Source organism: Equus caballus, chromosome 14, assembly GCF_041296265.1.
Source record: "Equus caballus isolate H_3958 breed thoroughbred chromosome 14, TB-T2T, whole genome shotgun sequence".
In the NCBI taxonomy this organism is placed as follows: Eukaryota; Metazoa; Chordata; class Mammalia; order Perissodactyla; family Equidae; genus Equus; species Equus caballus.
In genome coordinates this window covers 50,940,903-51,011,930 of record NC_091697.1, presented here as the reverse complement: position 1 = coordinate 51,011,930, position 71,028 = coordinate 50,940,903, and the positions used below count along the sequence as shown (strand labels likewise).

Here is a 71,028-nt window from a genome sequence, read left to right as displayed (position 1 = left end):
CAATCCTAAGGTACACAGCCTTCCCTAGAGGAGGAAGCAACCTGAGCATGGGAGCATTACCACTATAAGCATCCTTTGGACTCAGCACAATGAAGACAATTGTCATAATATCTGGCTTTGCTGGCTATTGACAACAATGAGGAATAACCCCAGAAAAGCTATCTGACATAAGGGGAAAAAAGCCAGCTCTTAAAGGGTTCATGCACAAAGTCACCTGTTTTGGAAAGCAACCAGAAAGAAATGCACACAGTCCTTTGGTGAAAAGAGACTCACCTGACAGGTTCTGGGTGCGTTTCAGTGAGAGGTGAAACCTCTCCAGGGACTGAGACTTTGGCAGCAGCCATTACTGTGACCTAGTATAGGTGAGCTGACACAGACCCTGCACACACCATTGGAGTTCTTCCCCTGGCCTATTAGCTCAGAGTCTGCCCAACCCACTAGAGCACTGAGTTAATGCAGCTCAGCCAGGGAAGGAAGCCTGCCCTAGGGACTGGCCCCACACAACAGCAAGCCCTCAGGTAACTTGAGGGCCTGCGTAGGCTGGGCGCCTGGGTCCCCTGCAGCCAGGCGAGTGGGTCCATCTATGTGGGGCAGGGCATGTGCGAGGAGTGGGTGGCGTGTGTGGGGCATTGGTGGAGTGTGTGGGGCCTCTGCAGTGGGGTGACTGGGTCCCCCACTTCAGGGGGTTGGGGCATGCACATGGGGCAGGACTGTGTGGTGGTGTGGGTGGCCCTGTGGGCAGTGGGGTTGGTCAGCTGCAGAGACTTGTGCTTATCAAATAGCCACATAGGGGATTGGCCCAACCTTCCAAAGCCTGAGACAATTTAGTGTTCCCATGCCTGGGGCCAGACCCACTCAGCTGCAATCCCCAGGGAGCTGACAGGAGTCTTGCAGGCTGGAGGCCTACAGCAATTTTAAGCCCCTGAACGTAGCAAACAGCCATGCCAGGGGCCCACTCACTTAACAGAAAAACTGCAACAGGAATGTGCTATTAGACCTTGCAGCCAACTGTGCTGGGGCTCCCCACACCCAATAAAGTGAATGAAGGATCCATAGCAGCCACACGCAGCTGAGCATTGCAACCAGCTGGCCAGGGGGCCAGCCTAGTCTCCCTGGGCACCTGCAGCAAAAGCAACCCTTCCACAACAGAAGGACACACATAGCCCACAAAGTGGTCACTCCTGGAACATTTGGAACTGGTGATGAGAGGGAAGCACACTGTTGGGCCTCATAAGACATCTCTTACATAAGGCCACCTCTTCAAGATCAGGAGACATAGCTGATCCACCTAATACATAGATATAAGCACAGAGAAAGAGACAAAATGAAGAGGCAAAGGAATATGTTCCAAGTAAGGGAACAGGACAAAACCCCCCAAAAAGAACTAAGTGAAACAGAAATAATCTGCCTGACAAAGAGTTCAAACAAAAAGTCACAAGGATGCTCACTGATCTTGGGAGAAGAATGGATGAACTCAGTGAGAATATCAACAAAGACTTGGAAAATATAAAAAAGAACCAATCAGAAATGAAAAATATAATACTGGAAATGAAAAATCCACTAGAGGGACTCAACAGAAGAGTAGATGAGACAGAAGAACGGATCAACGAGCTGGACAAAAGACTAGAGGAAATCACCCAAGATGAACAGATAAAAGAAAAAAGAATGAAAAAGAACAAGAACAGTCTGAGGGAACTCTGGGACAACATCAAGCGCACTAACTTTCATATTATAGGTGTCCAAGAAGGAGAAGAGAGAGACAAAAGGGCAGAGAATCTATATGAAGAAATAATAGCTGAAAACTTTCCTAACCTAAGGAAGGAAACAGATATCCAGGTATAGGAAGTGCAGCGAGCACCAAACAAGATAACCCAGAGGCCCACACCAACACACATTATAATTAAAATGTCCAAAATTAGAGATAAGAGAATCCTAAAAGCTGCAAGAGAAAGGCAACAAGTTACAAACAAAGGAAACCCCATAAGGTTATCAGCTGACTTCTCAGCAGAAAACTTACAGGCTAGAAGGGAGTGGCATGATATATTTAAAGTGCTGAAAGGAAAAAACCTACAGGCAAGAATACTGTATCTGGCAAGGTTATCATTCAGAATGGAAGGAGAAATAAAGAGTTTCCCAGACAAGCAAAAATTAAAGGAGTTTACCACCAAGAAACAAGTTTTACAAGAAATGTTACAGGGACTTATTTAAATGGGAAAGAGAAGACCACAAATAGGGGTAAAAATACATATTTTTTTAAAAAGGTGATAAAATCACTGGCAAAGGCAAAAATACAGTAAAGGTAGCAGATCAACCACTTATGAAGATAATATAAAGGTCAAAAGACAAAAGTACTAAAATTACCTATTTCCATGATAAGAGAGTAACAGATACACACCCACACAAAAAGAGATTAGATATGATATCAAATACATAAAATGTGGGAGGAGGGAAGTAAAAGAGTAGAGCTTTTAGCAAGAGGTCAAACTAAAGAGACCATCAACTTCATATAGATTTCTATAGACATAGGTTATTATATTGAATCTCCTTGTGATCATAAACCAGAAACTTATAATAAATAAACAAAAAATTAAGAGAAAGGAGCCCAAACATAATACTAAAGAAAGTCATGAAACCACAAGGGAAGAGAGCAAGAGAAGAAGAAAGAAACAGAGAACTACTAAAATACCCAGGAGAAAAGTAACAAAATGGCAATAAGTACATACTTATCAATAGCTACTTTAAGATTTTATTTTTTCCTTTTTCTCCCCAAAGCCCCCTGGTACATAGTTGTATATTCTAGTCGTGGGTCCTTCTAGTTGTGACATGTGGGACACTGCCTCAGCATGGCTTGATGAGTAGTGCCATGTCTACACCCACGATTTGAACCAGTGAAACCCTGGGCTGATGAAGCAGAGTGCATGAACTTAACCACCCAGCCATGGGGCTAGCCCCTCAATAGCTACTTTAAATGTCAGTGGACTAAATGCTCCAATCAAATGGCATAGGGTAGCTGATTGGATAAAAAAAACAAGACCCATATATATGCTGCATACAAGAGACACACTTCAGACTTAAAGACACTCACAAACTGGAAAGTGAAGGGATGGAAAAACATACTCCATGCAAATGACAAGGAAAAGACAGCTGGGGCAGCAATACTTGTATCAGACAAAATAGACTTTTAAACAAAAACTGTAATAAGAGACAAAGAAGGGTTGTACATAATGATAAAGGAAACAATCCAACAAGAGGATATAACACTTGTAAATATCTATGCACTCAACAAAGGAGTACCTAAATATATAAAGCAATTATTAACAGACATAAAAGGAGAAATAGACAGTAAGACAATAATAGTAGGGAACTTTAACACTCCACTTACACCAATGGATAGATCGTCCAAACAGAAGATCAATTAGGAAACATTGGCTTTAAATGACACATTAGACCAGATGGATTTAGTAGATATGTGTAAAGCATTCCACCCAAAAACTGCGGAATACACATTCTTTTCAAATGCACATGGAACAGTCTCCAGGATTGATCACATATTAGGCTGCAAAACAAGTCTCAATAAATTTAAGAAGATTGAAATAATACCAGGCATCTTTTCTGACCACAAAGGTATGAAACTAGAAATCAACCATAGGAAGAAAATCAGAAAATCCACAAATATGTGGAGATTAAACAAAATGCTACTGAACAATGATTGGGTCAATGAAGAAATCAAAGGAGAAATAAAAAAATACCTGGAGACAAATGAGAATGAGAATACAACATGCCAAAATTTATGGGATACAGCAAAAGCAGTTCTAAGAGGGAAGTTCATAGCAATACAGTCCTGACTCAACAAACAAGAAAAGTCTCAAATAAGCAATCTGACAGTGCACCTAAAGGAACTGGAAAAAGAAGAACAAACAGAGCCCAAGATCAATAGAAGGAAGGAAATAATAAAAATCAGAGCAGAAATAAATGAAGTGGAGACTAAAAAAACAATAGAAAAAAATCAATGAAACCAAGAGCTGGTTCTTTGAAAAGATAAACAAAATTGACAAACCTTTAGCTAGACTCACCAGGAAAAAAAGAGAGAAGGCTCTAATTAATAAAATCAGAAATGAAAGAGGAGAAATTACAACGGACATCTCAGAAACACAAAAGATTGTAAGAGACTACTATGAAAAGCTATATGCCAACAAATTGGATAATCTGGAAGAAATGGATAAATTCTTAGAATCATATAACCTTCCAAAACTGAATCAAGAAAAAATAGAGAATTTGAACAGACCAATCACCAGTAAGGAGATGGAAACAGTAATCAAAAACCTCCCAAAAAATAAAAGTCCAGGAACAGATGGCTTCCCTGGTTAATTCTACAAGTCATTCAAAGAATACTTAATACCTATCCTTCTTAAACTTTTCCAAAAATTGAAGAGGAGGGGAAGCTTCCTAACTCATTCTACTAAGCCAACATTAACCTGATACCAAAACCAGACAAGGACAACACAAAAAAAGATTACACACCAATATCACTGATGAATGTCGATGCAAAAATCCTCAACAAAATACTAACAAATCAAATACAACAATACATTAAAAAGATCATACACCATGATTAAGTGGGATTTATTCCAGGGATGCAGGGATGGTTCAACATCTGCAAATCAATCAATGTGATATACCACATTAACAAAATGAAGGGGCCTGGCCCTGTGGCTGAGTGGTTAAGTTCTCGCACTCCACTTCCAGAGCCCAGGGTTTTGCCGGTTCGAATCCTGGGCGTGGACATGGCACCGCTCATCAAGCCATGCTGAGGCAGCATCCCACGTGCCACAACTAGAAGGACCCACAACTAAAATATACAACTATGTACTGGGGAGATTTGGGGAGAAAAAGCAAAAGAAAAAATTTTTTTAAATGAAGAATAAAAATCACATGATCATCTCAATAGATGCAGAGAAACCATTTGACAAGATACAGCATCCATTTATGATAAAAACCCTGAATGAAATGGGTATAGAAGGAAAGTATCTCAACATAATAAAGGCCAAACCCACAGCTAATATCATTCTCAACGGAGAAAAACTGAAAGCTATCTTTCTAAGAACAAGAATCAGACAAGGACACCCACTTTCACCACTCTTATGTAACATAGTATTGGAAATCCTAATCAGAACAATCAGGCAGGAAAAAGAAATAAAAGGGATCCAAATTGGAAAGGAAGAAGTGAAACTGTCACTATTTGCAGATGACATGATTTTATATATAGAAAACCCTAAAGAACCCACCAAAAAACTTTTAGAAATAATAAATAAATACAGTAAAGTTGCAGGATACAAAATCAACATACAAAAATCACTTGCATTTCTATATACTAACAATGAAGTAGCAGAAAGAGAAGTTAAGAATACAATCCCATTTACAATTGCAACAAAAAGAATAAAATACCTACGAATAAACTTAACCAAAGAGGTGAAAGATCTGTACACTGAAAACTATAAAACATTCTTGAAAGAAATCGAAGATGACACAAAGAAACGGAAAGATTTTCTGTGCTCTTGGACTGGAAGAATTAAAATAGTGAAAATGTCCATACTTCCTGAAGCAATCTACAGATTCAATGCAATCCCTATCAAAGTTCCCATGACATTTTTTTGCAGAAATAGAACAAAGAATCCTAAAATTTATATGGAACAACTAAAGACCCTGAACAGCCAAAGGGATCCTGAGAGAAAAGAACAAAGCTGGAGGTATCACACTCCCTGATTGCAAAATACACTACAAAGCTATAGTAACCAAAACAGCATAGTACTGGCACAAAAACAGACACACAGATCAGTGGAACAGAATCGAGAGCCAAGAAATAAACCCATACGTCTATGGACAGCTAATTTTTGACAGGAGAGCCAAGAAGATACAGTGGAGAAAGGAAAGTCTCTTCAATAAATTGCGTTGGGAAAACCGGACAGCCACATACAAAAGAATGAAAGTAGACCATTATCTTACATCATACACAAAAATTAACTCAAAATGGATTAAAGAATCAAATGTAAGACCTGAAACAATGACTCTTCTAGAGGAAAACATAGGCAGTATGCTCTTTGACATCAGTCTTAGCAGCATATTTTCAAGTACCATGTCTGACTGGGCAAGGGAAACAAAAGAAAAAATAAGCAAATGAGACTGCATCAAACTAAAAAGCTTCTGCACAGCAAAGGACCCCATCAACAATATGAAAAGACAACCTAACAATTGGGAGAAGATATTTGCAGACCATATATCTGATAAGGGGTTAATATCCAAAATATATAAAGAACTCATACATCTCAATGACAAAAAAACTGACAACCCAATTAAGTAATGGGCAAAAGATCTGAACAGACATTTCTCCAAAGAAGATATACAGATGGCCAACAGGCACATGAGAAGATGTTCAACGTCATTAATGATCAGGGAAATGCAAATCAAAACTACAGTGAGATATCACCTCACTCCCGCCAGAATGGTTATAATTAACGAGACAGGAAAAAAGTGTTGGAGAGGATGTGGAGAGAAGAGAACTCTCATATACTGCTAGTGGGAGTGCAAACTGGTGCAGCCACTATGGAAAACAGTATGGAGATTCCTCAAAAAATTAAAAGTGGAACTACCATACGATCTAGCTATTCCACTGCTGGATAAATACCACTGCTGGGAATTTATCCAAAGAACACAAAAACACGAATGCATAAAGATACATGCACCTCTGTTCATTGCAGCATTATTCACAATAGCCAAAATATATAAAGGTTGGAAGCAACTTAGGTGCCCATAAAGAGATGAATGGATAAAGAAGATGTGGTGTATATACACAATGGAATACTACTCAGCCATAAGAAATGATGAAATCCGACCATTTGTGACAACATGGATGGACCTTGAGGGCGTTATGCTAAGCAAAATAAGTCAGAGGGAGAAAGTCAAATACCATATGATCTCACTCATAAGTAGAAGATAAAACAACAATGAACAATCACATAGAGACAGACATTGGATTGGTGGTTACCAGAGGGGAAGGGGGAGGGAGGAGGGTGAAAGGGGTTATTAGGCTCATGTGTGTGGTGATGGATTGTGACTAGTCTTTGGGTGGTGAACATGATGTAATCTACACAGAAATCAAAATATAATGATGTACACCTGAAATTTATATGATGTTATAAACCTGTTACCACAATTAAAAAAACAAGATATCTGCAATAACTATTAAAAAAAGTCACATGTCACCATCTGAAATTATATCTTTTACTTGTTTATTAATAATTCTTGTATGCTTCCATGAGGCCAGACCCCTCACCTATCTTGTTGATCTCTGTCTCTTCAATACCTAGAATAGTGCTTAACACACAGCAGACACTTAATAAATTATTTGTAAAATGAAGGAATTAAGTGAATGAAGGAATTCATTCTTCTATCACTCACCTCCAAAAATGACAAGGAGAGAATCATATATGTGAACATAGATATGGCCATGGAGGGACAGTCCCTCTAAAGAAGTTGGGCACAAGCCCAAGACACCAGGCTCAGGAGTCCAGTGTGTGTGTGTGCGTGTTGTATGTGTGTATGTGTTGTGTGTGTGTGTGTCTATGAGAAGAGAGAAAACCACTAGTTGCCACCTGGGGTTCTTGCTGCATCAATGGCAGGACCTCCCAGAGCCCTGGTCAAGGGCCTGCTTCTTTTGGGGAGCAGGAAAGAGGAAGGGGGGAGGGATTCTGAAAGTGCCCCTGAAGGTATGCCATGGCCCTTGCAAGGCCTTAGGCTGCCAGCTGGGGGCGCCCAACCATGTGTGACCACGGCGGCCCCAAGCTTTCTCCAGCATCTGAATCTGGCTGCCCCTCCCACTCGAGAGGTGTCAACCTGAAGAGGGAGAATTTGCTCTATCAAGTGTGACCCGGGGTTGGTGATGAATACCAGAGATGGTAGGATCAGCTAGAATAACATGTCACACGGTGGGCTGCGTTCAGGAATGCTGGATTGGGTAACTGGCAAATTGAAAGGCTGCTTCATACTATAATGGTTAAAGAAAAAGGGAATTATCTCATGCCTTTCTTTTCGTCTATCAAGGTGTCAGCGTATGCTAATTACCTGGCAGAGGCTTCAGCGGGAAGAGGAAGAACAACTATTATATTTCTGAGGGAAGATTTATCTTACGTTACTGGCACCAGTTGGAGGAGGAGGTGGGGGTGGTAGGGGGTCAGAGAGGCAAAGGGAGAACTGTTCCTTGACTCGAATGGAATTGAAATGCCTTTGAACTGAGGCTTCTCTCCCAAGATTAGAAATAATAAGCCTTGTTGAGAGAGGCTTTGCTCTGAGCCCATGGCCAGGGGAGGGGGCAGGATGGGCAGAAGACTCCAGGGTCCTAAGAGATTGTGGGAGGGGTCAGGCCGGGTGTGGCTGATGGTGGAGGGCATGTGAGCTCCTCTATTTATTCCCTAACTGGTTATTCATTGATTGATTACATTAAGGGGGAGTATAGGATGGGGGTGGGGCGGAGTAAGAAACACGGTCTTGGAGTCAGGCAGCCCGGAGTTTTGAATCCTGGCTCCACTACCTCCTCGTTACAGTGGATGGCACATCACTCCATGTTTCAGAGCCTCTGTTTCCTCATCTGCAGGGAAAATAATACTTACTTTATGTGGTTACCATCACAACTAAATGGGGTCATGTAAGTGAAGTGCTCAGCACAGCTCAGTTACAGCAGCTGTGCATATGATTATTCAACAAATGTTTTCTGAGTACCCAGTGTGGTTCAAGGCACTGGGAAAACCAGGGTGACTAAGACAGACAGGGCTCTGCCCTCAAGGAGCTTGTCATGAAATGGAGGACTTGTACCTCCTCTGGCTCCTGCTCTCTCAGAGGTCCCAGGAAGTGGGAAAAGTGAGGACAGAAGACAGGGAAGGGCCCTCAAGCCTTACATAAGGCTGTGATTGTACCTGTTGTAATAATAACTTCTCTTTTTTTTTTGGTAGGGAAGATTGGCCCCGAGCTAACATCTGTTGCCAGTCTTCCTCTTTTTGCTTGAGGAAGATTGGCCCTGAGCTAACATCTGTGCCAATCCTCCTCTATTCTTTTATATGTGGGACGTTGCCATTGCATGGCTTGATGAGCAGTGTGTAGGTCCGTGCCCAGGCTCTGGAGCTGTGAACCCTGGGCCGCTGAAGCAGAGTGTGTAAATTTAACCACAATGCCACTGGGACCGCCCAATAATAGTTAACTCTTGAATTGAATGCTTCACATCTTTGAACTCAAAAGGAGATTTGGTGGATAGGTGGTGGAGGCCAAAGGATTGGTCCAGGATCCGAAAGAGACAGGTGAGCAGCTGCCTGTGGGAAGAGCCAGTCTGGGCCTGAGCTCTGGAAACCAGCCTTTGGGGCCTGGTACCTCTGAAGGGGACTGTCCTCGTGGGTCGGGGAGGCCTGGGGTCTGATGAGCTGACTTCTCATCCGTTGACCTGCCTGTGTTGAATCCCAGTCGTCCACAAGCCCCTGCCTTCAGAATCAGCCGGCCGCGGAGCAGGTGAACTGGAGAGAGGCAGCCTGGGGGGGAGCCAGTGTGCAGGCAGTGGTGGCTGAGAGATCTGGGCTCAGACCCTTCCTCAGACACTTAGCAACTGGGTGGACTTGGACCAGTTCCTTAGCCTTGCTGTGCCTCAGTTAAATAGAGATAATGAGGCCGAACTCTGGGGTTTGGGGCAGATTAATAAGGCATTCAAAGCACCTGGCACACAGTAGGTATTCCCAAATGGTAGAGGTGATTACTAAAATGGGCCATCCTTGCCAGCTGTGTCTGATTCAGTGCCAGCTGAACCCCTGTGGCCTAGAGAGGCATTTAGTGCTCTGGGGACGGCAGAGAAAGGAATGGGGGTGCCACCAGGTGGGTTGTGTGGCAGGCAGAGACTTTGAGCAGGTAATGGCTGTCAGGGACTGGCAAATCACAAGTGTCTCAGGAACAACAGGAGTTACACTCAGACACCAAAGAACAAACACGCAGCACAAGACGTTTTGCCAAAGCAAAGCTGTTTTGATCATTCCCGGATGTGACATGTATCACATGAGGAAAGAGAGCCTCTTGCACTGAGGCTGCCTAATTGACAGCTGGTGGCTCCACGCAGTGGCACTGGGCAGGGTGGAGGATGGGGGCTGAGCAGCCCACCCTCCCCATGGCCTGCCCCCTCCCGACCCGCCCCCCCAGGCAAACCTTCTCTCAGACTGGGCGCTCTCAACGGAGCTGTCTGTCGGGGAGGGAAACTCATTATTCCCAGTGCCTCCGGATCCAGCCCCTGCCTCCACCTCTCCAGCCCCATCCTGCATCACTCCTGGAACCCAGGCTATGTGCCAGGCTAATTGAACTTCTGAGCTTTGCCAAATGCGCCAGGCTCTCTGTGGCCTCCAGGCCTTTGCATATGCTGTTGTCTCTGCCTTGGCTTCCTCTCCTCCCCAGCCCTCCCATCCACCCAGCTAGTATTGGCAAGTGCCTACTTAATCACAAAAATAATAGCATCTTACATGTATTGAGCACTTACTCTGTGCTAAGTGCTTCCAAAATGTTATCTGATTTAATCTTCACAACAACCTGAAACAGGTAAAAATAGTTGACACATAGTAGATGCCTACCGTGCCAGGCACTGTTCTAAGTGCTTTATATGTATTAACTCATTTAATCCTCATAGGGTAAATTACCATTATGATCCCTATTTTACACATAAGGCAATCGAGACACAGAGAGGTCAAGTGACTTGCTCAAGGTCACCAGCTAGAAGCAGCAGAGCCTAGGCTCCAGCTCAGGAGTTCATTGCCACTACACCATCTGCCTCCTGTACATCCTTTAGGACTCCATCCAGGTGACACCTCCTCCTGGAGGCCTCCTCTTGCCTTGATTGGGTCAGGAGCTTCCTCTGGGCTTCCAAGGCTCTCTGTACTTAGGAGCATACCTCCCTCTCCCCATTAGGAGCACTGACCACCCTGTGAAGTTTGCTTGCCTGTCCCCTGCTGGACGGGAAACTCCTGACAACAGGGAGTGTCTGCCTGGTTCACCACTGTGTCCTCCAAGCCTAACACAGCGCCTGGCACACAGCAGGGCCTCCATAGATGTTTGCTGAATGCCTGTATGAATCCTGCTCGGGCACACGCCTGCTCTGGCTCCCCCTTTTCAATCACAAGGACTGTCAAACCCCACTGTATGCATTGACTGGGGTCCAAATAATTCAATCACATAAAATTTGGGTTCTTGTTTTTATAGGGTTAGTGAAAAACAATAGTTTTCCATCCATCTGAATTAGCACAAAAAGTAAAGATGGTAAGACTTAGGCTGTACACCACTGACCCTATATTGGACTGAGGAAGTTCCAAATCATCCAGGTCAGTCACTTCCTGACACCGCCGTTCGCTTTTGAGAACTGGAACGGGGCGTAGGACAGGAGCTCCACGCCAGTCCTCCGTCATGTTATATCTGCATCTGCGTTACTCACGGGGAGCATGGGAAAAGTGTCACCACCCCAACTTTGTGCCCAACCTTGGCCATAGGACCTGATGGTCAAGGAGCCAACAAAGGAGCTGGAGAGCCAGAGGGGCCTGGAGAAGGTGAGGGGCTCTGGTTTCATCCCACACATGCTTTCTGTCCTTAAACCCTCACAAACCAGCGCTCCAGCAAACTTGCACCCCTGTTTACTCTCCCACTGCCCAGGGTAACTCGTTGTTGGCTAATGCCTTTTGTGATGATGCAGAGATAGCAAGCTCTGCCCTGCTTTGGGAGGGGCTCCAAAGGAATAGAAGAGATGGACAGCTCAGAGAAGGGTGAGATTCCTGAGGGCAGGCAGGTCCAGGCAAGCTCCTTGGAGGGGGCGGCGTTTGGTCTGGCCTCTGCCCCCTGCTGGCCTTTCCACTGTGATTACAGGGAGCTCAGAAATGTCACATGAGCCTCAGCCTAGGTTTACCCTTTAAGCCAATGACCACTTGGGGAGAGGTTATGACACACTCCGGGAGATGAGAAGCAAGTCCCCATGATTGCACCACTACGCTCCCTGCCCCCGTCCCCCCAGGTATGCAGCCTGCCCAGCGCCGAGCTGGGAGGTGTGGGAGCCTTACTTTCCTCACCCATAAAACGCAGATAATGATAATACCTTCCTCCCAGGCCTGTGGCGAAGATCAAATGAGAGAATGCAGGCAAAAGCGTCTTATATGCTATAAAAGGCTCTGACAAATGCTCATTATTTCTCCCTATTCTTCTCCTGGAATTTATCAAACACTTTATGGGCCCTGGAGGTATTTTTTACCTCCATTCTATGTGGCTTTCTCTGGCCCACAATTCTCCTCTCCTCTCCTCTCCTGCTGTATGTTAGGGGAGGCAGGGTAGCACAGTGGTTAGGGAGGAGGGGGGCGCTGACTGGTCCAGTTTGAGTCCTGGCGCCACTTCTTCCTAGAGGCATGACTCAGGGCAAGTCACACAACCTCTCTAAGCCCTTCAGCTTCTTCCTGTGTAAAATGGGTGTAAACACTGAGTTTAACTTATAGGGTTGAGGTGAAGACGAAATGAGATAATTTGTGCAAAGTTCTTAGGACTGTGCCTACGAAGTGGTTAAGAGCTGTCCGCTGTCAATCTCTGTATGACTCCACTCATATGAGGAATTTAAAAATGTAGACAAAGAGGACAGATTAGTGGCTACCAGGGGAAAGGTGGGGTGGGGGGTGGGCACAAAGGGTGAAGGGGTGCACCTACAACACGACTGACAGACAATAATGTACAACTGAAATTTCACAAGATTGTAAACTATCATTAACTCAATAATAAAAAAAAAAGAACTGTCCGCTGTGTGGTGGTTGTTTTCCTTTGTAGCAGGTGGGCCTACACCTTGGCTCTCTGAATAGTAAGACCAGCTGAAAGAGACCCCAGGCACAATTCTCATAGGCGTCCTGTCTCCACACTCAGGAAGCGGGCACATGCAGAAGCAGATGAGGTGTTCATTCATTCAGCAAACAGCGTTTAAGTGCCTACTCTGCGCCAGGCACTCCTGGAATGACAGGGTGACTAAGTCACAGTCCCCGTCATTGGGGAGCTCGCCCTGCAGTGAGGAAGATACTTATTCGTTCATTCAGTTGGTCAATTATCACCCAGGGTCTCCCGGAGCCAGTTCTGTGCTGGGCTCTGGGACATGGGGCTGGGGACAAGGCAGGGAGCCAGAGGCAGAGGTCTGTCTGTGGTCCCTTGAGACTTCTGCCTCTCCCAGGTATGTCTTCCCACCTCCTGTCGCTTGGCCTCAGTCTCCCCATCTGGATGTCAAGGGGTTGCTCGAGCTGGTCCCCAAGTACCTGACACACACCAACATTCTAGATTTCTGAGCCAGGATGGACAAATGCTGAGTGACACCCCTGTCCCTGCTCCCAGCCCACGCGTTCACTCGGGGCTCGGGCATCGACCGGCTCAGAGCTCATTAGCAGCCACACAGCCATTGCCGCATGTCACAGGCTCTTAAAGTCTCCATTACCAAGGCCCCTTGCTCCTCTGTATTTTTAGCCCTCATCTGGAGGAGACGGCTGGCGTCTCTTCCAGTTACGCATGTCAGGCTCAGCAGTTTGGACAACTCCTTAAGCCTCTGGGCACCTGGAGGTGGGGGCCCCCGGATCTGCTCCTGGAAGAGAAGCTGGTGGGAGGTGTGAGGGCTGGAGATGGGGCCGCGGTCCTCCCTCCAATAATCCCCCAGCTCTGGGACATCACCTCCCAGGTACGGCAGAGTGGAGGGGCCACACACACTCAGCTTGCTCTAGGACCTAGAGGGACAAACAGCTTTCTGGATGAGACTGGAGTGAGGGCAGTGATGCCAACTTGGGAACTAAACCCAGGCCTGTTGGGCGTCCCCAAAGAGCAGCCATCGGCTCTGGCTGCAGACAGGTAGAGCAAAGCATACAGAAGGCACCCAGCAGCATGTTTTCATCCAACATGGCCACAACAGGTTTCTGTCTGCCTGCAGGAGACAGAGCAAGCCCCAGCAGCCAGCCTGGCCAGGGGGAGCCTGGGTACCCCCCGCATTGGGTAAGAGCTGCATTTCACAGACCCTGGAATGCAGGAGAGAGGGCTCTGAGATCAGTGTCCCCTGGCGAAGTCACCAGGAAAGCAGAGGCAGGCGAGGGCTTGCCTGGGTGGAGTTGGAGGTGCAGTGTGGAAGGGGGTGGGGAGGAATACCACAATGGGGATGGTCCCTGGGCCTGAGAGAGGAATGGGGTGTGCCCACATCAGGAGTGCCAGAGCCTGGACTTCCACGGAGAATAGAAGGCTTGGTCAAGGGGCCGGCCCTGTTGCCGAGTGGTTAAGTTTGCTCACTCCACTTGGGCAGCCCAGAGTTTTGCTGGTTCAAATCCTGGGCGCAGACATGGCACTGCTCATCAAGACATGCTGAGGCGGTGTCCCACATGCCACAACTAGAAGGACCCGCAACTAAAAATATACAGCTATGTACCGGGGGGCTTTGGGGAGAAGAAAGAAAAATAAAAAATAAAAATAAAATAAAATCTTTAAAAAGCCTCCATCAAGTCCTTTTGACAATTTAAATCCTCCGTCCCACAACGGCCATATAGCCTAAGACTTGCTAATGAAACAAGGTAATAATAATGAACGGTTATTACTCTGTGACTCTGAATCAGACAGTATACTAAGTACTCTCCTTGCGTTTCCTGATTATCATACTGATGCTTCACATGAAGGCAGGAACTGTCAGGATTATTCCCATCTTAGATGAGGTAACTGAAGCTCAGAGAGACTATGCAACTCATCCAAGTGCACATAACTGGTAAAGGGCCAACAGACACAGAATTTCAATCCAGAGTCCAGTCTCACCCTCCACTCTATATGTAGCCTCCAGGTGCCCAGGAAAGGAATGAGGTAAGTTCCCACTCAACAGTGACATTGCACTGATGAGGCGGTGGGAAAAGCATTGACGTAAGAGGTCAGAAGGTTCTGGTTATGCTGCCAGACTGTGGTTATGACAAATCCCCTTCTTCTACTGGGCCTCATGAGGGGCTGGATTGAGGTGGGGGATGGGTCAACGCCACATTACACATCTATCTGAGGTCCCATCTGACTCTGACAAGATGATTAACAACAACAACAATAATAATATTAGCAAACATCCATGGATCATTTACCCTGTGCAAGGCATAGTACATGTCCTGTTCATTTAATCCTCATACCTCCCCTGTGAGGTATTATCCTTAAACCGATGAAAGAGTCAGGCTCAGAAAGGCTGAACAACTTGCCTAAAGCCACACAGCTAATCGGAAGTCGGCTGGAATTTGAAATGTGGTCTGCTCTTAACCACTCCCTTACTCTCCTTTCTGTGGGATCAGTCCGGCACTGCCTAAATATTTTGAGAAGGAGGGGCTTCAGGGACCCTTTGTCAGAGCTGGAGGCGGGTGTCGGGGCTACATTCTCCCTAGGAAGTACTCAGTGTTTCCTGTTATCAAGAGCAGAGCAGCAGCCTCCTTACCTTCAGGTTCAGAGGACCCTCTCTCTCCGTCCCTTTCCGTTCCCCCATCCACTCACCTGCAGGTGCTCCAGAGCTTCCCAGACACCCAACACCTCCCTCCAGAGGAGGAAGGAGACAGCCTGCAACACCTTCGCCCCAGCTCCGAGGGGTCTGGAGCAGCAATGGGGAGACCCCAGGCACCAGGTCCTGGAGACTGCTGAGCTTTGCTGCCATCCATGAATTCGCAAATATTTACAGTGGGCTTACTCGGTGTCGGGCGCCAGTCCAGGGCAGGGCTCGCAGACCCAGCCCCTGGGATGCTGTTCATACTGCGGACACGTGAAACTGACACCTCCCTGGGTGCTGCGAACGCCCGACCTGGTCCCTAACCTCACAGAAGATGCAGTCCCACAGGGGCAACAGTCAGGTGAACCAGGAGTTACCTCACCATGAGGCCAGTGTGGTGACAGGGGAGGAGCAGGGGTGGTGACAGCTTGCAGGAGAGGCCCCAAGACTACGTTTGGTAAGTCAGAGAAGGCTTCCTGGAAGAAGTGACTTCTAAACCAACACCTGAATGATAAATAAGAATGGCCTACTTGTTGGGGAAAGACTGTTCTAGGCAGAAGGAAGAGCACAAGCGATTAATTGTAATACAAGGTGATGCAGGCTGTAGTATTATTACAAACAAAGAGCATTGGGAGCCCTTTATTCATTCAATCAATATTTACTCATTGAAACAAGTAGTCATTGAGGAGAGGGAGAATAGTTATGCCTGGGAGTTAGAGAAGTTTCGCTCAGGAGGTGACCCTTGAACTGGGCCTTGAAGGATGAGTAAGAGCTCTCTGAGAGGAGAAGAGCCAAAGAAGCATCCAAAGAGAGAAAAACCACATGAGCGAAGGCACCCGGTTGGAGAGTTTGTAGAATGCATAACATGTATAACATGCAGATTAGGACACCTCCCCCAAACTAGCCAGACTCTCTGTCTCTCAAACATAACGTTGATATTTACTGCTCATTTTTAACATGACCACATCAGAGGCTCAGTTAGGAATGTCGGCTTGATGCACACGAGTGCAGGAATAAATGGATGGGTGGAAAAATTAATGCGTGCGTGAATGGAGAAAAATGAAGAATGGATGAAGAAAGCATGAATAGTAATAGCGAGCGTGTGGACAGCGCTTCCTGTGCACCAGGCGTCGTTCTAAGTGCTTTATATTTATTAAGTCTTTAAATCCTCACACAACCTCGGAGGTGGTGTTGTTCTCCTATGCACTTTACAAACGAAGAAAGCAAGACATGCGAGGTTAGGCCATGCACCCGAGCCATGCAGCTGGGAACTGAGGGGCCAGGGTTTGAACCGAAGCAGTCTGGCTCCAGAGGATGCTACAAACTGGGTCCTGGGAGCAAACACTGGGAGTTAGGCAGTTCCTCATTCATCCAGATACCTCCTTTCTCACACCATGGTAGTTCCGTGGCTAAGCCTCCTCCAGAACTGCTCTGTTCCCCTGGAGCAGACCTAGCTCTGGGTGGCCAGAGTCAGCCTGGGTGCTGCCCTGGTTGGCAGCGACAGGAAGTACCTGCGGCCCTGCCCTCAGCAGCTGCAATGCGCTGAGGATGGGTGCTGCTGCCCGGGCGGGCTGTGGACAAAGCAGGGCCTCTGGCCTCCTCAGTGGAGAGCACCCCCGCTCTTGAGCGCCTCTCTGATCGCTGAGCAGGAAGCTTGCAGTTTGCCTTTCAGGTTGATTGTATTAGCATTTCACAAGAGTCCCCTTTCCTGTGAAGTGCATTAACGATTCGCTCGGGCTGGTCTCTCACCCGGGCAGGCTCATGGTGAAGTGCCTCAGATTTCCCAGGAATCCTCCGAGACATTTTGACATTCTGATTGTCAGTGCCAACGTGGGCTGCGAAGGAATTAATTGACATGGATGAAACCCTCAATTTCCAAGGGCTGTGTAATAAAATAAAGGTTATTGTATTATTACAGATTCAACCATTAATGAAGAAGGGCTAAAGACATAATCACAATATGGGATGCTTAGCGGGGACTTACCTTGATTTCCATAGGCACCCATCCTGAATGTTAGGGAGTAATAATTATAATAGTTATTATTTATTGAGAACTTACGAAATGTTAGGCACTTTACTAAATGATCTCTACATATTACATATTCTCACAACAACCCTATGAAGGAGGAGGTATTTTCATCTCCATTTTACAAATGAAGAAACTGAGGCGTGGAGAGGTGAAATGAACCTGGCTAATAAGTTGTCGAGTAGCAATAGACAACCTTGTGGGTAAAATACATTCTGTTTTCTTGGGAGCGAGAGAGAATTAAAGTACTTGGGCAGGCAGGGCTAAGATATTGGCCAAGTTTACGGTATTCTGAGTGGTAGAATAGTAGGAGTGTGTGTGCACCTTTCAGACTCTGAGAGAACACCACTGCCTTTTCCCTCAGGTCACAGGAATCCCATCCATCCATCTACCCATCCACCCATACAAAAGAGATTCATCCAGCCATTCATCCATCCACCTATCCATCCATTTATCTGCCCATCAATCCACTCGCCCATTTATCCATCATCCATTGATTTAGAATGCATATTCATGCATTCACTTATTTACTCAAATCAGAGGCGTCTCTGACCGCCCTTCTGAAGCTCCTGTCATGGAGGTAGCTGTTCTCCTGTGCTGTGGGCGCCTGCTATCACTAATACAACAGGTAGGGGAGAAGAAGCAGGACCAAAAGCCGGAAGACATAGTCCCGGCCCCTTAATTGGTAAAGTCTCTCCAACTTTCTCACCCCCAGTCTCCCTATCTGTTAAATGGGGATAGCATTTGCAGGCTTTTGTGAATTTAAAGCAAGCAAATATGTGACACGCTTTGGAAATATCAAAGGGCTGCACGAATTTCTGTCCCCACTACCATCATCACCGATGCGGCATGTGCTCTAACCCAAAACATCCCTACGTGTAAGAAGTCAGCATCTATAAAATGACCCATCTTGCATTTTGTTTTACAGAAATTTGCAAATTTGTGAAACTTACAAATATGAAATTACTTAAATAAGCAATTGCTCAGTTTCATGATAATCAGGTCTGTTCCACGAGCTCTTGGGGCTACAGGAAGTATTGGGGAGCAGGAGTTGGAAAGAGACTTGGGAATAAGGGATACTTGATCATAAAACGTAGGCCTGTCATCCTGGCTTAATGGATAGAGCTCTCCAAAGTTACTGTATATCAGGGTGACTGTTCAAGGCCTACTCCCTGCTGGCTATAAGGAGAGCAGAGGGCGTACTGTAAGGAAATAGGTGCCTGAAAACCCAGGAAGAGATGAACAATCCAGCTTGCAGATCAGCAGGAGCTGCAGTAAATACAGGCCTTTGAGACACTGTGCATCAGTCAGCTACATTAAATCGTGCTGCAGTAACAAACAGTCCCCGAATCTCCGAGGCCTCTGACGAATGTCTGTTTCTCCCTTGTGCTACGTGTCCCTCAGGCATCATCGGCAGCTCTGCTCCATGTTCTCTTCACTCTGGAGTCCAGGCCAGCAGAGGAGCGCACTGGGTCTGAAAGCTGCCCCTCGCGTTTCCTTGGCCAAAGCGAATCACGTGGCAAAAGTCTGACATCAGTGGGAAGTGTCTCCCTCCTTTGGAAAGGGCACCCAAGGGAAGGACAGCAAATATTTTGGAAAAGTAATACAACTTTCCATATATCGAAACTGAACTAGAAGGTAATTTGAGCCTCAAAGTAGCTTTGCAGGAGGGCCCTTTGCAGGAGGAGGTGGCGGCTCAGGTGGCCTAGCCTCTCTCAGTGTGGCCACCTCGTCCCTTCTCACAACCGCTGATGCTCTGTACCTTTCCTATGTCTTGCGGCTTCTGCTTCCCTCCGTCTTGAGAGTCCCATTTCCTTGTGACTTTGGCTTCCTCTTCTCAGTCCCTTTGTCCTCTTTCTTCCTTGAGACCTTTTACCTTCTGATCTTGCCATGAATTAGGCAGAACTCTTTAGGTTCAGGTGTCAGAAACCCAAATCAAACTAGTTTACATAAAAAAAAGAAGAAGAAAGAAAGAAAAGAGAAAAAAGAAAGGAATTTATTGGCTCACATAACTGAAAAATCAAAAGTAGAACTGGCTTTCAGCACGGCTGGATCTGCGGGCCTCCAGGACATTCCCGCCGTCTCTCATCTCTTCTTTCCTCTGTGTTAACTTCATCTTTGAACAGACTCTCCTGTCATGGTGACAGGGTGGCTGCTCTGGCAGAGGCCCCTGCTAGTCTCGCAATAGCCATTCTCTCTTCTTCTAAGGTGGTAGAAGGTTTTTGCTGGCCATATGGCCTCCCCTGCAACTAGGTGTGGTTTGGGACTAAACCTGGATAATGGGATGGAAGCAAAAGTGATGTGTGCAACTTTTGGGCTGTTCCCTTAAAATTTAAGGGCGGCTTCCCCTTCTTCTTTTCTGCCTTCTGGTGGGGTGGAATGTTGTAGTGGTGTGATGTGTGTAACTCCCAGAGGGGTCTGAGAGCAACCTCCAGGATTGAAGGAGCCTGGGCTCTTGAGGACTTTCTTGGAGCAGAGCTGCTGCATCCACTTGGACTTTTATATGAGAAAGAAATAAACTGTTGTCTTGTTTAAGCCTCTGCTATATGGGTCTCTTTGTTACAGTAGCCAGACCAATATCTTACTTAATTTACTTCCCCCGCCCCCAGAACCCATCATTGTGCTCAGGGGATAAAATCTGCTGACTTGGCCAGACCTGGCATTGGGGCTCTATCCCTGAATCTGGGGGTGGGATCAGTTTACCTAAACTCTAAGGACTGAAAGAGGTGGAGGAGTTGCTCCCCAAGGAATATGGGGGTGCTATCACCAGAAAATTGTGAAACGAGTGCTGGGTGGGCAAAAACAGCACATGTCTGTCGTAGTCCTTATGCTTGCCTATTTAGATTACCTGAAGAGAAAGTCTGATGGACTCCACTTGCCTTTTTCCTCCCGCCAGGCCACAGCAGAGGTGCCCGCCTGTAGATCATCTCCCAGGTTCCTGGCGATGGTCCAATCAGCTGTGGGGGTGAGATGGGTCCCCTATGGCGGCCCCTGTGGTAGCCTTGGTGGGCAGATGGGGCAGCTTGACTCACATGTCTTCAGAGCCCTGTGTCTGCTCCTGCAGTGTGTGGGGATCATGAGGAGGTCTGGGGGGCACTCATGAAGCAAGCTGGCTTCTCCACGCCTGGGGAATGGACTAGGAAAGAGGTAGGGACTGGCTGTGGTCGCTTTATCTAAGCTTTCCGCCCCGACATCCAACAGTCCGCCTCTGCAAAATGACACAAGGATCCTAGTTGGGTCATCTTCATTATGCCAAAGGCAAGACAAGTCCTTTAAATTTACTGCAAACGTTCAATGGGGATGGACTAGAGGGTTTGTTAACTCCAAACGCCAATAAATGTTGATAAATAATGCTATTAAAAATGTATTATTGCTCTGACACTTTGTTATAATGTCTTTCCTCTTACTTTTTCCCCATGTAACATTTACTTTAAAAGGCCCCAGCCAAAAGCCAAACACCAATAAAATTGCACCTAGTCTCCCAGAACATTTTCATTTATGAAACACTCAAAGATTCAGCTCTCAGGGAAAAGCCATGGAGATATTCCACTGTTTTGTAAACTTTGCAAAATCTGTAGTTCCTGTGGTTGAGGCCTAACTGCATGTTGAATTTGAAATTTTGAAGCTTCAATTGCTTAAAAATATTGTAACTGCCTCTCAAACAGGAAAATTGCATTTAGATTTCCCTCTGTGTTTAACCTCAGACTGGCAAGAGATAGTCTTCAAATTTCCCCAGCAAATGAAAATCACTTCAGAACTGAGATTGCATATGGATAGTTCCCACCTCAAGAAAAAGAAAATCTTCAGGACCAAATATAGTTATACATTCCATGCTTGGCCCATAACGTGGAGAAATAAACGATCAGTTTGTTCTATAATCCACAGCATGAAGGATTTAGGGCAGAGACAAGGAAGACATTCTTGAATATGAGGTTCGGTCACATCTGAACTGTTACTAAGGGAAACTGCAGTGTCCTGCTCTCAATTTTCTCAGAGCCAGCCTCCTGCGAAGTTGTATGATCCTTTGGCACTTTCCATGTCAAAATTCCCTTCCTCCCCACAGAGGCGCTAGTGCTTTCAAACCACCTGTTCTCATCAGGCCATGTTATGATTCATTCACACTAAAGTGTGACTGTTTGCATATTAAAGGGGACCACTGGGAAGAAGGAGATGCTTTAGTTAAAGAAATGAACCAACATGGGTGAAATTCTAGGCAATGACAGTATGTTAGATGGAGTAGTGAATGGGAATCTTTCTTGTCTGCTCATAAAACTGGTCTTACTGGTAATAAATATGTCCACTTTCCTTTCTTCTTCCCTCTCTCCCTTTTGTCCTTCCATCTATTCAACAAACTTCTCTGGGGTGCCTGCTCTATTCTGTTCTCTATGCTCAGTGTTGAAGTCCTGAAATGGAACAACAAAGGGAACTGAGTCTAGGGAATAATAGTCATAGTCATGTAACTATCATAACCATTTACTGACTGAGTGCTGCCCACATGTTGGGGACCATGCTCGGAGCTTTTCACGGAGAGCGTTTAATCCTCATGACAACCCAGTGGGGTATGTAGTGTTATTCCCTTTTCACAGACAAGAAAACAGAGTCACATTATTTTGTCCTGGGTCACACATGTTAAGTGCGGTACTGGAATATCAACACAGACCGTGTGACTTCAGAGCTTTTCATTCCAGGTGAGATCAGATTGAAATGAGCATGTAGGGTGGGCCTCGAGGGGACAGAGTCCCTAGTGTGCTCTGTGCAGCCTGAGGAGTTGTGCTGAGGGACAGCAAGAAGGGCCAGCCCCTTGCTGAGAGTATAACTGTGTGACCCCAGCGAGGAGAGTCCCAGTGGGGCACCCCGCTCTTCATTCCCATCCACTGGAAGGGACCCCTCCCCCATGGCAGACTCCAGAAGCTAGCTGTGCCCCAGGCAGGGCTCTGGTCAGGAAGAGAGGCTCTATTGTGAGCTGCTGGCCTGGTCTCTGTTAATGCCAATTAGCGCTCCTGCCTGCTTGGAGCTGCGGGGCCAGCAGGCTTCTGTGATCCTGGGGCCTTAGAGGTTCTGGCCTAGAAATGCCCAGGATGTGGGATGGAAGTCAGAGAGCCTGAGGGAGAGACTGTGTCATTGAATGGAGAGGGAGTGCGGTTTCACAGAGGTTCTGGGGGCCCAGCAGCCGTGAGGGCAAGGCGGTCTGGGGCCAGACTAAGAGGAAGCAGAGAGAAAGGGATATCTAGGACTACTTCCCTTTCCCCCTCCGCCGATCTCGCTATGACTTGGGAGACTGGGTCTCTGGAGAGGAGGGGCGGGGGAGAGTGTACGCTGACCTTCCTGGGCTTGTGGGAGACTCTGGGAAGAGCTCTTCCAGGAGCTTGGCTATCCAGGGTTATGAGTACCCTGCTCCACCTTAAAGCAAGCCCAGGAAGTCGGCCCCAGCCTCTGTTGTCCATGATCCGTGGCTGGCGATGGGGTAAACTCGAGTAAATGGTCTCGAGCCAGTCGACTGAATCCTTGTGAAGAGCCTGGCAGGGGCTGCCAAGAAAGACCCGGTTGCCCCTTTATGAGGCTGACGTTGGGCTCCCAGATGGGCATGGCTGAGGGATCCGTGAGTCCCTGTGGCCCAGGACATGGCCCCGTGTCAGCTTGCCACAGCTTTCTCCTGTCCACTTGTTTCCCCAAACTCTCCTCCCTTGCCCCCCGGCCTGCTTCGTATTGTCCGCTCCATCTGTCCTTTTTGTCCACTTGTGGGCTTCCTTGTGCCTATCTCTCTCCATGCAGCCTGCTTGGCCAGCCAGCCCTCCAGCAAGGCTGATCATCCATTCTCACATTTCCAGCCCTCACTTGGGCTGGACCACCCATTGTGCTCTTTCTTCCTGCCAGAGGGCTGCCTCCAGTGTCATTGCAGAGCAAGCAGCCGCAGATGATGCCCGGGAGCCAGCAAGTGTTCATGCCTTCCCTGGCTCCTGTCTCCAGCTCCTGCTAGCCCAGCTGCTCTCCAGTGACTCACCCTGATGCCCCAGGGGAATGCTTTTCCAGAGCCCTACCTGCAGGTTCCAGAAAATCACTTTACCTTCCAAACACAGAGTTTGTCTTACTCTCCCCTACTTCCCACCGGGGGCCTTTCTGAGCAGGACATGCAGGGCCAGGAATGAGAAGCTCAGGCCAAATTTCCCCTCCTTGAACCCCCAGCCCCTCTCCTCTTACTGGCAATCTTCACTCTCTGCTTAGTGTCTTCTCCAAAGTCCATGACAACAACTGCCCCCAGGCCCCACATCCCTAGGAAACGGACAATTTCCAGGTGAGGGAGGTGGCCTGTGGGGCGATAGAGGCCCCGTATTTGCCTTTCAAGCCCCATGCTCAACCCTTCTCCGTCCCTGCAGGATGAGACTGCAAACGATCACTTCTCTCAGTACCAAAAAAAGGAGCTCACGAGCTCTCCACCCGCCCTGGTGGGGGCAGGCACTGCCCGGGCTCTTCCTTGCTGGGCCTCCCCTCACTACTGCCTGGCTGGTCCCTTAGGGACCTTTGGGCTCTGGGGCTGAGAAGGAGCTTTAAGAAGCTTTCTCTCTACCCAATGGCCGCTCGACCCGATCCTGTCATGGGTGGCTGACAGGGGCTGCTTTGCCAACAAAGGTGTCACTGAAGCCTTTTGCCAGCTGGTCACTTATCTCTCCCAGGGAGGGAGTGAGTGGAGGGACCAGCCATAGAGCCTGACCCTGCCCTTCCAGCAGGTGCTGCTGCTGCCCACAGCTTCTGCGGGAGGAGAAGAGCCCTGCCAGGGGCTGCCGCCCCGTGTTCTCACAGCTTGAGGTGCACAGTCAGCACATCCCTGCCTACCCCTAGCCCCCTGAGGGCTGGCTCACAAGACTCTAGAGAAATTACTCCTGCACCTGGCAGGAAGAGACTGGACTATCTAGTGCCACGATGAACTGGAGATCCTCAGCGTGGTGGTGGGGCCTTTGGCATCCACATCCCTCCTCCATACTCCAGCTACTAGCCTGTGTTCTTCCCTTCAGACTAATCCCATGAACAGGCCCCTGGGCCTTTATACTTGCTGTCTCCCTTCCTCCTCACCTCCCCTCCTCTTCTTCCATCTCCCCTCCCTTCCTGTCCTCTCCCTTCCCCTCCCCTCCTCTCCTCTCTTCTCCCTTCCCCTCCTCTCTCCTCATCTCCTCTCTTCTCCTCTCCTCTCCTCTCTTCTTCTCTCCTCTCCCTTCCCCTCCCCTCCTCCTCCCTCTCCTCCTCTCCTTCCGCCTCCCCTCCTGTCCTCTCTCCTCCCCTCGTCTCCTCACCCCTCCTTTCCTCTTCCCTCTTCTCCCCTCCTCTCCTCTCCCTTCCCCTCCCCTGCCTTCCCTTCCCCTCCTGTCCTCTCCCATCTCTCTCCTTCCTTCCCTCCTCTCTTTCCCTCCTCTCCCTTCCTCTCCTCTCTCTCTTCTCTGTCTTCTCTAAATCCTGTCCACACAGGAGGACCAAGCTCAACTTTCACCTCCCCCAGGGAGCTTTCCTTGACTACTCGAGATCACAACAGCAGCACCTTCCTCCAAGCCCTCATAGCTTACAAAATAGAACTAAATTCTGTCGTATCTGTCAGCACATATTAGCCTTGTTTTTCCAATTAGTGTGTCAGTCCCTTGAGGACGGGAGACCATAGGTGACCCCTTGTTGCCTCTCCCAGTGCACGTAGAGAAGGTTAGACTTTTTGGAACTCAGCCATTACTGGTCGGCTAATTGGAACCTGCTGGCCCTTGTTCAAGGCCTGGCATTTGTGTGTGTCTAATTCCATGTGTCTGTGTGTGTGCTTGATTTACATATTTGTACACATATGTGCGGTGTATGTGTTCACACACATGAATATGATTCACGTATTTGTACCAGGTGTACAAATGGTTTAATTCAGTCTGCAAGCATTTACTAAGACCCTATCACAGCCAGGCACTGTGCCAGGTACTGAGGCTACAATGGGGAGTAAAGAGATAGACTGCCTCAGCCCCTCAGAGGTGGAAGAGAGACTATTAAAGAAGCCTTGAGAGGGGCTGGCCGGTGGCACAGCGGTTAGGTTAGCACGCTCTGCTTCAGCAGCCCAGGGTTCACCAGTTCAGACAAGGTGCGGACCTACGCATTGCTCATCAAGCCATGCTGTGCCAGGCGTCCCACATATAAAGTAGAGGAAGATGGGCACAGATGTTAGCTCAGGGCTAGTCCTCCTCATCAAAAAAAAAAAAAAAAAAAAAAAAGGAGGATTGTTGGCAGATGTTAGCTCAGGGCTAATCTTCCTCAAAAAAAAAAAAAAAGAAGCCTGGGGCTGGCCACGTGGCCGAGTGGTTAAGTTCGCACGCTCCACTTCAGTGGCCCAGGGTTTCGTCAGTTTGGATCCTGGGCACGGACCTGGTGCCACCTGTTAGGCTGTGCTAGGGTGGTGTCTCGCATCCACAACTGTAAAGACTCACAACTAAAATATACAACTATGTACTGGGGGGCTTTGGGGAGAAGAAAGAAAGAAAGAATAAATAAATAAACAAATAAATAAATACGAAGCCACAAGAATGTCGTGAGCTAAGTGTCATGATGGGGAGCACATGGCAGGACACTTACTTTAGCCAGTCTGGGGAGACAGGTCAGGGAAGGACTTAACGAGAAGGTAAAAATTCAGCTAAGACTTTGAGTCTGTTGAAGACGGAATTGTGTGCCCCCAAAAGATATGGGCAAGTCCTAACGCCCAGTTCCTGTGAATGTGATATTATTTAGAAATAGGGTCTTTGTTGATGGCGTCAAGTTAAGATGAGGTCAGACTGGATTAGGGTGGGCCATACTCCAATGACTGGTGTCCTTGTAAGAAGACGGAAATTTGGACACAGACATGGGAAAAAGGCCATGTGACTACAGAGGCAGAGACTGGAGTGATGTGTCTACAAGCCGAGGGATGCCAACGACTCTGCAACGAACAGGAGCTGGGAGAGAGTCGGGGAACGGAGTCTCTGAGCCCCCAAGAAGGAACCAACTCTGCCTACACCTTGATTGCGAACCTCTGGCCTCCAGAACTGTTGAAAGAATAAATTTTTGTTGTTATAAGCCACCCAGTTTGTGGTACTTTGTTATGGCAGCCCTAGGAAAGCCCTAATACTGAGGCTTACAAGGCTAACTAGGAATCTGTCAGGTGAGGAAAATGAGGGAAGAGTGATTCCATCACAGGGAACAGACTATGCAAAGGCAAGGAGGAGTGAGATAGCATGGCAGAGAGAAATAGAAAGTTCAGTAGGGCTGGAATGTTACCTAGGAGGTAGGAATGGGGGGTTACGTCTTAGATCATGTGTGTTTATACATATGGTTTGCATGACTCTGATTGTGTACATGTGAATAGTTTGTGTGTTTATGTGTGTGTTTTTTGGAGTTTTGCAGGTTTCATCCTGTTCTATGATTTGTGTGTTTCTACACGCTCTCGCGCTGTTTGTGTGTGTCTTGATCTGTGTGTGCATGCTTTGCTTGTCAGTGCATGTGTGTGGATGGTCTGCCGGTGTGCACTGAACCCAAAGCAGTGGGTTTATGCCCAGTCACAGGAAGTTTTGAAGCCAGGCAGAGCCCAGGTTCCTTGTCCACATGGTTGGTGCTCACAGCGGATGGCATACACCTGGTCAGACTGTGTATGACTCAGGTAGAAACCAGGAGCTCAGAGTTCAGCTGTCCTGGTTCAAGGAGACCATGGCCGGGAGGATGGCACCTGGACTGCACTGGTTAGCAAGAGGCATGTGTGGACTGAACTGCCGGGTCTTCGAATTTGAGAGCTGGAGGTGGCCTTGGAAGTGGTTTTTATTCCTCTTGCTGCTTAGCCCAGCCCCAGTGGCACTGCTCCTGGGGAATCCCCAAAACTCAGCCCTTGAAAGGCCACCCCATGATTTGGCCAAATCCCCACCTGCCTGGAAAATACCTTCTTAAGAGAATCCCAACCCCTGGACAAGCGTTGCTGCTGAGGGCAGGAATCAGGGGAAGAGCCACCCGTATCCCAGGCCCTCCTGAGAGGACACACAAAAATGTTGTGTATGTGTGCATTTTTCTGGAGAGAGGGTGCCAGACTTTCCTCACAGCCAGAGGGTCTGTGGTGCAGGAAATCTAAGAACCACTTCTCTAGTCTAGGCTGACATTGAGGGTGTGAGTGTGTGCATGGGATGTGCAGGTGTGTGCAAGCATGCGGAACTCCCAACCTGCTTCCTCTCCGAGAATATGGTTGGATCAGGATGTCAAGTGCAGCCCCGGGCCCTGCCAGCTGCTGCCACGGTCAGATTGCAGGGGCCTGTCCTTGACGGGGCTGGTAGAACAGACGGAGCCAGCGTTAAGGACAGGAAGGGGGAGGTGGAGGCTGCTGCTTTCCAGGGGAGGCTTTTAACCCAGAGGAGCTCCTTGAGATCAGCTACCTGACTAGCCAGCCCTTAGAGGGTTCACATGCAGGATGGAGCCTTGGAGGGGCAGCAGGGGGGATGTGTGGGTGGGGATGGCAGGAGAGGATGCACAGGGACATTGTGAAAGTTCTGTAGAAGGAATTGGGGCTGTTCAGGACCTTGGTGAGTACCCTCTGGGTTTCCACAGAGCCGGCTTCCTCTGCCTGTTTCCAGCCTGCCCCACGTTAACCCCTCTGGGTATGGGGAGATGCTGAGTACCGTGGACCCACATGTCAAGTTGAGGATATTCTTGGGGCTGCAGAAGTTTCTGAGAAGGTGGATGGGCAGAAGGAGGGCCCCTCATGTGTAACTGAGTATGCTGTTCCCCAAAAGAATGAGGGAGGAGGATCTCCCAAGGCTCAGGGCTCAAGGCTCAGGGCTGGGCTGGAGTGGAGGTGTGGTGGTGGGGCTTCAGACTCAGCTGGTGGGAGGAGGGGGAAGAAGTGCCTGTGGCCTTGTTGTGTTTCTCCCCTCCTTGCCTCAGGCACTGGGTTGAGCCAACCTGGGCCTTAGCACCCCTCCCCAACAAAACTCTCTCCCTCCTGAGGACTCCTCAAACATTCCAGCACTGGGGCTTCCCCAAGGCTGTTCTCTGAGGCCCCTCCCATGTCCCTTTCCTCTGCTGACTCACTCCCTTCCTGTGCCTGCCGCCATCACAGCCCCCAGCCCTGCCCTCCACACCTTCTGTAGTGTCGAGGACTCTCTGGCTCCCACACATGATGGCTCTCTTGCTCTTTCTCTTCCTTCCAAAGGACTTTCTACAAGCAATTAATTAACCTCATCACATCCTTTCTGTGGAGCCCAGTGCAGGGAGGGAGGGAGGAGAAGTGCCCTGTCCCTTGAGGACAGTCAAGTGGACAAGTGGCTACCCAGGCAGCTGCTGGGGAAGAGGGGTTCTCTCCCAGAGTTGCTACCCTCTCCCGACTTCGGAGCTGGCTGCAGCGGAAGCCCAGCTCCAGGGAGAAGTGGGGGTCAGCCCCTCTGCTCTCAGCCCTGGCTTAGTCTCCAAACTGCCTGACAAAGACCTTTATCACTTGCTCCCTCCATCTGCTTCCACCCTTTTCCCCAAACCTCTCCAGGCAACTTCTGGGGTCAAAGATCAAGCACAAAGACTTGAGGAGGAATGCAGATGAATGCAGAGGAGCACAACCTTGGGTGGCAATGATAACCTTTCCCCTGGATGCTGTGCTCTCTCTACTGGTGCAGCAAATGACATGGAAATGCATGGAAATGTGGAGTGTCTGCATGCAAATATGCCCAGGCATCCTGGCCACTCCACTGGCAGCATGCGGCCCTTGGGGAGTCTCTGTGCGGTCTGATCTCTTGCAACCCAAGAGGTGGTGCCCACAAATGCTGGGGCACTGAGTGGAGGGAACACTGGGCCCACCTCAGCTGGTCCTGATGCCAGTGGACGAGGACCCTCCCCCTGCTCTGGGACCCCAGTTAGGCCCTGGCTGCACTTAGTGTGTGACAGCTGGAGAGAGATGGGGCCCAGGCTGGAGCTCAGAGGAAAGACAGTAGGAGAGACACCAGGTGGGACACTAACTGTGCACCTACTGACATCAGGCCCCGAACTAGACACTCTACCAGTGTCAGCTCATGTCGTCCTTCTGACTCCTCAAGAAGTTCTTAAGAAACTGAAGTTAAATAATGCAAGAACTTGGCCCAAGATCACACATGAGTGAGTTGTGAAACCAGAACTAGACCAAAACTTTTATTATCTGAGCAAAACTTAAAAACGTAAATCAGAACGTGCCACCCACTGCCTAAATCACTCCCATGGCCTCCCAGTGCCTTCAGCATGCAAGCCTTTTCCTTCGGTGACTGGCGAGACCCTGCGCCCCTAACCCCATGTCCTCCCCTCCTTGTCACTCCCTCCGCCCCGGCCACCCAGCCTTCTTTGTGCTCCTCTCACAGGAGCGCTCATTGTCTTCTCAAGGCGCTCACACTTGCTGTTCCACCTGTTGGGAATACTTTGCCTCCAAATCTTCATGTGGTGCCTCCTTCTCATTCTTTAGGTCAAATGCCACCTCCCTGCAGAGGCCTTCCCTGATGACCCTGGCAGCAGTGCCCTCCCTCCTTCCCTCTCTATCCCTTCATTCCAATTTCTTTTCTTCACAGCACTAAACAGCATAGGAAGTTCTTCATGTGTTAACTTGTTCGTTGTGTTTAACTCACGAGAACATAAGCTCCTTGAGGGTGTTCACTATCGTATTCCCACGGCCTGGTGTTTAGTAATTGCTTCCCTGGACCCCAAGGGAGCAGCCAGAGGAGTGAGGGGCACACTTGGCAGAGAACTTGGCTCCTGGGTTGCAGACCACATTGAGGCCTGATCACTGAGGCTCTGGGGTTCATAGAAGAGAGTCCGCTTGTCTGTCTGTCCATGAGGTGGCCAGGCCTCCCTTTCTGCACAGGGAGCATGGGTGGACACATTTCCTCAGATTTGCATGAAGCCAGGGGGAAGAGACAAGGATGCCTGGCGTCCCTGGACCAGACATGGGTGCTCTTGGGCTCCTCGCATGCTCCCAGCCTTTCCCAGTCATGGGTGAGGTTCAGAGCTGCTCAGGAGCCCAGCCTGCCTTCCCTGGGGGTTGTGGCAGGCATTGCCCGGCAGGAGGGAGAGACTGCTGCTCAGAGAACCTGATCTTTTGCATTTGCTGACATTCTTGGATTTGGCATTTACAACCTCAGGGTTCTATTCCAAGGAGGCCTTTTGCATTTGATGTAAATATTATGGTGATGAGGCGCGACACCGAGAATACCCTGTAGGAAATGTAGTTCCACCCCCACCAGGCTGGGAGCCTCTCCCTGCCACTGCTTTGGGCTGTTATTCAGGGGATTGATTCCTCCCAGCTCTGGGTTAAACCAGAAGAGCCCCCTCCACTCGGAGGCAGCAGGGTCTGGGAGTAGCACATTAGTTATCTTTCCAATTTGCAGAGGCTCTTTCATCCATCAACGTGGGAAGAATCGGGGCGAGTCTGGAGCCAGTTGGTGCTGCAGCCATTCTTTAAGAGGGGACGTCCCCTCCCAGAGGAGGCAGGGGCAGTCCTCAGCTCTAGAGATGGGGGTGGGGGATCCAAGCCCGAAATGGGCACCGGTTCCCAGAGGTCAGCCGCTCTCTCAGTCCTCTCCTTAATGACTCTCGGTTCCCAGGTGTCTCCCGACTGAGTTTAGCTCCACATCTATGTGCCTCTCTACTCTACTCAGCACTGGGGATGCTGCCAGCTGCAGTGGCCCTTGGTACCCTGCTCCTACTCTCTCCCAAACTCCTGGGGAAATGCTGTTCATAATCCCCACACGCAGTCATGGTGGGGAGTGAGGACTGGAGCAGCTGCCAGGAAAGGATGGACTCTCACACTGGAGAAAGATGGCACTTGTACACTGAAATCTCTTTGATATGCTGTGTGGCCAGGGACCAGTAACTGAATCTCTCTGAGCTTTAGTTTTCACGTCCTTCAAATGAGGAAAATAATGCCTATGTCACATAACACTTATGCAAAGATCCAAAGAGCGAGTGCATATAAGGGGCCCAGCACAGCATTTGACGTGAAGTGAGTCCTCAGGAAGTGTGGGCAGTTATGAGGTACAGAGGAGTCTGTGAGGGATAGTGTGGACCAAGGGCCACATGCCGGCTCGGAAGCCCAGAATTTACAGCTTCTCTTCCCAGCTGTGCTGTGAACATTATAGCTACAGTGAAAAGTCATTCGACCAAGAAACTTTGATTATTTGGACGTGTATTGAGTGTTTTTTATTATCATTAGTAAGCCAGTATAACCTAGAGCTCAGATTCTGGAGTCAGAGAAAGAGTTCAAACCCTAGCTTGGCCTCTAGACACCGGACTTTTCAAAGTTTCATTTGCTTCCCGTGTAACAAGGGAGTGATAACAGTTGTGAAGTCAGATGTTGTGAAGGTTAAGTGGGATGGTGCTTGGCATACAGAAAGCCTTTCAGCAACGTTACTACAAAAACTAGGTGTGGTGCAATGGGAAAGACTCCAGATTTGAGATCAGAAGCCCCGGGTTTCATCTACTGCCATCTCTTACTCTGTTATCTTGGGCAATCCACTTCACCACGGAGTCTGTATTTCTCAGTCTACAGAAAGGGGATCACGTCACCTCGTTTTAGTTTGCCATGAAGAAAGCTTAACATTCGGCATAAGAAGGATTCTCAATATTTACATGATGAATGAATGAATGATGTGGAAAGATTTTAGGATTTGGATTCAGAGAACTTGGACCGGCATCCCAGGTTTATCACTTACTTTCTGTGTGGTTTGGGACAAGTGACTTCACCTCTCTGGACCTTAGATTCTTCCAGTATAAGATAGGATAATAATACCTTACCCCCGCCGCCACGGGCATTATGGCAGAACAGACAGTTAATATCAAAATGCCTCGTAAACCGTAGGGCACCGTGCTCACTCTAGTTTAATACTGCTTTGTGCAGAGCCCTGGGAGAGGAACTGGGAGGGGTCTGAAGGTATGCAAAGTCCTTGGACCTAGCCCTAGAGGAGCTGTGATAGATTTGGGGAGAGAAGGCACAAAGCAGGGGGCAGCACTACACAGAGAGTCCCACACATTCATTGATGGCACACATTTACGGGGCACTAGGCATGCTTTCGAAGGAGTGTTACAGGTTTTAGGTTAGGTCTGATGGAGGGGCCTTGAAGGTCAAGGTAAGGCTTCTGGATTGACTGCTCTGAGGTTCGAGGTCTCAGGAAGCTCGTACGCCATCTCTGCCCCTGAGCTCCCCGGTGGGGCAGGCCTCTGCTTCACTGAATCACTTTGCTCAGTCACCCTCTGAGGGAGGAATGTGCACTGTAAGGAGAGCGTTTGAATCAGCCATTCAGCGGGTGGCCCCTCCCCAAAGGTCAGTGGCCTATCTGGCCACCGCAGCTGGTGGCCACAAAAGACTTGCCGAGAATCCAATCTAATGGAGGGACAAAGTCTCCAGCCACTCTTCCTGGGAGCGGGGAGGGTGAGTTGCAAGGTGATTTCGCTGCTGTCGCAATCTCCCTTCAGACATAGGCTGTCCTCGAGGTCAAAAATAGCAGCTTCAGAGGCAGGACAGTGATGTGACATCATCCCTAGGTTCAGCTAGCAAACCCCTCTCCAGCCAACTGATCCCGCTTGTCCCTTGGAGTCTAGGGCCAAGGTCCTAGGGGATGACTTTGGTGGCCCTGGGTCCCTTCCAGCCCCCTGGGTCCAATTCTGAGCTCTATCTATGAACAGGAATCCCCCCAGCTCCATTGTTTCCCCTGGCAAGGAGGAATGCTCTCAGTAGCGCACTGTGGCTGGGCCCACGCCCACCTCCACCTCCCCAGGGCTGAGCGCCGCAGACCTGCAGGGGCCTGCAGCCTCTCCGGGCCAGGAGCACACAGGCTGGGCTGGAAATGCTGAGGATGGCACCTGGCCTGGAGGCTGAGTAGAGGGGAAGACATTCTGCAGTCCCTGGGAGGTGGGAGGGAGGGAGGGCTCTATGCAGACAGACTAGAGGAGTTTGTGCATAGCTCTGTGTGTGTGTGTGTGTGTGTGTGTGCGCGCACGCGCACGTGCGTGTGCTTGTCCTGCAGCAGAAGATGGCAGGAATGGGGATTCTATAGCCTCTACTGATTAGAAGGGTTTTGAAATTGATAAATTACTTTGTATTGGGGCAAAATGATTTGACTAGATTTCAAATGTCTCAGAGAAGGGAAGCTTCTCTTGGGCCAAGTATTGATTGCATTTAATAGAGCTGGGACTTTCTCACTTAAAAACAACAAAATAAACATCTAAGAGAAGGCAGTAACTCACCTCTCTTTCTCTCTCTCTCTGTCTCTCTCTCTCCTCCTTCCCTCTCTCCCTTCTCTCTAAGAACAGGAAGGGATCGAGAGACCCACCCAAGGCAGGGGTGAGGGTGGGGGTAGTAGGCACAGTGCTGAAGTCAGAGGCATGGAGTTTCTTTAGGGCAGACTGATGGTGGGGGCTTGGGAGAACAGGGGCCCTAGGTTGGTCCCATTCTTCACAGATTGATTTTCTTTGCCAAACAGTGACTGTCAGAGCCTTTGATAAATCACTAACCCAAGTGACAAATGCCCTGAGGCTGGGTGGGGTGGGGGAAAGGATGCTAGTCTGGGAGGTAGCCTGGGGAAGGAGAGGGATGAGGATGGAATGCTGGTGGGCAGAGGTAGCCAGCTGAGTTAAAGCTGAGTTCTAGAAATTTTGTGAGATACCCTCAGCTAGCTAATCTTGGCCTTGTCTCTCAACAGGAGTTGACCATAATCATTAACTCAACACTGCTTCAAAATTCATTTTCAGTCTGTCTCTTGTCTGTCTCTTGCTGTCTGTCTCACTGTCTGCCTCTTTATCTGGCTTCCAAATGGACTCTGATGGTTTCCTCCCAGGAGAGGATTCCCTTGGGCCTGCTGGAAAATGGAAAGGAGTGTGGGGAAGCTAGTAGCAAGCAGGGGCCTGGCAGTGGAAAGTGGGAGGAGAGGGGGAGTTGGCCTCTTAGAATGGGAGGAGGTGAGGACCTTGTGCCGGCAGGGAGAGGGAGGGGGAATGAAGATAAGAGTTTGTAGACCAGCCTGGACAGAGAGAAGCTGGTTTCCAGGGCATCTTATTTCTCAGGGAGGGAGCGGTCACATCATGTGTTCTCTCATCCCTCTCCCCAAAGCAGTGAGAGCAGAGACCTGCCTTGATTGGGCTCCCTGAGGAATAGCAAGAAGTGTGGAGAGGAAGAGAGACCAACCCAGAGCCACAGAACCGATCTCTCCCCATGGCCAGAGCCTGCCTTGGAGGCAGCCCAGCTCATAGATCACGAGTCTGAGTCAGCTCTGGTTGACCTTGGACATGTGACTTCGCCTCACTTACCTTCTGGTTTCTCGTCTATAAAATGGGATAATATCATAGATTTGCAAAAGGTTTATATTAATTAAGATCACGTGTATAAAGTGCTTAGAACAGAGCCCGGCCCATAGTAAGTATTCAGTAAATGTCAGCTGGGAACATTATTATTCTCCCTGGTAGCAGCATGGCAGATTCTGAAGTCATGAAAACCCAAAATGTGTCAGCCATTCTGCAGTCAAGAGACGGGACTCCTGGCTCTGCTTGAGGGTGGAGAATTCTACCCATATTAGCGATCTATAGGCCAAGCTGTGTTCTATCCCTGACCGCACTGTCAGTGCCGATGCGCCATGGGCTGAAGCGCCACTGCCTTCTCTGTGAAGTCAGCTGGAACCTAGCCCTTGAGAAGCCTGCCAGGCCCCTGGCCGGCCATGGGGCGTCTGCTCACAGGAGTTGGGCTTGGCTCCTCCTTACCGACGACCATGCCGACAGCCACTCCCAGGCTCCCAGCCCTGTCCCTGTCCATGGTGCTAACTTAGCCACCACTTGCCACAGCAGAACTCACCTCAATCATCCCCTCTTGTCCCCCAACTTCAACATCTCTGATGATCTCCCCAGTCACCAGGAATGAATTCTGAGCTCACGTTCTGGAACGCTGCCAGGAAGAAGGAAGCGGCGTTAGTATAAAGAATCACACAAAAGGCCGCAGGTAATTATGTCTCTTTTAAGCTGCTAACAGGATTGGCCGTTTGATAAATGGGAGGATTTGAGGCTGTTTTGTCACTGACAAGCTGTTGTAAGATCATATTGGAAGCTGAAGACTGTTTATCTTCATGTGTGTGGTAGAGAGGGGAATTCTCGGTGGATTTTACACCCTCTTCAAATTAATATGATTTCCTAGGCCGGTCCTGTGCACAGGAGTGAATGATCTTTATGACTCACCCCTGATTGTATTACCTGGCTCAGCAGCTACCTCCAGCCCCTCTGAGTGCCCTCTCCCTCCCTTGGCCCCTCCCTGCTCCCATCCCTCCAGCTCCCCCTCTGACCTCCCTACTCCCCTCCTCTATCTCTGCTCTCAGATCCAGCAGCTAAGCAAACCAGAGGCTCAATTACTGCTGGCTACCCCGAGAGGCAGAGGGATCTGGTTTCTTCCACTTCTCTGGAGGGAGCAGAAGAGAGGGAGGTGGGGTGGGAAGGAAGAGGGAGGCAATGGGAGAGGGAGGGAGGGAAGCAGAGGAAGAGAGAAGAAACGAGACAAAGAGGGATTTTAACCAGAGGAACAGAGAGTCAAGCTGAGGTAAAGAAAAGAAAGAGAGAAGAGACAAAAACAGTAGCAAAGGGAGAGGAAGGGTTTTTTTTCCCTTCATTTCCAGAACCTTATTCTCCACAAGCACCAGGGCAACCTCCTTTCCTGAACCCCAGAATTAGCAGGTCCTGGGGCATTTTCTCAGATAACACTGTATTATCATCTTCACAGCACTAACAACTATTGTTAATTTATTTATTTGCGTCTATAATATTTATCCTCACTCCTGAATTAGAAGATCCATGAGGGCAGGGCTGCCATGTTCTTCTCAGGACCCAGCCCCTAATAGGTCCTTGGTGAGTGTTTATTGACTGCATCCTGTGCCAGGTCTGAAGGGGCAGGGTTGACTTGCCCTCCTGGCCGAGGGTCCAGGGTCCAGGGTTGGGTCATCAAGGATACCGTCACTGGCGGGATTTGGGGAGACATTTCTGGGGAAGGGAATGCTTCAGGAGTTCTTTGGACAGAATCAGATTTCCTCTGGGACAAAGCTTTTCCCACTGCACCAGAGTCCCCGGGCAACCTGCATTTTCACAAGTATTCCACATGATTCTGATGCAGTAGGTCTGAAGTTCACACTTCGAGAAGCACTATTCTGGGGAATGGGTGAGCTGAGGGCTCCTGCTCCAGTGGGACCTCAGCAGAACCAGGGATCTAAGCTGCTCAGTGTGTGTTTGTGTGTGTGTGTGTGTGTGTTGGAAGGATAGTGGTTGGAATACCTATAGCAGAATGAGGAAGCTAAAATCCATTATTTCCAGTCAGGTGCCACCTCATTCTACACACACACTGGGAGCTACTTGTGGGGGAGTCCCCAAGTTCAAAGGAAGGGATCAGCCTGCTGGGGGCAGTTTCCCCACCAGACCCAGGACCCTAGAGGAAGAAGAGGACAGCAACAGATGTGAGGAGGAGAAGGAGCCCTCCCTGCCCGTGCCCAGGAGCCTTTGCTCCCCCACCCACTGAAGGCTGTGCAGCCGGTAAGTCATGCCTCATTTCCCAGGCAAGCTGTGCACCCACCCTCAAGCCCCAGGCCAGGCTCCCTGCCTCTTCAGGGGACCTCCCCCAGACTTGTCAGCAATGTATGCTCCAGGATTGATCAACTGCTACCCCGGCATATGACCCCCCAACACACACCCCAAATGTCACAGTTCCATCATACAAGACACAAGCAGGGCTTGCACAGAACACCTGAAATACAGCCCTAGGTGCTCAGAGGTGAAGGAGAGTGTGCCTGGGCTGTGGGACAGCCTGGATATGTTCATGCTGGACCTCTGCCTGGGCCTGAGAACAGGGAGGAAGAGTATGGAAGACAAGGCCCAGCCAGTTTAAAAAGATGGCTCACCCTATGCCACTTCTGCCCTGTAATAAAGCACATAGATAGAACTACCAGCACCTCCTTTCACTCTGCGCTTCAGCAACTCTGGCCTTAGTTCACGCCTGGAACACTCCCTGCTCTCTGCTGGCTCAGTAGCTACCTCACTCATGCAGTTCCCTCTGCCTGTGATACTCTTTTACACTCTTCCATCCCTTTTATCTGACAACTCCTCCGTCTATTCCTTGGTGAGTCTTTCCAGATCCCCTGCCTCTGCTACTAGGGCTCTCCATGCTTTACTCAGCACCCTTGTCATCACAGCTGTGTGTTGCTTAATGACAGGGATACATTCTGAGAAATGGGTCCTTAGGCGATTTTGTCATTGTGCGAACATCGTAGTGTGTACTTACCCAAACCTAGATGGTATAGCCTACTACACACCCAGGTTATATGGTACTAATTTTATGGGACCACCGTCACATATGTGGTCTGTCACTGACCAAAACATCATTATGCCACGCATGACTATGTATTCAGTGTCTGTCTTCCATGCTAGACCGTGAGCTCCATGGCAGAAGGGCCACACCTATGTGCCATGTCCACTGCCATATCCCTGGCACCACCACCCATAGTGCCTGGCACATGGTGGGCACTCAGCCGGGAAGACTGTGGCTTAGAGTCATGTGTTTCAATAAGTGGTTCTTGAGCATCTGTTGTGTCAGGCACAGTACTGGATCCTGAGGATGCAATGGCAGGCAACCAGGCACCGTCCCTCACAGAGGCTGCAATCTGGCAGAGGGATAGATAGCTGTCAAATAATCATACAAATTACTGTAAAATTGCAACTGTGACAGGTGCTTTATAGAAGTTTATGGTGCCAACAGGAGTACATTAAAAGGGAGTTTGGTCAATTTAAGTAGGTCAGGGAAGTTTCCTGAGACAGTGCTATTTCTCTGAGATAAAGAAGATTGTGTAGAGCATCAGTGGAGGAAAGAGCGTTCTGGAGAGACAGAACAGCATGTGCAAAGGCCCTGTGGCAGGAAGGAGTATGGCTTCTACAAGGAACTAAAAGTCCAGAAGGTCTGGAGTGTGTGGGGTGAATGGGAGACTAGAAAGCAGGCAGAAGCCAGACCATGCAGGGCCTTGTCAGGTGAGGTAAGGAATGTATTTCTTCATCTAAGAGTTTAAACACTGAAGAGTTTAAACAGCAGGGGGTCAGGCATAGGCAGCAGTGGTGTAATCAGAATTGCATTTTGAAAAGGTCATTCAGGCTTCAGTATGAAGAAGGAAGGGAGGGGCTTGAGTGGAGCCAAAGAGACCAATAAGTGGTGTGTTGCAGCCATCCACGCTCGGTCCATGAAAGTGCAGGTGGAGACCGAGAGTAGTGGACAGCTTTTGAGAGAAAGTTTTCAAGCAACACCATGGGTTGGTGGCAAAACTAGGACTATACCCATCCCCACTTTCACACTTCCCTGCAGCTGTTGGCCTCCTTCTGGGATGTCCAGTGGGCTACCATAAAGAGGTTGTTCTCAGGCTTCCCTCAGAAGTATCCCCTGCTCTCTGGCCCCCACGCTCCCACATTCTGTACTGTGTCCCCCTGGGGTGCCCATATGTGTCCTCTTCCAAGCTGGAAGGCTCTGGCTGGACACCCGTCTAGGAGGTAGGTTTCTCTTATAGCCCCAGGTGCTTTGCATTCTGGGAATCGTAGTTCTGGAGCGGGAAAGTTGGGTCTGCTCCTGACTGTGGGTCTGGCAGGCAGCCTTGTTGCCATGGCAGCAGCTGGGCTGGAGCCACCGAACCATTTCATCCACAGCTCTGCTGGCTCTGAGAGCCTCCCAGCAAGAAAGCTTGGGCTCTGGGGAGGCGGGGGGGAGGAGAGAGAGAGAGAAGAGAAGGGAGGGAGGGGGGGACCTCATGGGCCTTCCCCAGAGGCCTGGGCTAAGCCTCGCCCTGCTCTGGGGCTTGTGGCCTGAGTCGGAGAGAAGTCACCAACTCATCCTCGGAGCAGGACTGCCCGACCACTGGGAGCCAGTTCTGCTCCTCTGTTCTTGTCAGTCAATCAGACCCTGTAATTCAGTTCTGTGACTGCAGAAGCCTGCATCAGACACAGAGGAAGGAGGGAGCAGCCCCCTTCCCACGGGCCCTGGGAGCCTGGGGAGAAATGTCCAAACTAATTACTTAGGAAGGAAAAAGTCCTGTCCATTTTTCCTCCAAAATGTCCCCAGAATCCATTCCCTCCTCTCTGCCCCTTGGCCACAGTCCTGGTTCATTTTATCTCCCCAGGAGAAGGCTTTCTAAAACACAAATCTGGTCCTGTCACACCCCTGCTTAAAATTCTTCAATGGCTCCCCTTTGCCCACGACTGGATCAAGTCCAAACTCTCTAGTAGGACCATTCACAGCGTTGCAAATTCTGGCCTGAGGCTCTGTGTCCAGTTTCTCCCCTGACTCCCCTCTGCTCCAGCCACACAGAAGTTTTCTGGTTCCCCTTTCATACCCCCTGCCTCCACACATGCTCTCCTCTGCCTGAAATGCCCTTCCCTCCCTCTTCCAACCTCTGAGCCGACCAAACCCAGCTGCAACACCTCCTCCTTGGTGAAGTCTTCCAAAATCCTTCTCCGCCAGGGGAAGCCTTAATGGCCTGGTGCTCTGAGCTCCCAGAGCACTTTGTACTTCCCTCGCAAGCACTTATCACCATGTTGTGATTATTGCCTCTGTAGCTGCCTCTCCCTCTCTCTCTCTCCTGCATCCGAGCCATCCCGGGGGCCCCAGTGCCCAGCACAGTGTTTGGCACAAGGTAGGCACTCGATAAATGGTGAATGGGACTGAATTCACCAAAGGAAGGCTGTTTAGGCTGTCACCACCCCCCACTCCACCCCCCTTACCGGGCTTGCCGCCTCTCCTTGGCCCCTTCCTCCCTGCTCCTCCCGTGAGGCCACACACCTTGCACACTGCAGAGGACTGGCAGACTCTATGGAGCGGCGTCTTCTATTCTGGGCAAGGGTGGCACAGGTGCCTGCAAGTGGAGGCTGCAAGCCTCCCCGTGTCACTGGGAATGTGTATCAAGTCACACCAGGTCTCCAGAGAGGAGGCACCGTGTCTTAAATGGAGCCATGATTTATGGACCCGGCTCCAGGAGCTGGGAAACCAATTAGGCTTCCCTGCTTCTCCACCTGGAGGCAGGATATTTCCAGGAAAGCCCTTCCTCCTGGGCAGAGGCTCCACTGCCTTGAGCCGCAGCCCTGAGGCTTCCCCATCCAGCCCCCGACCCTACCCCTATCACCAACCCCCTGGTCAGTAGCTCCAAGTCTCCTGGGCCAGCTTTCCTTGTATTAAAATCCCGACTCTAATAGTTAACATTTGGGAAGCCTTTTCTTGTTTCATCCTGAGTCTCATTTCCCCATCACAATAAGAGGATAAAAAAGCCTGCCTAGATCATTCATTCATTTGTGTACCCATCCATCCTTCCTTCCACTCACACATTCCCTTCCATGAAGACTTATTAGGTACCTTCTGCGGGCCAGGTACTAAGTTAATCACTCAGGATGCAGAAAAGAATCAGAAAGACACAGTCCCTGCCTTCAGGGAGCTTGCAGTCTGTAAGGAAGAGCAACCTTGAAGCGTTTCGAGGCAAAAGTGCAGACTGTTAAGTAGAGTCCAGGCCTAACCTTGGACCTCAATACTTATTTCCTCAATGGCGATTTACTGTGCGCCTGTGATACGGCTGGCATGGAGGATAAGCACAAACGCAGCCCGGCTCTCCTCTCACTCGGCTCCTGTTCTCAGTGCAAACAGAGACAGACATAGCCTAGGGAGGACTTAGAACTCACTGCATACTACAGCTGTGAGAGGGCTGGGAGAAAGAAGTGTGCAGACTCTGCAGCTGAAAACAGGGGGTCCAGACACCCCAGGGCCCCAGAGAGAATTCGCTGAGATGAGAGGCGGGGTCCTCTGCACCCAGTAGAGGTGAAAACAAATGGACAGGGCCTTGATAGGACTTACTGGGCTGGGGCAAGAAGCAGCCTTCCCTGATTAGCGTATGGGGATGATGGAGCAAGGGGATCTCACAGAGAGAGGGTGAGAGACGTCAGGAGCACCAGGCACACAGGGCCTGGAGAGGGTGGTGGATTCCAGAGCACGGGGAAGCTACTGTGTGGCTGCCTCAGCCCATGCCCCTCATTCAGGAGCACTTTTATTTTCTCTATTCTGGAAGCAGCAGGAAGAGCCTGGACCAGGTGTCAGTGTAGTAAGGGGGTAGGGAGAGCAGAGGCCGGCGTGGCAGCTGGTTCAAGCGTTGGCCTTACTGCAGCCCCTAATGCCGGACCCACAGCCTGAACTTCTCCCCAGGCCCTCTCTCTGTGACCTGGGCTCCTGGAAATCACTGTCTTGACTCAGGGGGTACAGTTTCCAGGGTTTGGAGGAAGACCGGAAGTAAGAGAGTGGGGAGCTGGGTGAGTGGAGATCCATCACCAATCCTCAGTGTTTCCAGAGAGAAAAATCACCAGCTTGTTTTGTGAGTCTGGGTCTCAACTCCCCCATCTACAAAACGGCGGGGTTGGACTAGCCCTAAAGGCTCATCGGTGCCTGTTCCTTCTGCTGTTGGCAACAGGGAGATGGTGGAGGGAGGTTCTGCAGAGAACGGCTGGCTCCACCCTCTGCCAAGGGACCCAAATCAGCATTTGTTGACATTTCCCAGAATGCCCTCAGTGCTGGTGACATTTCTGAGCCTTGCTCCCTGACAGGGCTGGAGGCTACAAGGCTGACCCCACAGCCCCTCCTTCAGGCCTAGAAGGGCTCAGACCGCAGGCCCCACCCAGGGACAAGCCTCACATTGCAAATGGTGGCAAAGTCCAGTCTTCTGGGGTTCATCCTGAACTGGCACAGGGGCCTAGATTGCATCTTGAAAATGCTGACTAGAGGAAAAATGAGACACCTCTGGGCCCAGAGCTTTCCTCACCAAACCTCGACGTCTGCATTGGTGAAATGGGACCCGTAATCCCTGCTTCCCTCAAAGGATAGGTGTGGGGCTCCAACTACATAAACATGAGGAAAAGGAAGTGTTTCAGAAACTGTGGGTTCTTGTGCAAATACCAAGGGCTCTGATGGGGGCATTCAGCCCGAAGGTGGGTGTTGGGGGGCGGGGCAGGAATGAAGCTTGGAAGGGATTAACTGGGTGCAGGGGCTGGAGGAGCCAGGTCAGATTCTGGCCATTTCACAAACTGGAGAGAGCTACTTGGTGACTAGAGGCCAGCAGAGGAGACCCAGTGACCCCTCTTATGCCCTAGTTGATGCTGACACACAGCCTCAGAGCTGCGGGCCGTGTCAGAACCAGCCTATACAAGGAGGAAGCCCAAGGCCTCTCTTGCTAGTTTTATTCTTGTCTCAGGACTTGGGGGGACACCAGCTCGAGAGGCCTGCTCAGGGTAGTAGTAAAGGGCCTGGATTTTGGAGTCAGAAAACTAATCCTGGATGTGTGGCCTTAGGCAAGTAACTTACCTCTCTGAGCCTCATTTTCCTCATCTGTAAAATGGGGGGAGGGGTAGTAATAATGCACACCTTGCAGATTTGCTGGGAGGATCAAAGAAGCTAACGCTGGTAAAGCACTTAGCACGGGATGCCACATTTCAGGTGCTGCAACTACTTTGCTGGTGCCATCATCAGTGGCATCAGCTCTCAGGTAGGTTGCACCTCACCAAGAACCTCTTCCACATCTACCTTCCTAGTAGATTTTCCTTCCCCACAGATTTTCATGCATTTAAATGTGTACCAGGGGGCCAGCCCGGTGGCACAGCAGTTAAGTGTGCATGTTCTGCTTTGGCAGCCTGGGGTTCGCCAGTTCAGATCCCAGGTGCGGACATGGCACTGCTTGGCACACCATGCTGTGGTAGGCGTCCCGCATATAAAGTAAAGGAGGATTGGCAGCAGTTAGCTCAGGGCTAATCTTCCTCAAAAAAAAAAAAATGTGTACCAGGTACCACTTAGTGTGCACCCAACTCAGTATGGTAGAAAAGAGGACGGAAACCTGATTTCCAGTCAGGGTCCTAATTTGGTGATTGTGTGAGTTTGAAGGGGCTCTCTTCCCCAAACTGAGTCTCAGTTTTCTCATCTTTAAAAATGGGAGTCATCAGACAAGGATTTGGGGTTGGTATTAAAAACCATTAGAGGAATGGTTGATGGGGAAATCAACATTTGTTTGGAGCCAGAGTAACCCACAAACGTTATTTTCTGGAAGCCAGGTGGGAGAGAATCATAACTATCATTAGGGGGTGTCCATCTGAGCATTTCTTTTTTTTCTTTCTTTCTTCTTCTTCTCCCCAAAGCCCCCAGTACATAGTTGTATATTCTAGCTGTAGGTCCTTCTGGCTCTGCTATGTGGGATGCCGCCTCAGCATGGCTTGATGACCGGTGCTATGTCTGCACCCAGGATCCTAACTGGTGAAACCCCAGGCTGCTGAAGCAGAGTGTGAGAACTTAACCACTCGGCCACAGGGCTGGCCCCATCCATCTGAGTATTTCTAATGGTGGATGAATGAGATTTTATGTGTCTTCTGATGTGATGCAAAATATATGACATCACCTCACGTGTGTCTTAGATAAAAACATTTAATCTGAATTGCTCTGGTCTTTAGATCTAACTTCTAAGTTTAAAAGAAACGTTGGAAGTAACCAGCACAAGGAAGTAACCAGACATCTGGAAGGAGGGATATTCTGTAGGAAAACTGATCTGGATGTTTCGCGGGTCAGTGGCCAAAAAAAAATGGGGAAATGCGCCATCCTAAGCAATTTAACGCACGTAATGATCAGATGTCACGTGTGGTCCTGCATTGGATTCTGACAAGCCAACTGTAAAGGACTTTTTTGGGGGGGGCAACTGGGGAGATTTGTATATGACCTGGGTATTAAAAAGGATGAAAACTTACTCAAATGGAAAGGTAGAGATTATTGACTGAAAAAAAGGAGATCATGAAGCAGTATGTATAATGTGATCACATTTTGGTAAAAAAAAATACTTATATGTAAGAAAAACACTTGGAGGGATATGTCAAGTTGTTAATAGTGGTAAGGATGTGATGTTTTTATTTTTATATTTTTGCTTTATGTATTTTTAAATTTTCCACAATGCACATGTATTGCTTCTGTAATAATAAAATGTTATTTAATAAATAAAATGGGAACGGCAACAGCGTGTACCTTGTAGGGCTGTAACGACGCAGTGAGATAATGCTGTGAAGCACAAGGCTTGGCGTAAGTACATTCTCAGTAGATAGGTGCTGCTAAGATGTTTATGCTAGCCTGCCCCCACTCACCATTAGACAAACCTGGCTTACCAGGGATGCTCTCCCTGTCCCCAGCTCCTGGCTCACAGCAGGGAAGTGCTGCTGTTTGCTGGACAAATCACTGCCCTTGGTCCAGCTTTTGTTGGACATTAAAGGAAGCACGATGGAAATTGTGGCCTTGTGCTCACATAGGTAGAGGTCTCTCAGAGGCCCCCCACTCCTCTCTATGAACTCCCAGGGTGTACCCTCAGCTGGGTCCTCACAACAAACAGAAGGGGACCCTCTGTCAGTGGTGTAAAACTGTGGTGGTCTGATCCAAAGAGGAAAACCAGCTGCCTACCCCCAGGCCACATTCCCCCAACCACCCAAGCTATTTTTGGCATTGGCCTCCAAAAGCTTCCACCTTCCTCACTGCCCTAAACTCTAGGGCTGGAGATTGCATTCGATGCTGTCCCACAAATGTGCACTTGGCTTAAGGCTAGACCTACAATAGGAGCTGGTTCTTGGTCTGAGTCTGAGCCTAGCTTCCCAGAGAGAGCCTCAGAGATGGGACGAGGCTGCAGCTGTCTCCACGTCCTGAGGCTAGCCCCCTGTGAGGAAGTGGGTTTAAGATTTGAGGTGTACCTAGGTCTGAAGCTTGCGGTTGACTGAAAGCTGAAGCTGAAGCTAAATCTTGTCCTCAATGACAGCTGAGGCGGCCTCTGACCAGGGGCTAAGAACTGGGCCATTCCCTGACCTAGCAAGGTTTGGGAGCTGGCTATGTAGTCAGAGAAGGAACCTGGGAGGGGGATGGTCTGCCCAGGCAGGGTGTGGGAATGGGGCTCTCTGCCAAGGAGAGGAATCTTCGGAGCCTCCAGCTCTGGCTCCAGTATCCACAGAGCCTGGTAAGGATGAGGAAGAGAGAAACATCCCTGCCACGGGTCAGGGGGTGGGGGTACTGGTGTGTACTGGGGGGCCGTCTCGCACAGGCAGAGCTGCAGTGGGAGGGAGAGGGAGCCCACGTGGAGGAAAGGCTACCGAGGACTTCCAGTCGCCCAGTCGCTGAGGGGGTCTCCAGTGGCTGGAGAGGGGACCTGCGTATGTGTGAAGCACCCCATTACCCCCAGCTCCACTCCTCAGAGCCTGCCAGACTCCCCGCTCATTAGGACAACATCTCCTCCTTAATAAAAAATACATGAATAAATAAATAATAACAGCCATAACCGAACGAGAAACCACTTTCCACTCTTTTCTGTTTCCCCTGCTCCTTCCTTCCAGGCGCAGTCCCGGGGGTTCCCGGGCTGGGTCTATCTGTAAGTGCCCTCCCTCCCTCTAGCTCTGCAGGCAACCCTCCACGCAGGAGGGGACTGATGGGGGGTGGGGGCATCACAGTTCTTAGGGTGACTGAACAGGCCTTCTGCACTCCCCACCTGCTCTTGGAGGGGTGTGAGAGGGGAGAAGTCTGGAGAGGGGTCTCCTCTCTCAGCTTTCAGGGAGGAGGCAGCAACAGCTGAGCCTTTAGGGCCGGGGCTGGGGGTGGTCCCCAACACACAGGGACCCCAAGTCAGACACAGGAAGGAAATGCAGGGGGATAGAAGGAACTGAAAGATGGGACAGCTAGAGGGTTGCAGGAGCAAACAGGAGCTGACATTTGCATAGGGTGCAGGAGGAGGCTTTGACTCACATTCAAGTACCCAGAGGGAGATGAGCTTTCTTAGAAGGAACAACAAAAATCACCTTTTTTTTCCTCCCATCAATCTCATGTTGGCCCTTTCTCTCTGTCTCTATGTGTCTCACACTCTCTGTCTCTCTTGTCTCTTCACTGCCTCCTCTTCCACTATCATCTCCTTCCTTACCTGGTCAGTATACCGGGGAAATGTCGGCCAGGAGTCACCCACTTCTCAAGGTTAAGGAAAAGTAATTCTGCCGGAGACCTGGTGGTTCAGGACATGGGTTCAGGACCATGGAGAGCATCTGTGAGGGCGAGGCCCTCTCCCAAAACAAAAAAAGAACTCGAATTGCCTGAAGAGTAGGAGAGCTGAGCTGGAGGTAAGGGAGAGGTGGTGGGGAAAGGAGCCGACACAGGTGAGCATTGTTCCCAGCCTGGTCTTCCTAGGCTGGGTAACTCTGAACTGGGACTCAGATTTTTGCTGCCCTAGACCAAAGGCCCCCCACTACCACCACCGAGAAGAGTGGGAGGGGGTATGGCCTGTGCTCTGGAGTGTGCAGTCCTGGACCACAGCCCTCGCTAGGAAGCTCTAGCAGCCTTTGTATGAAGAGTGCAAAGCTAAACACACGAGCAGTATACGGTGTTGGATTTTTTTTTCCTTTCAATTTTTTTTATCGTGGTAAAGTACACATAATATAAAATTTACCACCTTATCCATTTTTAAGTGTACACTTCAGTGATACTAAATACATTCAGATTGCGTTTTTTTCTTCAAGAGAATGGCGTAACTCTTGGGGAGATGTCAGGGAGGCTGTGTGCGGTGTGTTATGTGTGCATGAGGTAAGGGGATGGTTACAACCCTACAGGTGAGAGGGTGCCCCACAGTGGGGGAAGCAGGAGATAGGGACCAGGGTCCTGTTAGGCTTGTTCATTCTGGCAGCTGCAGGCTGGGAGTGGGGGTCAGACAGAGACTTCCCTGGCCCCAGCTCAAGACTAATGGGACACAGGAGTCTCCTCTTCCCTCCAGTAGCTCCCTCTGGATGATGCCAGAAGCCAGATTTCAGGAGCAGTCCAGATGTTCAGGGGAGATGTGAGGAGGTGGAGCAGATGGGGCCTGGGATTCCTGCCGGGGCTGGGGGAGGAGGGCAGCAGCTGGAGGATGTGCTGGGGCGTGTGCCAGAGCTGAGGTTGGCTGCGACATGTGCCAGAGCATGTGCCACAGAGAGTACCTTGGATGTGGGACTTGGGCAGAGAGCAGGCGCGGTCAGCTGGCCCTTGGTGCTCTCTGTACTGGCCACTGAGATCTGTCCTGAGCTGCCTTTAACTGCGGCAGAGCAGGAGGGGCAGACTCTTTCTGCCACCTGCTGTGCCAGGAGACAGGAGTGAGCAAGGCGGACCCTGTCCCTGCCCTTGGGGAGCTCAGTCTTGCCCGCAATGCAGGGTTTGGCTTGGATCCAGGGGACCCATCCTCCCTGAGTTCAGAGTAGTCACTCCTTATGACCTGGGGGAGGAAAGCCTTGCTCAGAAGCCTTAGTGAGATGGCCCAAGCTGTCCCCTCACTTTCTACCCCAGGAGCCCACAGCTCATCTTCCTACCCAGAGACTCAATCCCTGGCCATGTTATCCCTGCTGGTCCCTGCAGTTTCTGTGGTTCTTGGGACGGTGTGGAGCAAGGCAAAGGGCCAGACTCTAGAACTGGTGCCTGCTCCTGCCTTGCCCCATGGACTTGAGGGCTCAGCAGCTTTTACTACCCTCCCCCCAACTCTGCTGCCTCTGGCTGTGGTCAGCTCACCATCCTAACACCAGCCCGGGAGAATGGTCATGAGCCCCATTTGGTAGATGAGCAAACTGAGGTGTAGAGAAGTAAAATGACTTGTGGAAGGCACACTTCTTCAAGAGAGCCAGGATTTGAACCTCAGTTTGCATGACTGTTTTTCTATAACTCTTCCTCTAGGCAAGGGCTTCATGCTGGCTCTGCAATCCAACCAGTTGTGTCGCCCTGGGACAAGTAAGTGCCTTTTCCTCACTGGACCTCCATTTCCCCATCTATAAAATGAAAAGGTTTAAATAGGATTATCTTGAAGAGCCTGTCCCCTTCTGCTATCCTGTGATGTCACAACAACCCTCAGTCCTGGGAAAGGGTGCAGTGGTGATAGACTGTGAACTGATGCTACTCTAGTTGAGGGCAAGGCAGTGACCAATCCCCCACACCTGCCAGACCCTTGGAGCATCCTAGGATGTCAAGATGCTTGGCAGGGGTCGGCCCTTCTGTAGGCTATAGTGGTGGGGTTGGAGTGGAGTCTGGGGGAGCCCAGGCCCTGAGTCCAGCTCTGCTTGCTGGGGAGGGAGGGAGAGGGAGGCCTTGGGTAGAGAGAAGGGCTGGCTGGCAGGCCAGAGCCAGGCAGGCAGAGCCAGGCGGGCAGAGCAGAACGAGGCTCAAAGCTCCAGGGCTTTACAAATGGATTTTGCTGAAATGGAAATTTCCACCCATCCCTGAAATGAGCCTGGCAGTGAGGCCAGGTCTGGTGAGGCTGCGGCAGCTGGGGACGCAGACAGGGACAAAAGCCAAACTCTCGAAGCCCCTCAGACCTATCCAGCGCTCCCCTTCTTCCATACCCCTCCTCCACTCCTCTCCCCTGCTCGGGTCCTCCGGATCCTCAGGGACCTTCGCAGTCCTCACACCTTTTTATACCATTCTCACTTTCTCCCTCAACCACTTCGCGCCTCCTGCACCCCTACCCACCTGACACCCCCACCTCCCACTTGTCGTCCTCACACTGCCTTTTCACCCCTCATACCTCTCATGCCTCCCCACCCTCCACCTCGCGCACCCACTCACACCTGACACTCTCCCCACCTCCTACTTTATCTTCTCATTGCCCTTTCACCCCTCACCTCCTCATCCCCCCTCTTACCTTGGCCCTATACCACTCCCCATATAAACTCTCTCACACACCCAACAATCCCTTCCCCTCCCCTCCTGTTTCACTCCTCACACCTCACCCCTCCCTGGCTCACCCCCTCCAGCCCTCCCACACTTTCCCCCTCCACTTCTCACCCCCTGTCCACATGGCACATTCCCTCCTCACATCACTTTCTGGAACCCTCTCCTGCTTCTGACACTCCCTCACCTCCCCCTTCACTCCTCACACCCCTAAGGGAGTCACATCCTTCACCTGTCCCTAATCCCCTTCTCACCTACTTATAGCCTCCAGCAGTGATCATTGGGGCCAAATGTCTCCTGGTGGAGAGCTGGGCTCTAGAGTCAGACTCCTAACTCAGCCCTCCTGGCCGGGTGAGCCAGGATATTTCTAATTTCCCTGAGATTCTGTTTCCTCATCTGTAAAATGGGGTTGACAACTTCCCCTACCTCTCGGGGCTGCCGTGTGGACTGAGCAGGTCAATGCTGGCGGAGCCCTTGCCTAGCACACGGGAAGCGCTCCATGGTGTTGATCTCGTGGGTTGTCCTTTGCCTAGTTGCTTGACACTTTGTGTCAGGCCCTCTGCTGGACAGTGCTGGGTGGGAGTGTGTGGGTACAGTATGTGCTGGATTTGAAAGGCTGGTGAAAGTACCAAAAAATATGCTGGCGGGCGGTGTCAGGGATGAACGTGATCAAGCAGGCCCACAGGGACCAGTAACAGGATGAGTAAGGGGGATAAGTGCTCACGAGGCTGCTAGGAAACGTGGGCAGCACCCGGTCTTAAAGAGGTGTCTACAGACGCCTGGCAGTGGGGCAGGGCTTCCACTCCCACTGGACTGGACCTGAGACACTCCAGGGAGCCTGGGCACCCTTTCCTCCCTAGGCCACTGCCGGCCACAGCCACTGGAGGGCAACATGCTCCCTCCCGTGGACAGTGGCGGGGGGTGGGCATGGGGAGCAGCTGCCTTCTCATTACCCAGGAAGCTCTCATAGGAGTTAGAGGGGAAGAGGATAGGGGCCTGGCTGGGATGGGGAGGGTCCCTAGAAGGGGCATCATTGGCCCCACGCTGGGTGGGTGGGGAGAATGGGGAAATGCCAATGGAGGGGCACAGAGTGCAGGAGCCAAATGGCGGAGGCAGGAGCAGTATGGGACTTGACTTGCCTTGGATTCCTTTGGCGGGCTTCTCAGTCCAAGTCCTCAAGGCCTACGTGGGAAGGGGAGACTGGCCTGGCCCCTCAGGAAGTTGTGATACCAGGAGAGTTCTGGATCCCCACGACTTCAGGGAATGGGCACCTTCTGCCCAGTGGAGAAGGCTGGGGACAAGAAGCCCCAGCAGGATTGAGTGGGGAAGGTCCTGAGGGCTGAATGAAGGGGAACTGTGGGTCGGAGAGCTGGCCCCAGGACCCAGTGTGAACCTGGGATGGTGGGCGAGGGGGACTCTGGCCGGAGAGGGGGGTGTGGGGGCAGGCAGGGGCACGCGAGGAGGGGCCGGGGAGGCACACTCCCCCGGGGCAGGGTCCACGGAGCACAGCCACATGCCTTGTCCTCTAATTACATGTTGACTTATTACTCATTATTAATTAAACAGGAGCTCTGAGCTGCTCCAGGCTTCCTCCTGCCCCAGCCCAAGTGCTGGGCACAGGGCTTAGAGCCGAGGCTGAGCTGGGCCACTGGGTAGGGAGAAACAGGGGTGGGGGGTGGGGTAGACGTGTAGGTGAAGGGGACCACACAGGGGCAGTGGCTGACTGTCTACTCCAGTGAGAAGTGACCCTGGACCTCGGGCCTAGGGGAAAGAGGAAGGGACAGGCGGGGAGATGGAGCTTCCCCAGGGTGGGGCCAGGGACAGGGACAAGGAGCCTGGACACAGGGAGCTGGGGAAAGGGTGGAGAGTTGTCACGGCCAGAGGTGCGAGAGGCCTGGGGTGGGCTGTGTCTCCAGCTAGGTGCAGAGCGTGTGCCTACACAAGGGGGCCGCCTGCGAGCGAGGCTGAGGGTGTGCACTTGCCGGTTTGTTCCGCTGAAACTGGGTCTGTGTCGCCGTCATGAACGCCCAGAGCTGCGGGGGAGGGGAGGAAGCACAGGCGATTGAATTACCTTTCAAGTCTAAAGCCTGGATTCCTCCAGCCTGGCAGGTGGGTGTGTGCACACATTCCCCAGAGCATTGTGGGATGCTGGCTGTCACCAGGGATCCACGAGGCTTGCTCCAGCTCCAGCTCGTTCAGTCCCAGTTTCCTTTCCACAGGCTAGGAAGGAGAGGGGCCCGTGAGCCTGGGGCGGGCAGAGCAGGGGTGGAGGGAGAGCTGACCCGGCCTCAGCCTGCAGCCCCTCAGGCAGAACTGGAGAGGCCTTGGTTAGAACCCTGACTGCCATGTTCCAGTCACTCATGACCTTGCCACATGACTCAACCTCCCAGGTTTCCTCATCCAAAGAGAAGATAATAATAATAATAACCAGGGCATGAGACCACGTGGCTGTGTGCCAGGCACTGTGCTATGCACTTGATTTCTTTATATCCTCAGACAGCCCTATAAGGTTGGTACTGGTAATCTCCCCATTTCACAGATGAGGAAACAGGGACTCAGAGAGGTTAAGTGATTTTCCAACAGTCACACAGCTGGTAAGTGACAAAGCTGGGACTTTGTCTGGCCCCAGAGCCTTACCCTGTATGGTGTATGGTACCCCAATCTCAAGGTCACTGTGAGGGGTGCATGAGATAAGGCACAGAAAGAAGCATTCAGCCCAGTGCCTGGCACACCGTGAGTGCTCAAGAAATGGTAGGTGTTAATGTTGTCAGGATTCGTTCATCTGCACAGGTGCTCAGCGGTTTCATTTTATGCTGCTCAGGTGGCAGGGAGCCGGGGAGAGGATGGAGAGGCTGGTCACGGGGCCAGGGGCTGGGGAGACAGCTGCAGTCAGGTTGTGGGTGCAGAGAGCAGGTGAGCTGAGGTGGGAAGTGGGGGCTGCATGCAGAAAGCAGGGGAGGGCAGGGCAATCAGAGTAGAGGAAACAGAAGCGAGTGACTATGTATTTACTTAAAGACTTTGCTCCACCGATCACCTCATTGGCCAGACATCTGGTTTTCCTGGGGATCCCCAGGGAATGGAAGTCAGACAGCATTACTTCAGCGGCTCTAACGCCATCCACCCCGGGCTCAGTTGCACTCGCTAGCTGGCTGGCGGGGCTCAGGACACCACTCTGCAGAATGGGGCCAGGAAGAGCAGCGGTCTGCCCCTGGACCTCCCTGGGAGGGAGTGGGAGTCCCTTCTGGCTGCCAGTCACTCCCCTCTCTCCTGCTCAGAGCTAGAAAAATGGGGTTTGACCCCTCCACACACTCACCTCCCCATCCTGAGCTTCCCGCCTAGGTATGGGGCGGCACTTGTGAGGAGCTGAGGAGGGCTCTGGGTAGACCACCCTCCATGCCGTTCCCCTCCATAGTCACCCAGAAAAAGAGATCCAGTGGAGGCAGGCCACCAGGCAGCTGCCTGGGGCACCATTTCTAAGGGGTGCTAAAGCTTCACTGGTCACTTAGTCGGAGAAAAGAATATTTCCCAGACACAAGCCTGGGGTGGGGTTGGCGGGGCAGAAAGACTTCCATAAGCTGCTGGGCACAGAGGTGAGAACCCTGCAGGGAGCTCAGGCTACAACAATTGTTTATTAAACTCCTTTCAGAGGAGGGGAACCAAAGGGTTTCCACGTAGCTCAGCAGCACTGGCAAGGTTGGGGCTGCAGCTGGAGGTGGCTTCCTGCTCAGTCGCCGCACGGCCTCTCCTTCAAATAAATATTGAACAAATATTGAAAGTGTTGGTTTGAAGAGGCACCGAATTATTAGCCTGCCCTTGGCCCTCTCATTTGTCAGTCCAGTCCTGTTGCAAAAGTACCATAATGTTGGCTTTAACGATTCCCTTCCTGCCTTGGGTCATGAGTGCATCGTGTTCATTCATTTATTCATTCTTTCATTCATTCATTCAACAGATATTTCTAAGCACCTGCTGTGTGCCAGGCACTGTTCCAGGCACTGGAGCTACAGCAGCAAACTGCTTCCTCTCTCGAGCTGCTCACCAACCCCCACCCGTGCGACTGTACCAGCTGCGAGCTAGAATCTTTGTGCACCTAGATTGGATTGGGGTGGGGGTAGGGCATCAGAAGATGTCTCAATCCCCAGGAGAAAACTGTCTCCTTGGGTGACAAGGAACCAGGGCAAGGTATCTTTTTTGTGCCGGTCTCCAGCCCAGCACTATCTTTTCATGCCCTCAGGACCTGGTGAGTGCTTATAAATTCACGCTGTGTCCAGGCAGGTGTGCGTGTGTGTGTGTGTGTGTTTCTCCCTGAGCAGAGCTCCAGACTGGGCAGCTGGGGTGGAGTGGCGGGTGGCAGAGGGCAACAGCAGACCATGCCAGGCTCCTCCCTCCACCCCTACTGTAGACACCCTCTGGGCCTCTCTGGTGGGTGGGGCTGCCTACGGGAATGGGCACCCAAACAGGAGACTAAGTTGGCAATTGTCTCTCTCAGTCATCAGAGGAGGGGACCTGCAGGAAGGTCAAGAGGCAGGAGGGATCCTGAGGTTTGAAAGTCATCCTCCCGCAGAAATGCAAGCCATTCTCAGAGCACATGCTCCCCTCCCCCACCACCACCACGGAGACTGCTCCACTTAGCTGCCTGGGCTTCTGGGCATTATTCCAATATTGAAAGGTATGAGGGACCCCAGTCCTGACAGCCCTTTCCCCCACCTTACACGGCTTGAGGGAAATGTGGGAAACCCCTGAAGTAGGCTCTTCTACTCCTCTGGACTGCAGCCCTGACCCGGACCCTCCCTAAAGTCAGAGACCAATGAGGATGTTCACTGAGACTTTGGGGGAGGCAGCAAATCCCCCCTACTCCAACCCCTCATCCTGGGCCCCCGCCACTAAAGCAGAGGAAGGCTGTGGGAGGCAGGGGGTGTGGGTGAGGAAAACGGGGCTTGGTCTCACGTGCCGAGAAGTGGGGAGCTATGTCTGCACGGGCGTCGTCATTGTCGTCGTCGTCCCCCCCCCAGCCCCCACCTCCCCGTCTGACAGAACGAGCTGCGTCCTTGCCGTCTTTATTTTTAGTCGGTACTGGAAAGAAAGGAAGTTCGGGGGGCCAATCCACCAGCCCCAGCTCCCTCTGCCAGCACCCACAGCACGTGGTGCGGGGGCGCGGGAGGGGCCCCAAGTTCCAGCTCCTCAGGGAGGCGGGACAGTGCTCCCTCCCACCTGCCGGCACAGGCGCTGGGCGATGGATGCGAGGAGGAGACGTTCTCCGGGCTGGGGCTGCGGAGGGAGGGAGCGCTGCCTCCTCTCCCTGCCTGAACGCGCGGCTCTGCGCTAGGTCTCTGGCACAGAAGAGGGTGGAAAAAGAGAAAGACCCAGTTTGATCTCCGGAAAATAGGACTGAGGGAGCTCTGAGGTGTTTCCTTTTGTGGGCTCTTTGAGTGGAGCCCCCTGCTTCCTCCTTCAAGGTTAAAGATCTTGACCTCTCTTAGAAGGCCACCTCTAGAAGGGGCTGGCTCTCCTCAGTGGGGGACTTGTGTGAGGCATGAGCCCATAGACTCTCCTGCACCTATCCCAACAGCAGAGCTGGGGGCAGAGAGGGAGGAGTCTGTCAGTGTCCCCACCTCCCCAGCAGGAGAAGGACTTTGTGGGTCAGGGAAAGGCAGTTCAGGTGGCAGTGGAGGGCAGTTGTTAGAGCTTAGACTCTGTAGTCAGGCAGACCTAGGTTCAAATCCTGACTCCTCTACCTACTAGCTGTGTGACATTGAGGAAGTGGCTAAACCACTCTGAATCTCTGTTTTCTCATCCATAAAGTAGGGATAATCTTAGTACCTGCACAGTAGGTTTGCCGAGGATTAAATGAGATAATGTGAGAAAATGCCCCCAGCAAGTGCTCAACTGTTAGTTAATGAAATTTAAAAAGCAGATTCTGCCCAGTGGTGGGCCTAAAGCCCACTGTGTGGCTGATCTCAGGCCCACACTGCAGAGATTTCCTCTCAGATCTGACAGACCTTGTTCACCCCTCTACTGTCCCCCCAAAGCTCCAAGCCTCTGACTCCTAAGCAAAAAGCAAATGTGTCACCCACCCCCTACCTGCAGAGCTGGAAGTCGTTCCCTTCAGCCACCAGCTGCAGTCCCAAGGGCTCACCACCCCCACCATCCCACCCACACACCTCCATCCTGTGGAGGGATGGCCTGAGGCACCTTGTGGGGGCGGGGTGCGGGGAGAAGGTTGAGGGGCATCTCAGACAGGACTGTCACGGGGGAAGGCAGAGACGAAAGGTGAAGACTCACCACCCCAATACACTTGGTGAGCGTTTCTGTGGGTGGTGAACACTCTGGAGGGACAGTGGGGTGGGTGCACAGACAAGCTCCGGGGGGCCATGACCCTCCTGAAGGTGTGCTCCAGGAGAGGAGCCATAGCTTTCCACAGCTTCTCTAAGGGATCTAGGACCCCAAATCCGTAAGAACCACTATGGACTCCCGTCTGTCAGGCAGGAGATCTGGGCGTTACATCTGTCTGCCTCTCACTCCTCAGGCAGCAAGCTTCCTCCTCAGTTTCCCCACCTGCTCCATGAGGGGTTAGACCAACTGAGGTCTGTGGTCCAGGCAGGGCACCCCAAGGCTCTGTGAAGTCCGATGAGGAGTGATGGAGAGGATAACCAGAACCGGGACTTGGAGGCAGGTTCCCGGGAAGGTGGGAGGGGCCGTATCCCACCCCTCCCCAGGAGCCGATTTGGTCCATCAGCCAACATGTCAGCCAGCCAGCCGACAGAAACTGAGCTGCATCCCTCCACCAACCCGGGAGGCTGTTGCCATAGCGACTTCATATTTATCCACTTTAGCTCCTAATTAAGGGGAAAAGCATATAACATATTGGATGTCAAGGAGGCTTTGTGAGCCTCAATTTAGCGGCCGTGCCTGGATGTCAAACTCAAGCGTGATTGCTGTTAATCACCTTCCAAATTACCAAGACAGGTCACAGAGGGAAAGGTCCCTCACCATGGGGGCACTGGGCCCAGGGGAGCTGAGGTGGTGGTGGGGCTAGGAAGAGGGATTTGTTCGGCACCATGACCTGGGGGGCTGCTGGGTGAATGCTGGCTTTGTGGGTGTCCGATTATAAGGTCTGTGGGGACAGTGGCTAGATCTGTTCCCACTGACCCTGAGTCAGGGATCTCCACCCCGGAGGCTCACAAATCAAGACCCTTGGTCTGTAGAGAGGGACTGACCAACTGAGGAACCAAGAAGCATGTAAGGACCATCTGGTGGCCTCTGATGTCAGAAGGAAGACTGACAGATGACCAGGCTGGTAAGTGCGGACTGACCTGCTAGCCGGATGCTGGGATGACTGCCATGTGGCGGAGGAAGGTCCGATGGCGGTCCACTTAGGAGGGACTGGCGGAGCAGTTGGACGTGCCAGTGCCCCTATGATCTCCCAAGGGTGCGCCTGGCCTCTCTCCCCCCAGCTCAGGCCCCAGGGCGTTCTCAGGTGCCCGGGGGAGCCAGCCCTGCTGTGATGCTTCCTGCCTGCTGTTGGAGCTGTGGCCAGAGCCACGTTCCTGGGAGAAGCTTCAGCAGGTCTCTGGGGATGTGGGAGGCGGGGAGTGGAGATTAACAGAGTAAGGTTAGGAGTGGGGCACCGAGAGGGGGACGTCAGCAGAAGGGTTAAGAGCATGAATTACGGGGTCAGGCAGACCTAGGGAAAAGTTTCCTCTTGGCTGTTTTTAGCTGTGTAACTTTGATCACGTCACCTAACCTCTCTGTGCTTTGGTTTTCTCATCTGTCAGGTGGGGATGATGATAATTCCTGCCTCACAGGGCTTTGTGAGGATTTAACCGGATGATAAATGTAAGGAGCTTAGCACAGTGCCTGGCACCTGCTAAGCCCTCAATAACTATTGAGACATTATTAGCAAAAGAGATAGGCCTGAAAGGAGGGGCAGGAACATGGTGACTGAGGGCTGGGCCTGGCGGCGGGCAAAGGAGCTCTTCCCCTCTGTCCCCTTTTGGTCAAGTCTCCAAGAGAAAAACTCGCAGAAGGGAACCCTGATGAAGGCCCGGGGGAAGGGGGTGGGGGGGGACAGGCTGGGAGCTCAGTGAGGGTGTGGGGACAAGTGGTGTGGGGAAGGAGAGCCTTGTACTCAAGGCTTGATGTCACCTAAGGGCCAGAAAGGACCTCAGTGGAGCCTGAAGCTGTGAGATCATTAGAACAACCTGGGACAATTCTCTAAGCTCTGCTGCCTGGGCTCACCCCAGATGTCCTGACCGAGAAGCTCAGGGGTGGGGCCAGGGAAACTGGCTTTAAAACACTCCCAGAAGGATCTGATAATCTGTCTGGGATTTACTGGTCAAAACCAGAGGCCACTGTGAGTCAGAGCTGGGAAGAGCTAGAAGAAGGGGTGGACAAGCCACTCCCCTTTACCTTTTATTTAATTAATTAATTTATTCATTTTTTTGAGGAAGATTAACCCTGAGGTAACTGCTGCCAATCCTCCTCTTTTTGCTGAGGAAGACTGGCCCTGAGCTAACATCCGTGCCCATCTTCCTCTACTTTATACGTGGGATGGCTGCCACAGCATGGCTTGCCAAGCAGTGCCATGTCCGCACCCGGGATCTGAACTGGAGAACCCCGGGCACCTGAAGCGGAATGAGCGCACTTAACTGCTGCGCCACCGGGCCGGCCCCCGCTTTACCTTTTATATATACTATCACAGGGTCTGCTTAAAAATTGTACTCGAAAAGAAAAAAATGCGACAGCTAAAAAGTTTGAAAAATGTCTATTATGGTAATAATAATAATTACAGCTAACATTTATGAATTGTTTACTATGAGCCAGTCACTACGCTAAATGCTTCACGTGGATTATCTCTTTTAATCCTTTCAATTGCTGTTGAGGCAGGCCAACCCATTTATACAGAGGAGGAAACTGAGGTTCAGAGAGGTATGTCAAAGGTCATAGTTTGTTAGTGGTGGATCCAGGATTCGAACCTGGGCGGTCTGAATCCACATCTGGACCACCTTCTCATTCTACAGTTGAGGAAACAGGAGGCCCAGAGAGGTGAAAGGACTTTCCCAACCTCACACAGCAAGTTGAAGGCAGAGGAGGGCTTAGAACCCAGGAACTCTTCTCTTCCTCCTGCTCTCCATTCCTACTTTCAGACACATTTTGCAGAGAAAAGTTAAGGTCGGGCTGGCCTGAGGGAAAGAACCTCAACTCTGTCCCCCAACTCTACGCAGAGTCCTGGAAACAGCAGATGGAGTGGAAGGGGGTTGAAAGGTCCCTGACTTGGAGGAGAGGGAGAAGCTTGGGACCTGGTGACCATGGCCGGGGCAGCCTTGCGGGCCTGATAGGAGGAGTTGCCATGGCCTGGTTTCCGCAGATGTGGGCTGCAGCCGTCCTGCTGAATGGAAGGCTATTAAGGGAAAATGCTTTGCAAGGAGCTGAGCAGCTGGGAGCGGAGATCATCAGAGCCCTGAATGGGGGGCTTTGTCTCTTCAGGGGACTGGCAGGCGCTTGCTCCCGGGGTCTGTGTCTGGAAGACTGGCTGGTGGAGAGGCCAAGGGGTCACCGCCAAGAAGCTCCATTCCCTTTCCTGCCTTCCCGTCCTTGGTCCTCTCCCCCAGCACTGTCCCACGTCCAGGGTGGCCTGGTGGTTATGAACACAGGCTCTGGGGACTGACACAAGAGCCACATTCTGTAGATGAGAAATCTTGGGTGTGCTACTGAAACTTTCAGTGCCTCAGTTTCCTCACTTGTAAAATGGAACTAATAAGGGTATCTTCTCATAATGTTGTTAGGAAGACTGAGCAAGAAAATGGAGGTAATGCCTTTGGCATGCCGGCTCTTGTAGATGTTCTCTCCAGCTAAGGAGATACTCCTCCTGGTTTCTGCCCCTCCCAGGCTCCCGGAGCGTGAACTCTTCTCCGGGGTCTCACCCTAACTCCCCCACCCCCAACACCACCAGGCTGGGGCTCAGGTCAGGCCTCCTTGTTGAGACAGAGGCTGTGTGCAGAGAGAGGGGAAGTGACAGCGAAGTCCGATCCTCTAAGGACGAGCTCTGAGGTCGGAGCGCAGACTCCAGCCTGTGTGATACGTTGTCGCCAGCGGCTCCACTTCCACTCTGGACACTCTCGAAGCCCTAAACCTGCATGTTCTCTCTGACCCAGGCCTTTGCCTGGGCTGTCCCCTCTGCCTGGAATGCTATTACTCAGACTCTTTCCCAACTAACTCCTACCTGACCTGCAGACATTAGTTTAGACAATCTCGCCTACTGGAAGCCTTCCCTGAGACCAGGGGGTCCTCCTGTGTGCCCTCCACTCTAGCGCTGACAAGTACCCGGCCCCTCCCCGCTAGGCCATGAGCTCTGTGAGGATGGGGGACCTCCACCTGTTCACATATCTCCCAGCCCACAACCAGGGCCTGACCCCGAGCAGTCAGTCTATAAATATTGGTTAGATGAAGATGTGAATGGGTGAATGAATGAATGAATAATCGGATTCCCTGGCCCAGGCTGGGGGAGAAAGAAAGGAGAATGGCTGGTGGGAGGAAGAGAAAGGGGAGTGGGTGCTTCAGACAAACTGTAAACATGTCAAGTTTGAGGCCTCCTTTCTTGGGACCCTGTCTTGAAGTTAGGCCACCAGTGTCTGAAGCCATATCATTAGCATAGCTAGTGTTTACTGAGGTCCTACTGTGTGTCAGCCACTGTGCTCAACACTTTATACACACACATATTTACATGGGCTACCTCATTGAATTCTGAAAGCAACTCTGTGAGACCGGTACCATAATTATATTCATTTTAGAAAACCGAGGTTCAGAGTAGTGAGGACACCTTGTTCAAGGTCACACAGCTAGCAAATGGTGGGGCTGGCAGTGCGGTTAGTGCCCAGCTCGTCTGTTTGGTCCTAAAGCAGGAGCTCTTAACCACTAGGCCATCTTGCCTCCCCTGCAGGATGTAGCAGAAGTCAGCATCCCACCTCCCAGGAAGTGGAAGTTGCTGGGAAACGAAGCTGGAGAAAGTTCAGACCAAACGTTCAGTTTGCGTTTGGTGAGCAACCACTGTGCACTGGACCCGGCAGGAAATGCAGAGTTGGCAGCCGGCCCGGCCAGCCAGCTCCCATCTGAGCAGACAGACAGACAGACCCCAGGAAGAGGGGCGAGTGATGACAGAGGGCTGGGTGAGGTGCCAGCCCATGCGGTGGCGACGGCTGGCGTTCGTCACCGGGTGGCTCACGGGTGGAGGGTGGTGGGCCCCGGGAATAGGGCACGGGTACACAGAGCTGTTCTTGGGGGGCTGCTTGGAAGGCTTTGCACATTGGAGGCTTAATCACTCGGCATTTGCTGAGCTCACACGGTGGCTCCCTGGCACTCAAGCCACTCACAGGGATGACTTCTATGCCCATCCCCGGAGAGGAAGTTTCCTGCTTCCTAGGGCTCAGCAGAGCGCTCTGACTGGCTCATTCTCTCCCGGCGGCTGCAGGATTCCAAGCTTTTGAGTGCCCTTCTCTCCTGACGGATGTAAATGTCATCCTTCTAGCATAGCGCAGAGCACAGAGCCCCTCCGTCTGTGGGAGACCCCGGGGGCTCTTCTCCCTGATTATCCACCGGCCCGGAAGCAGGCTGCCCATTAGGCTCAGCCTGTGGCTGTGTAGAAATGACCCAGCGAGGTGCAAGGAGTGGCAGTGGCAGGGCTGCTCCGCAGAGTACTAATTTCTCGCCATTCCTCAGGAGAAGCATAGCTTCTGTCACAGCCCTGCCCATGTCCTGGTGTCATCGGGTCAGGCGCAGGAGGGGCCCAGACTCCTACACTCAGAGCTGGGACCTCAAGCACTCTGAGAAATGGGAGGCAGCACCCCACAGTTCCCATGGCTTGGTGGCTTGCTCAGGGTGGGAGCTCTCTAACCCACATTCAGCTTTGTCCGGGTGCCATGGGACCAAGCCAGGGGTCAGGTGGAGTGCCAGGGTGTGGGACTGGCACCAGTTACGGTTAGGTCAACATGGGTTGGAGAAAGGGCTGGGTCAGGTGAACAACAGGGACTAGAAAGGAAGTGGGGTGGATCTCCACCTGAGATGGATACTGGAGTGAGGATGGGGGTGGGAGCAGGGAAGAGCTAGAGGCAGGGTGAGATTAGAGATAGGTTGAGGTTGGAGCTGGAAATGGGATTAGGATTATTATTGCTACTAGGGTGAGAATTTAGGGTGGATTTTGGTATCAGGGACTGGATTGGGGATGAAGTTGTAGTTGGGATGAGGGTTGGAGATGAGGTGAGGGTCCTTAGGGCTGAAGGGTAGTTTGCTGTTGGTGTGAGGGTTGGGGTCAGAGTGAGATGATATTTGGCTCAGAATTAGACCTGGAAGTGATTGGAAAACGGTGGGAAACAAGTTTTCTCTTCGCCTGCCAGGGTGCGCACATTCTGAGCAGGTAGGAAACCCAAAGTGGGACGACCGGGGCTCTCTCAGAAGTTACCTGCCATCAGCCACCTGTCTCATCCACCTAGCTTCACCTCCCACCCTTACCTCATCTCCTTCAACTTCCATCTCTTGCTCTTGGGCAAAGGCAAGGCCTGCATGTCGCCTCCTCCTTCCTGATCACAGCAGACGTGCCTGAGGCCTGAGCTGGGTCCTCTCCCAGGCGGCTGCTTTACTGCGGAGTCCTCCAGCCTCAAGAATTGAGTTGGACCGGAGGCATTCTGGGTAGGGCTCCATCAGCTGGCCCTCATCCTAGGGGTGAGTAGGGACGTGGGGTGCCCCCTCCCACTCCTTCCTGGCCCTCGCCAGGGCCCTGACCTCTCTCCTCCTTTCTGCAGAGTCCCCAGCCCCTGCCTGCCCCCTCTCGCTTCTCAGGGTGACAACCTGACATCCGCTGGCACTCAGCGTTGGGGTCAGGCTTTTAAAGCTGTTATTGGGGAGACCATGGCCCCTCTCTCACTCGTTCCTCTGCCCCAGTGTCTCTTCATGCAGAGACACGCATCAGGGCATGAAAGAGAGGACAACTGTGGCACTGTGATGCCTTTTAAATGCAGCAATTAGTGGCTAAATAAAATACAGAACAAGCATCTCTGCCTGCTTCTGGCAGGGACTTGCTGAAGCTGCTCGGTAGGGACGCTGGGAACCGATGGGGGAACAGCAGATGGTGGTCCCAATCACCTGGGCTGGAGCCTCTTGCTGCACAGGGTTGCAGAGAAGAGGGACTTGTGGACTCCTCTTAGGCTCCTCAGCCTTGTTAGAGGGTTGGGGGGTGCAGGGAAAGCTGTGGGGTCTTAGGGCGCTGAGGGACGGTCCTGCAGAATAGTGAGAAGCAGACAACAGTGGCTTCGGAACATGACAAACCTGGACTTGCGCCCTGGTTCTGCCACTTACCAGCTGTGTGACTTGGGCGGGCTGCTCACGCTTTCTAAGCCTCAGTGGCTTTGGCTGTAAAATGGGGATGGTAATAGTCATACCAACCTCAGTGATTTGCTAGATTTAAATGATGTAATAAATGCACCACACTTCTCAAAGAAGAGGCCTCCCAGCAAGGAGTGAGGCTGAGGCCTGAAAGGGTTAGAGATATTGCTAAGAGGTCCTGCATGGTTGGGAGGACAGGCCCTGGGGGCGAATCAGGAGCCTGGGGAAGCTGAGCAGATCCCCGTCCTGGGCCAGCGGCTCTTGCCTCACTGATGCGCCTTCTCAGGTGTTCCAGAGCGAAACAGGCAATTAGAGTCGACCATTAGAGGATGAAAGAGGAAGAACTTAGACCTAGCAACTCAGAGGAAGTTCTCTGCTCACTCCTCCACCCCACTACCCGCCTCCCAGATGCCATACATAGATATCCACCTTGGATGACTTACCTAATGTCCTGCAGCCTCAGTTTCCCCTGCAGCACGGTTTTAACAGCATGTTCCTTGACTCCAAAGAGCCCTTAACAAATACACTATCCTCGCAGACATCTAGTACCTTCTTTCCTTCCCCCACTGGCCTCTTCCACACTGCTCCCACGCTGAGCAGGGCCCTCTCACGGAGGCTTCTGAGGGGATGGGGCAGGGGTCATGAAGCAACTCAGCAGATGGCAGTTGGGGGGACAAAAGAGGCTGGGCCAGGAGCAGGGTGGCCAGTCACTTGGCTCCTGCTCCCACGTGAACCCCCATCCTGAAGCCCCAGCTCAGCCCTTTTCTTTAAATAAAAGGAATGACGTCATCCTCATGCTTAGCTGCTGAGCTAGAAGGAGGTGATCTGAGATACTGTGGAGGAGAAGCAGGCGATGCTGGGGCTGAGGGTGGGGAAGCCAAGGGACAGATGAAGGACAGAGACCAAGTCCCCTCTGGGGACACCTGTGTGTGTGTGTGTGTGTGTCTCCTGGCATCCGCCCACGTGTGTGTGCTGGGAAAACTGCAGACTCACAAAATGTTAGAGCAGAGATGGAACTTCACGCTACTGCTGGAGAAGCAGAGGCTCAGAGATGGTGTCGTGGAGTTAGATCTAGACAAGGCCCTTCATGTTTCTGAGTCTCAGTTTCCTTGTCTGCAAAATGGGGGTAACAATGATGTTGGCCTTGCAAGCATTTTGTGTGAAACGATTGGGAGAGATCATGGAGATAAGCACCTGGCACATAGTAGGTGCTCAAATAAGTGGTGGCTATTGTGATTGTGATTGTGACCGGGCAGAAGTGAGGCCAGCAGCACAAGAGCCTTGGGTGGGCTGGGGCAGGAGGCCTCCCGTAGGATCAGCCCAAGCCTTCCCAGAGGAGGCCCGGCCAGGCCCTGCAGGTCAGGGGGGCAAGGTCCTGTCTCTTGGGGCTCACCTACCAGCAGCTCCCCGCTGGTCCTGGGGGCCCTGGGAACAGCCTCTGCTCTCCCCCTCGGGGTGCAGCCCTGGATCCTTCTGCAGAAGGCTGGGTTCTGTTTTCCTTGAACATCTCTGAGGGCCCCCCTTAGGGTTTGCTCAGGCTCCTGGCAGCTTCTTCCCATGACAGCTCCTGTCCCTCTCAGGGTCCCTTTCCTTCTCCCCCCACCGCCCCCACAGTGGCTTGCCTTCCTTTTGTTCATCTCTGCTTCCTTTTCTTTGTGCTCCCTCCTCAGCCCCTCTCCCTTTCTCTCTCCTTATTTCTGTCTCTCTGTGTTCCTGTCTCTGTCCAGTCTCTAACCCTGCCTCTCCTTCCCTATTTTTCCCATCCCCTCCCTCCTCTCATGCTTCCTCTGTCTACTGATCCCTGTCTTTCTCCATCTCGCATGGTATTTTTTCTGCTCCCTAAAAGGTGAGTCCCAGCTTTGAGCAAAGGCCCGAGGGGCCAGGGCCAGGTCAGTTACCCAGAGGGGAAGGGCCCTCCCATCCCTCTTCCCCACCCGATGTGGGGTGCAGCCCTGGCTCTCTGTGCTTCCTGAGCACGGGTGTGTGTGGGCTGAGGGCAGAAGGCCCATCTTGCCTGTCATCTGGAGAGACGTGTGTGCAAAATGTTAGCTCTATGGCTCTGATTCAGCTCCCAGGCGGCTGACTGAGGAACATGATGACGGAAGGGGGTGAGGGGGACCCAGAAAAGGGAGCTCGGCTGGAGACAGAGTCCTGGGACTTTGGCAGAGGACTGGGGCTGCCTGGAGGGACCCTGGGTGGGATGGTAGAGGAGTGGGGTGGGGGTCGTAGTACCATTGGATGCAACGAAGTGGACTGGATGGGGCGACAGTGAAGGAGCCTCAGGGAAGGGCTGGGATAGGAGAAGGGACACCGGGTGTGATGAAGGGGACCCTGGGTGGGGTGAAGGGACCTGCAGTGGAGAGATTAGGTGGGGATTCAAGGGATGGTGACTGTGGGTGAGGGTGGCATGGGATGGGTCAGAAGGAGGCAGCACATGAAGTAAAAAGGCAGGATGTGGTGAAAGGCCAGGATGGGGCTCCTCGGGCCTTGCCCCTCACCTGTACCTCATGCCAGGCCTTTCTGCTCCCGTCACTCACTTTGCTGCTTCCAACCCTCACCTCTCCCCCTGCAGTTTGAGTTGCTAACAGCCCTTCCCATGAGAACACTGCCCTACAGACCACTGCGGGCCGGCCCTGCAGGTGACAGACTGCACAGCAGAGTTGACCCTGCAGAGATCTGTCTGCCTGTCTGTCTGTCTAGTCCAGAAGGAAGAGCCCCAGTTCCCACTCGTTCTGGTCTGGTGGAACCAGCAGTTCTCACCTGAGAAGGAGCCCTGGATAGCTCCTAAGGCCGGGATCCAGGCTCCATGAACTGGGTATTCTTCTGGGGAGGATCAGAACAGGGACAGAGTCTCCAGGATGTTCTAGTTGGCACTGCTGGAATCCCAGTATGTGCCCAGGGCTCGTGTGTGTCCAGGCCAGACAGCACATACAGTCAAGCAAGGCCAAATTCACCTCCTGCTTCCCCTCCCCGGGACCTTCCGCCCATGTTTGCATCCACAGGGGCCTGGAGGAGGCTGTTATGGCCTCCATTTTTGGGGAGAGGAGACCAATTTCAAAATATGTCAAGATAACCATAGTATTGTTGGCAAAAGCTGTCACTCACTGGGAGCTTACTCGGCTGTGCGAAGCTCTGTACATTTTTAATTCAAATAAAATCTTCACAACTATGAGGTGGACAGTATTTTTATCCTCACTTCCCAGAGGAAGAAATGGAGGCTCAGAGAGGTTAAGTCACCTGCTTGGATTCATACCAGGGACATTTGCCTCCACAGCTTGTGCTTTGAACCCATGCAGCGCCCCCCCCCCCACCTCCCGCCCCCCGCAGCCCCCACAGACAGCTCCCTGCGGTGGGACCCTGGGAGGTGTGAGTGATGGAGGGGAGGATGGATCATGAAGGTTCCAGGGAGTCCCACTCACTGGGGATTGGAGCTGTGGGAGGGGCTTGGTGCTCACGGCTCCTCCCCCGAGGCCTGGGACAGCCTTCCAGAGGACAGGCAGCACTTCCAGTCCCATACGGGCCTGAAGATCCCCTGCCTCCGCCAACACCCTCAGAAGCCGTTAATTGGTTCCATTTGTAGCCACTGGGGTGGGGGGGGGGGGTGACCTAAATTTAGGCTACTTTCCCGGGCTGTGGGTGGGAACATGAAGCGGAGTGAGGGGCTGTCCAGGGTCCACTCCTGCCTTATCAGCCCTGCCCTACAAGCAGCAGGACCCTCTCCCAGGCTGTGGAGGTGCATGACGACCCGCCCGCCACGTCTCTGTGTGGGTGCGCTGGGCTGCTGTGTTCCTGTGGCGCCGGTGGGTGCGTGACGACGGCAGCCCCCACCCGGCAGCGCCGTGAACAGAAGGGGCGAGCTGCCGGCAGCTTTAAATAGCACCGCGCTGTATCTCGCTTGCTGAAGCCCCACCCCCCGCCCAAGTCTGGCTGCCCTGGGGAGGGGCTGCGTGAGCCCCAGAAATGAGGCCAAGACAGAGGGGCTCAACCCCCCCAACTCAGAAACAGGTTCCAGTCACGGGAGAAGCCTGCCAAGCAACACCTGTTCCTCGCTAGTCTCAGAGGCACAGCCCACTTTTTCTCTTGGGTAGGGGGTTCCTGGAAATCTTTTTAGGGACTGCGAGTGGTCAGGAGGCAAACTCTGCCTGCGCCTGCATCTTGGTTGCAAGGATGCAGCAGGCAGTCTTCATCCAGGCCCTCCCTTAAGGGGGATGCGTGAGTCCAGGTCCGACGCCAGCCACTCGGACTCTGAGAAGCAGCCCACCATCCCCTGCTCCCAAGAGCAGTCACTGGTGGCCCATCGGTCATCAGCTCACCTCCTCACCTTGGCCTACATCTGTCCGTGTGCAGACCTGCATGATCTGACCCTGCAACCTTACCCTTCATCACTCTCCTCAGTCCACCCACCTCCACCTCCTTTCTGCTCCCCAAATATGCCCAGCTCGTTCCCACCTCAGAACCTTTGCACCTGCTGTTCCCCCTGCCTAGGGTGCTCTGCTGTGGCTTTTCCCACGGTTGGAGCCTGGGCCACATTATGATTTTCACGGGCCCTACGCACTTCTGCTTTTGTGGGTTTCTTCTTCCGTAAAAACGCAAATTATATTTTATGACTGTGTTGGTCTAAGCATGAATATGTTAATATTATATGTTAAAATATCATCTTCAACCTAAAAGTTCATTGTTTTCTTCCAATTTTAAAAGAAATGGGAACATTTTCATGGGCCCCTACAAGTATTACAGGTGCTAGGTCCTATGCTTGTGTCCCCACTGGAGCAGATGTCCCTGGTTGGGGTCTTCTCCTAATTTAGGCCTCAGTTCAAATGTCACTTCCTCCAAAAGGCCTTCCTTGAACACTCCATTTGAAATATCCCCCCATATGCACACACCGGCTCACTACCCTGATTTATTTCCTTCACAGAATTTACAACCATCTGCCAATACCTAGTTCACATGTTTACTTGTTCTCTATCTCCTAAAACTAGAACGGAAACTCCGTGAGGGCAGGGACCTTGTCTTCTCACCGCTAAACAACTGGCGCCTCCAGGAATGCGGTCTGAAGGATGGGGGAATGAGCGCACCTGCATCGCCTGAACAAAACATCACGTCCATCCTCTCAGCTCCCTCACGTTGTGCTCTCCCTGGTGGCTCCCTTGCACTCTTGTGACATTTGCAGAAAGAAGGGCATTCATCCAAGGCCTCACACACAGCTCATCTGGCCTTTTGGAGCCTCTGTTTCTTCATCTGGAAAAGGGGAATAATAACGCTGATCTAGTCTGAGAATGAAATGAGGTAGTTGATGTGAAAGCAAACGACCAGCCCTCAGAGGGAGTTCAGTAAGTCCAGGCTTCCTTTCCGCCTTCTCACTGGCCACCTCAGAGCTTATAGTCATCCCAGGCAGAGGTAACTTGTGGCCCTGAGGCCTACATATCTCTCAGCCCAGTGCTCAGTACTCATTTGTTGCTTCCTGGTTGACCACGTCTCCCTTCCTCCTCCAGCAAAACCTTAAACAGAAGCCCAGTGGAAATTCAGAACATCTTTTCCTCTTGCTCTCTTTCTGAAAATATGGACTGAGCCCCTCCAACGTAACAGGCACTGTGCTGGACTCCAGGGATCAATGATAAATGAAAAGAATGTGTGGTCCCTGCCTTCCTGGAGATCCTGTCTGGTGGGCTAGACAGGGGTTAATCAAATAATCGCTCACATGTAGCCGCAACTGTGCTAAGAACTTCAAAGAGGCTCTCCAGGCTTTAAGAACACATGATGGCAAATTTGACCAGGTCAGCGAGGTCAGGGACAGCTTCCCTGAAGAAACAATGACCGACCTGAGATCTGAGGAACAAGTTGGAGTTTATTAGGCCAGGAGCATTCCAGACAGTGGAAATAGCGCATGCAAATGTCCTGTGGCCAAAGAGAGGGACTGAAGGGAGACATAGGTGGCCATGTGATGTGAGATGAGGCTGGAGAAGTGGACAGTGGCTACACTGTGCAGAACCTTATACACCACCTTATGTCGTTTTCTCTTTATCTGGGGTCCTCAAAAGGTTTTAAGTCATATGATCAGATTTGCATTTTGAAAAGATTACTCTGGCTGCCTATGAAATAAAGATTTGCGATTTATGAGAAAAGGATTCGGAAGTCATCCTAGAAGAGGGATGGCCAATACATGCCATACTTGTCACAATTCTCCGTTCTCATACCCATAGCAGACAGCACTAATCAATTACAGCCATGGTTCTCAAAGTCTGGTCCTTAGACCAGTAGCATCAGCACCACCTGGGAATTTGTTAGACAGGCAGACTCTCAGATCCCACCCCAGACTTCTTGAATGGGAGACTCTGGGGGTGGAAGCCAGCAATCTGTATTATCACAAACACTCCAGGTGATTCTGATGCATGCTGAAATTTGAGAACCACTGAACTGTAACACTCTTTCCTACTAAGCCCCATGCAATATCAAAAACCTCCTGAACGCGCACTCTAAGCAGTCACTATCAATGAGTCCCAGAGCCGCCGGGAGGCTGACTGAACAGAGTGCTGGGCTGGGGGCTGCTCAGAGGGGGCTGCACGGGCCCAGCGCTGGAACTTGAGAAGCTGAGACCCTGACAAAACCCTAATTGTAAGCAAGCAGCCACTGTGCCAGGAGAAAGAGCACTGGACACAGAGTCTGGAGATCAGGACTCAAGGCCCTACTCAGCCACTGCTGGGTGGTGGCGCAACCTCAGTAACCCCTTCTACCCATCTGGGTCTCAGTTTCCTCGTGGGCATTGAAGAAAGTGGCTCTGAGCTGCGGCTCCTTCTCCTGCAGCCTGGAGCCAAAGTGAAGCAGAATGCGTGCGCATCCCCAGGGAAACCCCCTATAAATCTGCCTCCTCACAGGGGCCAGAGTGGATCGGCGGCAGAGACATTGCCCAGAACTTGTAAGAAGAGGCAGCGCATGACTCAGCCCTGGGAAGGAGGCATCCATCACCCTGGGCAGCCCCACCATTTTCTCAAGCCTGGGACCCGTTAACAGACAGGGGACTCATCCAGAGAGGGGGAAACCTGAGAAGGAAGGAGAGTGGCGTGAGGATTGGGGATGAAATTCTATGAAACCGTGCGGGATATAGACAAAGGGGCCCAAACTGCTTACAAATCCTGAGACTGGTTACAGAAATTCCTCCTCTAGATCCACTTATCTGGTGTCTTCTTAGCTCAAATGTTACTTCAACAGAGAGGCCTTCCCAGATCAGCCATCTGTCCCCCACCCTCCTATCACATTTTCATTGTCCTCATAGCTTGATCACTCCTTGAGATCACTGTATTGACTTATTTTCTGGCTTTTGGTCATCTCCCCATGTCCTCCTGGGATGTAAGCTCCCTTGGGGGGGCCTCCCTACCTTGTCTGGCTTCTCCCCCCGGGGCCTGGAACAGCGCCTGGCACAGAGCCGTGACTTACTATGTGCTGGGAACTGTTTCGGATGATTTACGTACATTATTTCACCATGTCCCAATCTTTGAAATAGGCAATATACTTCTTTCTCCTTTTTTAGGTGGAAACACTGAAGACAGAAAGATAAGTGACTTGCTCCAAGGTCACACAGCCAGGAAATGGTAGGACCCCTATGTGGACCCAAAGCTCAGAATATTTGGAAGGTGGCAGCAAACGGGCTGTCAGAAACGTGGAGGAGGGGTGTTGACCCAAACCTCCCAGTTACTGTTGAGGAAACATTCACCCAGAACAAGGAGGTCCTTTCTGAAGCTGGAGTTACTTAATTTAGGATTTCTAAAGGGAAGTCCTGCTTTGCACAGCTGCTGTCCAACTTCTGGAATTTGTTAGCCCCAAGGGGTCTTCACAAGCCGAAAATAGAAAGAAGTTCAGAAAGGGTTGCATGAAATTAATGGATGACGGGTCCCAGCGGTAATTAACGGCAGTGAGAGATGCTGGGGTTTGGCTTCGACATTTGAGGTCAGCGTCACTGCTGGGGGGACTGCTGTGGTCTCCCCAGGTGGGTCCCGGGTGCCCCAGCAGAGGACTGCAGTCTGGGAAGCACGGGGGAGGGAGGTGATCTCAGTCTCCCAGCCCACTCTGGGAGGACCTGCTTCTAGCTGGACCCTTCCCTCCACCTCTCTGCCCCTCCCCCCATCCCCTGGCACACCTGGGCTGTTAGGGGCTGGGTGTCTCCACTTGCTGACTCACTCACCTGGCCAAGATGGGCAATTTGCATATGATCTGGTTTTCTGAGTATTTTCTCTGCTACCATTTTTTTTTTAAGAAAAAGCTATTTTTGCAGGGTCTTCATTACCTCCTAATTATTCATACTCCTTCTATTTATTTGTCTTGTTAAATTCAAAACTCAACAAGCAGCTCACTTTCTCA

At 51.3% G+C, this 71,028-nt stretch overlaps 2 long non-coding RNA genes across 2 annotated transcripts; one reads left to right on the top strand and one right to left on the bottom strand.

The window, feature by feature from the left end:
- Positions 1-32,584: 32,584 nt before the first annotated feature.
- Positions 32,585-35,689, bottom strand: LOC138917561 (uncharacterized). Its single transcript, XR_011425743.1, has 2 exons — positions 35,392-35,689; positions 32,585-32,819 (listed from the first exon to the last, which is right to left on the bottom strand). It is a non-coding gene; the product is annotated as an uncharacterized lncRNA (long non-coding RNA).
- LOC111767779 (uncharacterized) lies at positions 35,327-53,576 on the top strand. The gene is made up of 4 exons (XR_011425744.1): positions 35,327-35,535; positions 36,888-37,103; positions 48,316-48,369; positions 53,255-53,576. It is a non-coding gene; the product is annotated as an uncharacterized lncRNA (long non-coding RNA).
- Positions 53,577-71,028: the final 17,452 nt, after the last annotated feature.